The following is a 62,612-nucleotide window of genomic DNA, read 5'->3' as shown; positions in this document are numbered from 1 at the left end:
CAGATCCCCATCAGCGTCGCCAAAATCACAAGCCTTGTGTCCTCAGATCTTTCTAATCAGTATGTATATGAAAATGATGGCATTATGAGAAACCATTTGCTGGTCTGGGAACCCAACTTCCAGACCTTGGTGAGGAACTTGAGCAATATGAGGGAATTGTACCTCGATGGGGTCAACATATCTAGCAGCGCACAAGAGTGGAGCAGTGCACTAGCTGAACATATTCCTCGTCTCCGAGTTCTCAGCTTGGTATGATGTGGTCTCCAAGGTTCCATTGATCAATCGTTCTCGAGCCTTGGCTCCCTCGAGGTGATCAACCTTCGTCTCAACAGCATGTCTGGTGCGTTCCCTCAGTATTTTGCGGATTTTCTTAACCTAAGTATGCTCATGCTAGCTTGTTGGATCTGATCTTGATGGGTTGTTCCCTCAGAAGATATTTGAACTCAAGAAACTCACATATCTTGGCTCTCGGTGGCACTAACCTCTCCATTGCTAATCCGAGCTCCATTGGAAACCTTAGGTCCTTACAGTTTCTAGGGATTGATGCTGGAGTGATTTCAAAGGAATTTTCTTCCTCATTGAGCACTCTGGACTCTTTGGAAATGTTGGACCTCTCTCGATTTGTCTTGCAGAATGAGTCATTCTTCTCATGGATTGGTGACCTCAAGAACTTGATCTTCTTGACTCTTTCGCATGGCGACTTCTCTCGGACAACAAACTTTTGGATTGGCAATCTCACAAACTTGGAGGAATTGATCATTTTGAATTCGTTCTTCTCGGGACCAATACCAACTGAAATTGGAAATCTCAAGAATTTGATGGTACTAACACTAGACAACTGCAGCCTTTCTGGCAGCATACCGGTTTGGATTGCTGATTTGAAACAGCTATCATATGTGGACCTTAGCTATAATAACCTCAGCGGTAAGATTTTGCTAATGACTTTTCCTGAAATAAGATTTTACTAAGTAAATTACACTGTATCCTAATTTATGAATATTGAGTAGTAGTGATATACTCCCGTTTTTTTTTGTAAGGTGTGCATGCATTTAAAGATTCAAACCTCATAATTTTAATTTCAACAAGTAATTAGCTGTACAAGTTGTAAACTTTGTTATGCAAATGTAATATTATTGGATTTGTATTTGGAAACACTATCTTATGGTTATGATTTTGTTGCTAGAAACGCAATGTTATAAGATAAACTAAAGGTCAAAGAATAATATTAAAGACCGTGTCGCTATAGGTCAAAGAATAATATTAAAGACCGTGTCACGTCAAATAGTGTATCTTATCTCCTACAACTAAAAAGAACAAAAGTAAGACTATTTTTTCGTCTTACTCACGGCTTAGCGATTTACTGTTAATGTATTTTTACCTATTTATAGATTCCTATAAAAATACTTTTGCACCTTCCTATAAAAATGCAATTCTAGATTGTATTGTTAAAGGCCTTGATCCTAAGTTTGATATTACAGAGATTGCTAAGCCGTGAGTACTTCCTGCATTACTAGCATCTCAATACTTTTTTTCAAAAACATGCAAAGCTTGCACATCTTCGCTTTATTTTGTACTCTATATTTTCAGCTTGACCTTTTCTGGTGCTGACTTGACATGTCTGTTAAATTTGCGTGATATGCCATGGAATTGCTAAGATTTAATGACTGAACAATTTGGTGCTGTGAAAAGGGTGAGAAGTGCAGTGTATTTATTTCATCGCTATTGGCAGATAAATCAAAATGACGAAAGAAAGAGTGTATTTTCTTGCAAATCTATCTTTTCTATCACTAGCTGCATAAATTGGATCTATGTTTTTTTCCTTAAGCACTCTACTTCTGACACAGATTTTCTACGGTGGAATGAATGCGAAATTTGCATTGTCCAATTTATCATTTATTTTCAGTGATATTCTTTTGGGACTGAATATTGTGAGTTTTTTGAAACGCTGAAACTTCAAATTTGGTTTGACTCCTTATGCTTGCTACCATTTCCTTTCCATTTGTGGTTTGATTGGTTCTATATATAGTTGCAGTTTGTGTAGATTTGTGTACAGTAGCAATAGTAGCATCAATGCCCACACACTAGCTCTTGTTCTGTGTGCAGTGCTAGCCAATTGTTTCATAAAGGCTTCTATTACCTAATCTGTCACCATGAACTATACTCATATCTACTGGCGTTTCTCAAGTGTGTAGCAATGTGTTGCAAAACACTGAAATAGTAGTTGCACTTTAACAAAAGACTGTGTTCCTGTTGGAGTTGTTTCAAATTCACTCCAGGATATAGGCCGGGCTTCTGACGGAGCGAAGCGGAGGCCCGTCGCCGGAGCATAAGCAGTGCATCCAAAAACTTTCAACTGTGAATAATCAGCAGGCGTACTAGACCATACCTCAATGGGAGTTCTTTTATTTAGTGGAATAGAAGGTGACCTGTTTATCAAGTAACAGGCAGTATTAGCAGCTTCAGCCCAAAAATGCTTGCGCATCCTGGCATTAGACAATGGGAGTTCTTTGATGTATGTCATGGTTTGCTCTCGTCCAGATTTGTCATATGCTATGAGTCTTGTTAGTAGATATATGTCTAATCCTGGCAAAGAACATTGGAGGACAGTTCAGTGGATTTTCAGGTACCTCAGAGGCACAACAGATTCCTGTTTAAAGTTTGGAAGAACTGATAAAGGTCTTATTGGCTATGTGGATTCTGATTATGCTGCTGATCTGGACAGGCGAAGATCACTTACAGGTTATGTGTTTACTGTTGGCAGTTGTGCTGTGAGTTGGAGGGCTACTTTACAGTCAGTTGTTGCTTTGTCTACTACTGAAGCAGAATATATGGCTATTTGTGAAGCGTGCAAAGAATTAATTTGGCTGAAAGGTTTGTACGCTGAGCTTTGTGGAGTTAAATCTTGCATAAGTTTGCACTGTGACAGTCAAAGTGCAATTTACCTCACTAAAGATCAAATGTTCCATGAGAGAACTAAGCACATAGATATCAAGTATCATTTTGTGCGTGATGTGATTGAAGAAGGTAAGCTGAAGGTATGCAAGATTAGTACTCATGATAATCCTGCTGATATGATGACAAAGCATGTTTCTGTTGCTAAGTTTGAGCTGTGCTCAAGCTTAGTTGGTTTAATTAGATAGTCCAAGAGACTATTGTTGGCACCAGTGGTTTTCTATCTTTGTTATGTTCAGGATGAAGGGTTGATTTATGATACAAGATGAATTTGTCTCAAGGTGAAGTTTGTTGTTGTTCCAAATTCACTCCAGGATATAGGCCGGGCTTCTGACGGAGCGAAGCGGAGGCCCGTCGCCGGAGGCTTGGGCCGGTATATACACCCTTGCTAGGGTTTCGTGGAGACTTGATTCTCTTGTAAGCCGCCATAGGCGTGTAACCCAAAACTCTTGAGATAGTGAGATTGTTGCTGGCTGGTGCCCGTGGTTTTTCCCCTTCACATCGGAGGGGTTTTCCACGTTAAATCGTGTGTCTCCTCTGTGACTTGATTCTTTACTTCATATTCCTATACGTCGTTCATAACAGTTCCTATCTCTATTTTTTTTGTTGGTCATATCTCTGAAATAGGTAGGATGATAGTTAATTTGATTAATACAAAAGTTTATTAAATAATACGTTCAATTACCTTTGCCTTTAGAGAAAAGCTACCTGGTCACACATTCGTTATTTTACTGATAAACAATACAAAATAAATGATATTTCATTTCAGTGGCATAGACTACGCTCGAGCATTGCCGAGAAATAGACAGATGCAGTGATGCACTATCCTGAAACCAAACTTGCATTCTTATCAGGAGGTCAGATTCATAGCTGCCTTTTCTGAAATAGCAAGTACACTGCACAACAATGTTGAACATATACAGGTCGTCCACTCCAATCCGTTGGTTTTTTTGCCGTTGCTAGCCGAATCTTTGCTCGACGCTGGTTGCCATTTTGCATGTCTGTTCCTATTTTGAAGATGTATGTGTCAAAGCACTTACATATAATTTACAAAGCACTGAAATAGTAGTTGCATTCTAACATGTCTCTGTTTTCTTTGTGTAGCATATCTTTGAAACAGGTAGGAGGGCGTCTAATTTAATTCACACAGAAGTTTTAAATAATAAGCTCGGTAAGCTTTTCTCTGTAGAATAAGCAGCTAAACACATAAGCCAGGGAATTGTATGCAAACCGCCACATAAAATGCTTCGTTCTGTCTGGGTGAAGAATTTTCCAAAGTTTACCCCACAAGCCATTCCTCTCCACTGAGTTGCTACAGTTCGCACCACCCTGGATGCTTTGCCGCCGCTCCTTTGCAGAGAAAACACAATAAGCCGATTTGACTGAGAAAATACCTTTTTGGTCGAAATGCCAGGCAACCACATCCTCCATCTCTGTATGTACAGGTAGCGCTAATATAAGCCAAGCATCTTCTTCACAGAAAGTGTCCTAAGAATTTCTTACGGTTTTGACAATTTGTTTGGTTATTTTCCTTCCTCCTATTATGATCACGCCGTGATCAAATGATGCAATCTTAAATATGCATGCCAGAGCGATCATTAAGCAATGCAAATACAGGTGGGGAAACTCTCCCCCCCGGTGAACTTGTCAAAAAAAAAGTTTGGTTACTGTCTGTTGTCAGATAAGGACTGATGAGCATCCCTGCAGCCACCTTTTTAAAGTGCCTAATAAAACTCTATAAGGAATCCCCGACGGTAATAACAACCATGCCACTGCAAATCTTTTCATCAGTTTTTAGTGGTTCAGAGGAATTCTGTAATTTGCATTTCAGCCAACTTGTGCCTAAGGTATAATAGTTTTCTTAGTTTGGTTAGAAATAATCTAAAACATGCCACAGCAACTCTTTTTATCAGTTTTCAATGGTTTCAAGGGGCGAGCCATCTACTGATCTTTGCTGCCCCCTAATCCAAAGGTTCTAGCTTGGTCTTGCCAAGCTTGGCACTCTGTTCTTCCTCCATGTGCACACCACTTTTTTTCTTCAAAAGTCAAAGCACTTCCTGAATACATTTCTAAGTAGTAAAACATGAACCCAAATATTCAGATATAGCCACAATACTAAATTATGCTTCAGATGGGTTGCTTTTGTTTTCGCTACTAGCTTACTCACTATTTGACAGTTTACCGCTTTTTCTAACTTATATTGTTTGAAATATTTCAGTGTTGGTTTTGTAAGCTACAATATGTGGAATTTCAGTGTTGGATTTGTAAAGCAGTTCAATATTTCAAACATCTTCAATTATGATTTCTTTACAACCTGCAAGTAGTTAGCAGTTACTCTTCAGATAACCAACTGAATGAAGTTCAATTCTGCTCTGGATTTGTTGCCCTGCTGCCTGATAGCTCTGTAAGATAGATGGAATGAAGTATGGTATCTCAATTCCTTACATGATCTACTATGCTTCAACTGCTTGGACTTGAAGGCCAAATATGCCATAAATCGAATATGTGTTTTCCTTCTAATGTCCCATCATTTGAGTTCCAAAAAAAATACACTCCTTGTATGTATATATGGTCTATCTGGATGTATGGATTTTGATATACGGCAGTTCATTTTAAAGCACCGAGACATTCGAATGATGCATGCATATATCTCTTTACTAATAATATATATAATTTGATTTGTTTCATTAGTCACAGTAATTTTATGTTTCAAATTCCCAATAGCATGAAGCTAGAAACTAACCATTTATGGTCTTTTCTTTGATTCTTTATTTCCCCTACAGCCACCTAGCTTGCACTGCTATTCACTATTCTCAAAACCATGAGTTTTGTCGACTTTTCCCACTTTTCTTATGTGCCAATGTGGGATCAACCGAATTAGCACCTGCATAATTACAAACATAAATTACTTGAATAAAACCAACGAAATAAGTTAGCGATAATAATGAACAATAGTGCTAAACAACACCATACCGGTGGTCGTGGGATGGCACAATCGTAGTGGCGTTGGTTCCACGCATTCAGTAGGATAGCTCCTTTGTATTTCTCATTGTTGCACCAGGGTCATTAGTTTGTGAGCACGAAAAAAATAGATATCGGAGATTTCTTTCTGCCAATATAAAACATTATCTTAACTGCATCACGGAAAGGTCTATAAAGTAGAGTTTGTGAGCCTGCGACGCCGCGCACTCCGTGACTGTGTTAAATTCATAAACTTTGCTTTTGGATTAAATGTCACTTTAACGTTGGTATTTAATTTTTATAGTATTGTTATCTTATCGTGTGATCCATGTGTTTTTAGTATAAAATGTTAGATATCCCGTAGCAACGCACGGGCACGCTACCTAGTACTGTAATAAAATAGAGAGAGTGTTATTTTTCCATCTTGGTTCAACATGTCTTGTAAGGTCTAGTTTGTCTCTTTATCCTGTGAAATTAAAATACTAATGCTTTCAATTAGGACACGTCATTTCTGCTTTTCGTCTAGGTGGTTCCCAAAGGACCGAACAAATAACCAGATAGAGTGAACGAGAGCTTCAAAATTTTCTTTGCCGAGCATATAGATTTGTCTTCCAATTCTTGCCTAACTAAAATCATGGTAAGCCAAAATATAGGTTTGCCAAAGTTAGGGAAAAAAACATAGGTAGGCAATTTGTTGAATGTCATAACAATGGTAGAAATCACTTTTTTCTCTCATGCAATTTAAGAAGTTTCTAGAAACTTGCTAAAACTTTGGCCATAAACATTGGAATGCTGATTCTTTGGCAATAAACCAATTGATGACTAAATTTTTTGGCATGCCATGTAATTTTAGTTAGGCAAAAATTGAAAGCCAGCTAAGCAGGCCCATCATGCCCCAATGATTCTTGATGTTATTTATAATAGTATATTCCTACAACGGACCATAACATTACTGCTTTAGTACTTCATTACTAGTTTATTACATTATTGGTTGTTTCACAAAATAAAGTAACAATCCAATATTAGGGGGGTTCTCAATAATTTCCAAAAGATTAAGGTCTTATTTGGATCTCATGGTCTATAGTTTAGTTGGCTAAATAATGTTAAGGGCTAAACTTTAGACCACTTTAGCTCATTTGTGTGGTCTAATGAACTAATTAATGGTATTTTATAAGGTTGACTAAAGTTTAGACATCACTTTAGATCACTCATTTGGAGCCTCAAGAGCTAAAATGGTATAAAGTTTAGTGGCTAAACTTTAGACTATGGGATCCAAATAGAGCCGCATAACATGCACTTTTTTAATCGGTTCAGAAAACATAACTAACTACTGAAAGGTAACTGCTGCTTTACTTTCTGCAGGGGAAATACCAACACAACTATTTGCTCTTCCTGAGCTGAGAAGATTGGCTCTTAGAAACAACCAGCTATGTGGCTCCATACAGGAGTTCCGATGCATCATCTTCAGGCTTGACATTTCTTGATTTGAAAGAAAATCAATTAAGCGGGCAGCACATCCCAAGGTCATTTTCACAACTCCAAAGTTTGTATATTCTCGATCTTAGCATGAACGACTTTTCAGGCTTGCTAGAGCTTAATACACTTTGGAGATTAAGAAAACTCAATTTCCTTTCTCTCTCAAATAATAAGCTATCTGTTGTAGATGGAGAAGTTAACAACTCTTTACCTCCTATTCTCCCTAAAATAGACAGCCTATACCTCTCATCTTGCAAGCTAAGGAAAGTTCCAAGATCCTTGATGCATCTTAACCATATCCAAATTTTAGACCTTTCGAGCAACCAGATTCAAGGGACAGTACCTGAGTGGTTGTGGAAGAAATGGAGCCATAGCCTCACCTATATGAATCTTTCTCACAACAATTTTTCAAGTATGGAACTCTCTTCATATTTTCTCCCGAACATGCAGTTGCAAACTCTTGACCTTAGCTACAATAATCTTCATGGCAAAGTTCCTGTCCCAGGCCACCCAACATATCGACAACTTCTCGATTACTCAAATAACATTTTCTCATCAACCCCGGAAAACTTTTCTTGGTATCTTAGCCAAACTGCATATATTAGTTTTGCAAGAAACAACATAAGTGGACAGCTCCCGGACACCATTTGCAGAGCAAGGATGCTTGAAGTTCTTGACTTGTCATACAACAATTTTAGTGGACTGATACCGCCCTGTCTTATAGAAGATGGCCACTTGAGGATTAAACACTAATGAACACTACAAAACCACTGTTCCTAGATAATGGAGAACAGATTTAGGGAGCACTGTCTTTTGTTACAAAAAATCGTCGCACTCTTCAGACAATTGATTTGCATGGAAATAAAATTGAAGGACCACTTCCAAGGTTACTCTCAAACTGCAGCGAACTGGAGGTTATTGATTTTGGAAACAATCACATAGCTGACACATTCCCTTCTTGGCTGGGAAAGCTTTCCAATCTTCGTGTCATAATTTTGAGATCCAACCAATTCTATGGAGCCATATGTGACGTCTACAAGAAGATAGATCTGAAGAATTTTTCACAAGTTTACAGATCATTGATCTTGCCTCAAACAACTTCTCAGGGTTTCTGTGCCCAAAATGGTTTCCAACGGGGTAGCGGTCCGGAAGGAAGTTTTTGAATGTCCTCTTCTTTGTGAGGGAATGTTCGATAAATTTAGATAAGGTGCCGTTATCCCTGGGGGAGTGATTGCGGATAGGTTCCTATGGCTCTTCCTAAGCTGGGACGGATTGATGGCAATGATGACCAAACAAAATACAAAAAAAAAATTGTCAGGGGTGAACATCTGTCTAGGGGATCCTACCAAAATATTGTTATAATCACCTACAAAGTGATGTTCATATGACATTTGAAAAGATATGGACCACCTTAATGGTGATAGACTTTTCAAATAACTATTTCCATGATAGAATTCTTGACAAGATAGGAAAGCTTGTTTCACTCCATGAACTTAGCTTGTCACATAATGCTTTTAATGGAAAAATCCCTGCACAAATTGGAGGGATGACGGAACTGGAATCACTAGACTTATCTTCTAATCAGCTTTCTGGTGAGATTCCACACGAATTGACAAATCGCACCTTTCTTGGCACCTTAGACTTGAGCAACAACAAATTGCTTGGCAGAATACCAGAATCACACCAATTTGGAACGTTCCCGAGCAGTTCATTCGAAGGTAATGCAGGATTTTGTGGTGCACCTCTGCCTAAACAATGCAAAAGCTCAGACGCTCAAAGTGAACCAAATGGGAGTAACTCATCGAGGCAAATCGATTTTATTTTATATCTATTTTCTGGTGCAGGCTTTGGCATCGGATTTGCTACAGCTATCCTGATAAAATGGGTTCATATTGGCAAGTGGTGTAAAATTGAAGGCATTTTGTTGTGGCCCATATGGCCATGGGCTAGGACAGGCCACGGCGGGCGGCAAGAACTAGACCAGGCTAACCCATGAGCTAACTCTGGCTTCGGTTCACTCTCGCAGAGTAGCTCGTGACCTCTCGCACCCAAGGGCCAAGGGCAGTGCCTGCGCTCGAGCGGTTCAGATTCACCGGTGACTTATCCCATGCCTGATGCCCTCCATTCCACATCCAACGGCTGACAGTAGAAAGCAACTTTTCCACCACAATAACAAAGCCCAGCACCGGCGATTCTGGCCCAATATGGCCGCACGTGGTTGGCTGCCCTCGCCCATGCGTGGAATTTTTTTTGGCAGAATTTTTTTTTGACGGAAATGAAAGATTTTTTTAATCGTTTCATTGAAAATCCGAAACTAGATGCTTTGCTCCCCTACAAGTTTATGTCTTATAAATTTCTGAACTTACGTACGTGTCCAATACCTGACATAGAAAAAAAAACTTTGGGTGCGTACATGATATTTTACATGGCCATTTTACGTGTTCAATATATATGACAGCTTATATTTTATTAGAAGAACCTCTCAATTATGTAACATAGTTTTAATCGAGTCAGCATAACACACATACTCAATTATGTAACATGTTAATAACATGTATATTTTAGATCGTCGGCGTTCATGTTCGATTATGTAACATGTTAGCGTGTAATATGTTTTAGATCGTCGACGTTCATGATTCAGTTAACGTGTTAATTAGATGTTTATTTTTTTTATGTATATAGCATATTTTTTTAAACTGAGTATGTGAATTAAAAATAGATGTTTGAATTTGCATTCAAGATATACTTCCTCCTGTCTTGTAATATAGTGCATTCTAGGAATTTTAAGACATATTAAGAGAGAACATAAAAGACGCATGTACCCTCAATTTATTTCCTAATCAGACGCTATCATCAACATGATTAATGGTGATTGGTTGATAAATAAAAAGTATTTAATGCAAAATTGGTGTTTGTCCTCTAGAATGCATTATATTTGAGGATAAATTTTGAATGCTAGAATACACTATATTACCGGACGGATGGAGTATGCTTTATCAGTTATTTTAGTAGGATGATATATTTATGCACAGTCACAGAATGGAAAAGGAAAGGCAAGAACAAGAAAAGGTGCGGCAAACAAGGCGCTGATTAGGAGGATTTGACAATATCTCTTTTTCTTTTCATAGATTAATTAATATAATTAATTCAAAAAATCTATAAAAAATCAACAGATTAATTTATTTGAGGTACTACCTCCTAGTAAGTAAAGAGAGTACCATAGTATTGCTCATTAAAAATACTTAGTAAAATGTCCGTTTAATTCTGCTATGAAAATACTTAGTAAAACTATATGTTATTTCTCTGTTTCATATATAATAATCCCAAGTTGGGTTATATTTAGGCTAGAACCACAGCTGGGCTTTGCTATTTGGGGTGAAAAAGTTGCTTCTTCTATCAGCCATTGGATGTAAAATGGAGGGCATCGGGTATGGAGTAAGTCACCGGTGACTTGCCTTCAGTAAGTTAGAGAATCTGAACCGGCGCTCGAGACCGTCCGTGTGATAGATGGGCAGGCCATTCCTCTATGTGGCAGTGTGGGTGTGGCTAACTAATAAATAAGTCTGGTGGATTGTAATATGGCTACAAAAGTTAGCGCGATGTGTGTGGCTGGCTCTGTGGCTCAACATGGTTCACACGGTGGATCAAGTGGCCTGGCTGTTTTTGTTCGCATGGGCTAATACTGTTGGAATCGGTGACCACTGAGTTCTTGATTTTGGAGTTGGCTTACAGCCGGCTCGGCTCGTTATGAGCCTGCGCTCCCATAGGCCACAGGTTCACTGAAGCTGACAACATATAAAGTCCATGGACCGTACTCAACTCAAAAGACTCCTGATAGGTGGGGTTCTCCCGCCTTATATGTTGTGCTCCCCCACCATCGATATACGATGTGGGACTAAACCCCAACAATCTCCCCCTTAGTTACATATCGGGGTGCCCCCGCCATACGTGACGCTCGAGATTTTTTTTGTTGGGTTTAGCTTTTCTGACCATGGGCTCCGATACCAATTGTGCTGGCTTGCTCGTTACCACGAGCCTTCGCTCCCACAGGTCACAGGTCCACCTAGAGCTGACAACATATAAGGTATTTGGGTTTTACTCAACCCAAAAGACTAACTTGATAGGTGGAGGTTCTCACGCCTTATATGTTGTGCTCCTCCACCATCACTACACAATATGGGACAACCCCAACAAATACAAGTCAAATCAAGCATGCGATAAATGTTAAACGTGTTGATAACATCATTCTTCAAACCAAACACACCCTTAGTTAATCTTGCAAGAGAGAAAATAGCTCTTGTAAATAGTGCTGCTATAGTTGCAAGTGCAGGAGAAGGTGGAGCCACAAGAAGTTGTAAGCGCTCCATTTAAGAATGTAATATTTTCTCGTGGAGTATTTCTATTCTATTTTACACCGTTATATGTTTGTTACAATCACAACTACAAAACAAGACTCATATTGTATATATTTTGAAATAGTAGTTTTATGTAATACTGAAATGTTATTTTTATGTACATTAGCTACTTCATTGATAAGTTGTCTATACCTAGTATTAAAGAGCTCAAATTTTATCCTATTATTTTTCGTCCATCTTCTCCCTAACTAACTCTATGAATGTGAAAATTGTCTGTCGGTGTTTGATGACCGGCAACCCATCACGGGGGTACCCAGGATGGTGTTTGAAGGGCTTTGACGTACGCAAAACTCAATGGTAAACACAAAGAGACAAACGATTTATACTAGTTCGGGTCCTCTTGTCGAGTAATAGCCTTTACGTCCCGTCGACGTGTAGCCTTTTGCGTTGGATTAATTGTATGATTGTTAGGGTTATAAGCGGGTGCACTGTACCTCTCTTTATATAGGGGAGAGGGTAAAAGCACGTATATAGTACTAGTCGGTTACAATAGAAGAGTCCTAGTCCTTTTACAGAATCTAGCTTTCATAGTAAGCCAACTAAGTCGATCTAGAATAGCTTGAAGTCCACATCACCTTATCTTGCGTCCTTCAACAAATTGCGGGCCATCCCAGGGCCCATCCAAGTAGTACCCCCATGGGGAACCTCTAGGACCCTAGTCCATCAAGCCCCCGAGCGTGTCATGACTAAACTCGGAAGCCTTCTTGTTCCTCCTGATTTTGCCGGGTAGAAACAAGCGTAGTCCAAGTGCTTTCGTGAGTGAAATCATGAGGTACTCCGTAAAGCCTCCGGGTGACGTGCACTTTTCAGAAAAGTACACTCACTGAGTGTAGCCTCCGAGCCTCTTACTGTTTGCAAAACAAAGAGTTAAAGGGTTTAAAAGAAAAAACATCCATAGAGGATATGTACCTTGCAGCCCCCGAGCCTGTGTCCGAGTACTTGTACTCGAGATAAGGATCTAAAAAGAATATACTCGAGGATCAGAGTGTCAGCAAAAATTATTGTCCTATCTGCTTGTACAGAAGCAGGTAAGACATGTCAAAGTCACATGCAAAGCTTTAGTACAGTTGGTCCAAAGATGCTCAGGATATTTGTGGGAATATACCATCAAAGGTGCTACCGGGTGTATTGTGACTTCACATGTGCTAGGAAAAGGCCATCTATACACTGAGAAGGTGTAGTGGGATGTATTGTACCCTTGTAGTATAACACATGAACCTATGTAGGAGTCAGTAGCTTGTCCATGTATTCCGCGTGAACCTAGTCCATAGACAACACCAAGACACCTATAAAAACCCTCCTGGAGAGCACTTGAACCTCAGTTGTTGAAGAAGCAAAGTAGCTCAGAGTTTTAAAGCTTGCAAATATGGTGGTGAGCGAAGTAGACCAGCCCCCGGGAGTACTCGGTTGGTATAACCAATAGTCATAGTGACTAGAAGAATTCTTGTGAGAGGGTTTAGAGATAGGCTAAACCCATAGTTGTGCACAGTAGAGGAGTCTAGAACTGCAACTAGAAGAAGTCTTATGATGGCTGGTAGGGTGGCACGTCCAGCAGTCCCCTGTCAGTTCTTCTAGGGTGCCTGTCAACGTTTGTCCATGAAGGGTTGTACCCGGACCCGAATGTGTATAGATGGCGTTGGCTAGGTGGCAAGATGTGCAAATAGCTCATCCTATATACTAGCCTGTAGGCTTCCTCTTACAGTAGCATGCTCCCAAGGGTAGTCAGCCAACAAATGTTCGTAGCCAGACAGTCTACCCAAGGTTCTAGGTTCGGACACACTGCACTTCTGTTATCTACCCAGATGCATTACTCTTCTCCTCTTGGATCCAGATGCATCGGGTATGAAAGCACCTACTAAGAAGCACTTAGAGTATGAGTACTCTGTTTTATCTGAGTAGGTGTTATCTTTGTTATTGACTAAAAAAATCTTGTATCCAATATTTGTAGTTCTCTAAATAAATAGTTGCTCATTATTCTAAGTGGTCTTGAATCTTGTAAAGTATGCAAATTTTTATCCATTGAACTATTGTTGAATAAAAAATCTTCATCCAACTACTATGCTTTTTAATATGTACTGTCAAGCGATTATCTGAATACTGCATCAATCATCTGGGTACTTCACGATGTGGCCATGTAGATAACGGTCATAGCATGGCCAGTACCCGAAAAGAAAAAAATCCAAAGGATAAGTCTGAACACATTGTGACACGTTGGAAATCCTACAAAGGCGTGTAACCATCGTATCAACCGTGCAGCCGCATTAAAATGGAAGGGAAACCGAAACTCCATGCCCGTTGGCGTGATTATCAGGCCACATCACGGTAAAAACCCTATAAAAATGGAACCATTCCTGTGCATCATCTTCCTCTGCTCCATTTGCATTCTGCCTAAGCCCTTGAGCCACTATGAGCGTTGCCAATCTCGCATCTTGAAACCCTAGATCTATAAAAAAAGCTTTGCTTGCTGGGTAAGGGCAAGAACCCGAGCACTGCCGCCAAGAAGACTGCCGAGAAGAGGGCGCTGGAGCTGCCAGAGATGGCCACCATCGCCCAGATCTGACCGGTGCCAAGCATGAAGCCGAAGCACCTCCAGAAACTCCACGAGCAGGGCTATTTGCCAGATCAGAAGCTTGGTGAATGGAAAGCACCTGGTGAGCACTGTATTCCCAATCTTGAGCCAGGGGAGATTGTGCTTTTTGTGCCGTTCATCTAACATAGGTTAGGGTTGCCAGCTTGTCCCTTTTTGCATGGGTTTTTGCATTATTATGGCATAACCCTGAATCATCTGAACCCTAACTCCATTCTACATCTTTCCATTTTTGTTCATCTTTGCAAAACTTTCCTTGGCATCCCCCCATCTATCACTCTGTTTTGCTACTTTTTCAAACTGAAACCACACCCGGACGCCACAAGTCCAAGTGTTTTAGGGAGTGCTGGTATTCAATTTCACATGGGGAGGAAGAACGAGTATATCCACTATACCTTGGTGGATTTTGTGAAGAACTAGAGGGCCGAGTGATTTTATGCGGGGAACATGTGGCCTCCCCTAGAAATGCATAGCAACACCACGCCAGTGCCTAACAACCATTGGGGATAAGTAGACATTGAGTGCGATGGAACTTGAGGGTATTTGTCCTTTCCTCAAGCAAATCTGAGCCATGAAGGACCAAGGCCTTAGTGGAATCGGAGTAGTTGCCAGCTTCATTAGACACCGAGTACAACCTGTGCAAGAGAGGATCCACTATGGGTTCGAGTACATCGGCCCGGAGAACCCTACCTGGGTAACCACTGATGAGTGGATGGAGGGTGAAGTTCTAGAGAGAATTCAGAATGTGCTTGTGTCGATACAGGTGATACCATACTAGTATCCAGAACATGATCATCAGAATCTACCAGCCACTTTAAGTATATTGACATTGTGATTTGTAAATATCTTAATACTATGGAAAACTAACTCCTATGTGTTGATTGCAGGAGTTGGGGCAGAATTTCAATGATTTGTCTGCTCGTCCTCCACGTCTCGATTCTAGAGGAGTTGATAGAAGCGAGCGGCATCCGGTGGAGCAGCCGGAGGGAGCGCCGCCTCCACCGTCCCTATGGACTAGGAAGCTAGGGGCGAGTCTAAAGAGAACCCAGATGTCATCATAGTCTAGGCAATCCCGAGTGCCAGGTAGGGAGCCACTAGAGAAAAATGGTCATTGGAGGCCGATGTTGCCGCCGGGAGTGGGACAGTGCCTAGAAGGCCCCATCAAGCCTACACAATGAGACCAGATAAAAGAGGTATGAACTATCTCCATGTAGTCTGAATTTTACCCTATGCTAAATCCAACTCATGAACAGCTACTGCACATGAGGCTGTAGAAGAATAGCCAGAAGAGGAGGAAGACACCTCATTTTCTGTCAGGCAGTAAGTATTCTTTTCTGAGTAAAATTATGTTGCTAAATTCTTGACATAGATATACTTGATGAAGTTTATTTGCTTTTGACAGGATGCCGCCACCAGACCTGTTGAGCACCCGAGTGGCAACTCAGGGTGATAGGATCCTGCTTGGACAAGGTGCTAGCACTGTGAGGCATCAGGAGGACTTAGTGTTGTCATGTATCAAGCCTAGAGTTGGGTGGATCGCTTAGTGGTATATCACTAGGAAAGCCCACCCTGGAGAAGAAGTCCAGTGATAAGTAAGTGTCGAAGTTTCCTCTGTATGTTACTTCATTCCCGGGATATCACTTGACTGCTGCTCATATCAGGGTAAAAAGGGCACTGAGTACCCGAGCGCAGAATGAAGAGCCTCGGGTTGAAGAGAGCCTATGCACCGATGGTGACCAGGTGGAAGAAGGCTAGACAAGTGGGCCTGTGTCTCCACCTAGGTCCATTGAGATGCCCTGGGTGCAGGGGCCAACATCCGTAAAAGGTGAGGTGGAGCAAACTGTGCAGTCGGGTACTACATAGAGTGTGGAGATGCCATAGCCACATGTAGTGGTGCCTGTGGGTGACGAAGCACACCAGCCACCAGGGTCGGAGCCCACGAAGGCTACTGCTGAAGAAGTACAGAGCGCGAGGGCTGACCAAAGCACTACTGCACCGAGTGGTCCTACCCCAAAGGTGCCGACGATGAGCGCCCAGCAAGTGGAGGAGGATGACGTCATCTCGGTTACTGGACCGGGTACCTAGCCCCAGGCTTATAGCCCAGAGTTCATCGGGTTGATGAAGTCATGGTTCGGGCTGCTAAACCAGGCTTCCGTCTTCGACGGCCAGTTGAGGGTAAGTACACGCATTTTGTTATTTCCTGCTATAAATAACTTCCTAATGCTCATTCTAGAAATAGTCATATGCTCATGACGTGGAGCTGAAAGCCTCTGTCGAGGTCCAAAAGATCCAGGCAGAGCTCGCCAAACTAAGGGAGGAGCAGGCCATGAGGGAGGCCGAGTGGGAATCTGCATAGAAGCACCATGAAGAGACCCTCTGTACTCCGTTCTCAGATTGGTGAAGCCGAGCAACAAAAAGTGGCCGCTGAAACAAGAAAAATGATGCCTTTGACTCTTTGTTGAAGATGATAGAGAAGGCTGAGCTCTTTGATACAAAGCTGAAAGGTAAAAGAACTATATGACTTCTCTGTGGTTCATGACATGTAGTAGTCGGTGATCATGATGATGATCATTTATGGTCCTTTTTGCAGAAGAGCAGATCGGAACTCGACGGTTGGAAGGCAAGGTGAAGGAGCTGAATAAAGCCCTAAGAATCCAGCACAACTAAACTAAAGAGGTAACTGAATGAGCAAGTGAAGAACTTGCTCGAGCTAAGCTGATAAAGCGGGGAGCTGATCGTGATCTAATGTAGGCTCTTAAGTTAATGATTGATATGAAGGCCTAGCTGGAGAGAGCACAATCAGAGTAGAACATGCTCTGGGAAGCCGTGAAGCCACTCGCCCTCCTCTTCCATAGTCCAGAAGATGGTGAAAAGAGGCGGGTGGATATAGTGAAAGACATCCCCAACCGCTTCGAGTGTTATGTGCCTGGAGCCACCAAGGTCTGCATCCGGAATGTACTCGGTACGCTCCGGGTGCTATACTTGGCTGTGGATCTCCATCAGGTGACCACAGAATATGATGATGAAGGCCATCTTGCTACTGTGGAGAGAGCTAAGGAGGAACTCGATGGACTCACCACCACCATAACCGACGAATTAGACCTTAGGATGGAGAAGCCTGATGAATAGGCTATGTGAGTTTGAACAAAACTTGTTAAGCATGTGTGTCGGGTAGGCACGTTGTAAGAAATAATGTCTTTTACTTGTGTAGGCTACTAGTTGAATAAAAAACTTACCCTGTAACTAATACGTCTTGTTAGGGTACTTAAACACCAAAGATAGGTTTTTCAACTTGGTTAGACTTGGTAATCTTTTAAGTAAGACTGTAGTATGCTTAGGCTGTAAATTTATCTTATCGAGTCCTTTAGAAGGGCGTGTAAGACTGTATAGCCGAGTAAAGAGTGATCAACGTAGTCACTATGATTAGAATCATGTTAGACCCTTCCATCGATGTTAAGTGCTTGAAGTCACTTGTTTAAGGAACCCTTATAATGATTGATTACTATTAGGATCCCACCCATAGCCAACGAATCAGGTTACTTGCTTCTAGGAATCACCCTACCCAGGACAACATGCAATAGTTTAGACTAAATGTCGGTAATTGGCTCCCGGCAAAGGAGATGTAAGCCATCCGGGTAGGAGGCATATCTCGTATAATATAGCCCAGTACTCGGTATGTAGAATAAAAACTATGTCGAGTAAATTTATCATCTTTGAGAGAGGTGTAGCCGTGCAATTAGTCAGTTGTATATCTCGTATATGATGTAACAAAGGCTGCAACAAAAAGAGACAACTGGAATAGTTGTGTATCTTGCATAGAAGTAAAAAGATAGATTCATCTAGCGAAGAACATTGACTCTGTATTATTATCAAAGAATATTAAGTACAGATGCTAGAACACTAGATTTACTTAAACAAGAAAACTACTTAATAATATTAAGCATAAAATCTCTGTAGCTGATCGATGTTCTAGGAGTTAGGCATGGGATTGCCATCCTCAGTGATTAACTCGAAGGAGCCTGGTTGAGTAACTTTAGAGACGATAAAGGGGCCTTCCTAGGGGCTGAGTAGCTTGTGTTGTCCCGAGGTATTCTAGATATGCTTGAGGACAAAATCTCTGACTTGAAAGGTACGGGGGCGCACATTCTTATCATAGTGACGTCGTAGGCCTTGTAGGTACCTGACAGACTAGAAGAGTGCGTTAAGCTTGATTTCTTTGGCACTATCAATTTCTAACCGCTGGGTTTCGTCTGCTTCGCCTTCATTGTACTGTTCAACACTGAGAGAGTTCCATATCAAATCCACTAGCAAGATGGCTTATGAGCCATAAACCCAAAAAGGGGAGTGCCCTATCGCTCTACTTTGTTGAGTGCGTAATCCCCAAACTACCTTGGGTAACTCGTATATCCACTTGCCGCTGTAGTCTTTAAGCTCGTCGAATAGCCTAGGTTTTAGCCCGGCTAGAAGTAGCCCATTAGCTCTCTCTACTTGGCCATTTGCTTGAGGATGAGCTACGGAAGCATAGTCGATGCTGATGTCGCAATCTTGAGCCCAACTTCTAAACTCGATAGCTGTAAAGGGTGAGCTGAGATCTATAATGATTTGATTGGGCATACCGAACCGATACATAATGTCTTGCATGAATTTGACTGCCTTTGTAGCATTAAACTTGATGAGTAGCTTGTACTCTATCCACTTAGTGAACTTGTCAATAGCCACATAGATGTACTCAAAACCACCCGGTGCTTGTTTGAGAGGTCCAACCATGTCGAGCCGCCAACATGAAAAGGCCATGATGTAGGGATGCAGATAAGGTTGTGAGCTGAGATGTGGGCTTGCTTGGCAAAAAACTAACAACCCTTGTAGTGTCATACTAACTCTTCTGTGTCATTTAGTGCTGTAGGCCAATAGTACCAGGATCTGAAAGCCTTGCCGACTAAAGTCCTGGAGGCTGCGTGATTACCACAACACCCGGAGTGGATTTCCTCCAAGATCTTCTGCCCTTCTTTAGGTGTAATGCATTTGAGGAGAACACCAGATGATGCACCCCATTGGTAGAGCATGTCCCCAACTAAGACATAATTTTTGCTTCTGCGCGTGATCTGCTCTACTTCTACCTTGTCATCGGGCAACTTATGGTCTCGGATATAATCAATAAATACTTGCGTTCATGCCGGGTAGACCACTAGTACCTGGACACCAGGAGTCAAAGTACCGGTGGATGTGGAGGCTTCTTGTTTGATCTAAGGGACTTGGAGTTCCTGAACAAACACATCAGGGGGTATCTAGGCTTTATCTAATCCCAATTTGTCCAAAACATCAGCCGCAACATTGAGATCTCGCATAACATGGAGGATTTCTAGACCTTGGAAGTGTTTCTCAATTTTGCGGACTTCTATGCAGTAAACATCCATGGTTTCCTTGGTACAATCCCAATCCTTGTTGACCTAGTTGATGACCACCGAGGGGTCACCATAGACGAGCAAACGTTTGATGCCAAGTGAGACTGCTACTCGGAGGCCGTGAAGGAGGGCCTCGTACTCGGCTTCATTGTTAGTAGCAAGCCAAAGTATTTGTAGGACATATTTAAGCTGCTTTCCATCTGGAGATATAAGGAGAACGCCAGCGCCTACGCCTCCTAGTTTGAGGGAACCATCAAAATACATCTTCCAATGACCGAGGATAACTATCGGAGTAGGCTGCTAGGCTTCGGTCCACTCGGCTATGAAATCAGCCAAGACTTGAGATTTGATAGCCTTATGGGAGACAAACTCAATGTTCTGAGCTTCGAGTTTGACTAACCACTTGGATATGCGTCCTGTTGCATCCTGATTGCGTAGGACGTCACTAAGTGGGAAGTCGGATACCACTGTTACCTTGTGTTCTTCAAAGTAGCGGCGTAGCTTGCGTGAAGTGATTAAGAGGGCATAGAGGAGCTTTTGCACATGTGGGTACTTGGCCTTGGATTCAGATAGCACCTCGCTAATATAATAGACAGGTCATTGTACCTTATATATGTTCCCTTCTTCAGCCCACTCCACGACTATTGCCGTGCTGACTACCATAGTAGTAGCTGCAATGTAGAGTAGGAGTGGTTCATGTCTCTCAGGTGGAGTAAGTATTGGAGAGATAGATAGGTACTCTTTCAGTTTCTAGAAAACTTCATCAGCTTTAGCTGTCCACTCGAACTTGCCCGATTTTTTCAACAACTTGAAAAGTAGACCTTTTTCCCTGAGTCGCGAAATGAAACGATTAAGGGCAGCCATGCACCCTGTCAGTTTCTGAATGTCTTTAACACAGTGAGGTCGAGTCATCTGAGTGATTGCTTGAATTTGTTTCGTGCTAGCTTCGATACCCCGATGGCTCACGAGAAAACCCAATAGTTGTCCAGAAGGAACTCCAAACACACACTTTGTTGGGTTAAGCTTCCACTTGTACTTACGAAGACTGTCAAATGTTTGCTTCAAGTCTGCGATTAGAGTAGAGGGGTCCTTGGTCTTGACGACCACATCATCCACGTAGGCTTCTACATTATGTCTGATCTGTTTGCTTAGGCACGCCTGGATAGCCCGCTGATAGGTTGCACTGGCGTTTTTTTAACCCAAAGGACATGGTTGTGTAAAAGTAGGCACCAAACGGAGTGATGAAGGATGTCTTGCTCTAATCTTCTTTATGGAGGGTAATTTGATGGTATCCCGAGTAGCAATCAAGGAAGGATAGAAGAGCCAACCTGGCCATAGAGTCTACGATCTGATCGATACGAGGTAAGTCAAAGGGATCCTTCGAGTAGTGTTTGTTGAGATCTGTGTAGTCGACGCACATGCACCACTCTTTTGAGTTTTTTTTCTAGACGAGTATAGGATTGGCTAGCTAGTTAGGGTGAAGGATTTCCCTAATGAACTCGGCTGCCAATAACTTGGTGATTTCCTTTTTGATTGCTTCTTTCTTATCTGGTGAAAACTATCGTAGACGTTGCTTGACTGGCTTTGAGCCAGGATTTAAATCCAATTTATGCTCAACCAACTCTCTTGGAACACCTGACATATCAGCCGGCTTCCATGCGAAGATATCTTTATTTTCCTTAAGAAAGTTGGTGAGCGCGAGTTCCTATTCTTTGGAGAGGTGGGAGCTGATGATAGCTGTCTTAGAGGGATCACCAGTACCCAAATCCATCTCGATGGTATCCATCTTAGAGGGTGGTGCAATGATTCCTGCCTTCTTAGTCGGAATCTCCATGTCTTCCGGCTTAGTCTGCTGTGCAATGTTGCAATCTCGTATGCTTCATAGGCTTATTGTGTTCTGGCTATGATCTAGACAACTTCCATGTCGCAGTCATATGAGCGCTTGAGGTCACCTCGAAAGGAGAGTACGCCATTGGGACCTAGCATCTTGAGCAATAGGTACGGGTAATGTGGCATGGCCATGAACTTGGCCAAAGCAGGTCGACCAAAGATGGCATGGTATGATAATTCAAAGTCAGCCACCTCAAACTTAATGAACTCCGTTCAGAAATTGTTTGGGGTGCCAAACGTTATCGGGAGCGTGATCTATTCGAGTGGCATGGTAACCTTGCCGGATACTATCCCATAGAAAGGGACGTCAGTGGGGGTGAGTAGGCTGGTAAAGTCTAGGCCTATCTTCTTTAGTGTATCTACAAATATTATATTCAATCTTGCGCCACCATCGATCAAGACCTTGAAGACTGTCATGCCGGTGATTGTTGGGCCCAAGATGAGTGGATAGTGGCCAGTGTTAGTCATGCATGGAAATCATTCGCGAGTACGTTCTTTAGATGCAATCATCTTCTGTACTATACGCTTAAATTCCTCGGTGGTCTCTGGATTATCGTCGCAGAACTTTTCTAACTAACACTTGTATTTGATCCCGTTGGCAAAGTGATCTATCACCTCCCTGTCTATGATATCAAAGACTTGGGCTCGTATTTCAGCAAAGCGGTGATAATATTGCTAGAAGGTTTCATCTGATTTCTGTTTGCAAGTTCTAAGCTCATTCCGGGTACTTGGGTGAGTGAGGACACTGCAAAAAAATTCATAGAATTTGCGCTCAAGTTGTCCCCAAGTACCGATGTAGCGGGCTCATAGTTTATCAAACCAGGCGAGAGGTACAATGTCAAGTGGCATGGGAAAATATAACACTTTGATGTCATCGTCGCCACCTGCCAACTCGATGGACTGAGAGTAGATGCGCAACCATTGGTTAGGTTCTGTCTTCCCATCGTACTTGGTATGATTGGACGGCTTAAATTTATAGGGAAGCCAGACAGAGAGTAGCCTGTTAGAGAAACATGGGAACCTGTCTGGTGGGATGCCGGCCTCTCTGTACTCGGACTCACCTTTGCCTTCCCTGTTCCTATACTGGTGCCCATGATAGGCCGATTGTGCGGCACCCTGATTCCTATTCTGGTTACCCTACGGCCCTAGACGGGAGTGGGCCAGTACTCGTTGTTCTCCTCGTTGGTTACCTTGTGGTCCCAGATGAGAGTGGGTTGGTGCCCATGCCTCCGGTCCTCGAGAAGGGTTAGCTTGGGATGTTGCTTTTGCAGACTGCATCTGAAGGGTTGTGGATTCCAAAATGACTTTGAGTCGTTGCTGATCTGGAGTAGAGTTTTCTATCGCCACCATCTCTTCTACCAAGGCGTAGACGTTGGCATAGGGCATAGTGAAGACCCTGTGGCTAGCTACTTCCATGAACTCAGGCTCAAGGTTGCATGATGCAGAGGCTCTAACGGCATCACGGTCTTAGCGCTGTCGTTCTACTTCTTCATCTCGTAGACATTGTTCATATGCTGCCTCTACAGCCAAGCGCCATCGTTCGACATCTCGACAAGCCGATTGATACCACTACCCCTCCTCCCTACGGTGTTGGGCGCGGTTGCGCCGAGCCTATCGAGCTCTGTTCTTCTTTTCCCTAGCCGTCTTCTGCTCATTCGTCTCTCCATTGGGTGGTGTAGTGTCTGGGGAGATGTCGAACAAGGTTTCCTCTCCATCTTGGATATCTGGTGGGTTAGGCATAGGGATCTGAGGTGGTTGCCCAGCCATAAAGACTTCTCTGGAGTGCCTCATGGCCGAGTGAGTTCCAGATTCTACAGTCGTCGCAATATCTAAGATTTCTGTAGAACCGTGATCGTTGTTGTCTGCTAGAAGAGTTCTACCGTCTTGATAAGGCAAGAGGTCCACCATGCCAACTAGACAAGATGGATTTATTAAAGAAGTGTCGGGTTGAGCACCCGGCCAATGGATGATGCCTCCTTCGGGTGTGATGGATAAAACCAAACCTCTCTAGGCACCCGTAAGAGGGATCTCTTGCTCAGACTACATGAGGTAGCTGATCGTATCTTGATAAATTGAGGCTGAATTCTTGAGTCCAAGTGGAAAAACAAACTAGGTCTTTGTGTTGGACTTCAGATGGGATCTCTAGCCCGGACAAATGTGACATGTCTAAGCGGGAGTCATGGTTGATGGTGACCTATTGAGTTCGAGTTGATTCAGAAATTGAGAGGTGCAAAAACTTCTCGGTGAGTTGATCCAGCGTGGTCGTTGAGACGTTTGGTAAAGCTTGAGGTGCCAGGATCTCCATGAGACAACTTTAGAGCTTGCCGTTGTCGTCAGCCTTGTAATCTAGGAGTTGAAGATGAAAGTGACACCCGTCGAAAAAATCATGTCGTCAAGGTCCGCTGAGCTCTCGATCGCGAAGTCGCCGAAAGCCCCTACCTGGCGCGCCAGCTGTCGGTGTTTGATGACCGGCAACCCGTCACGGGGGTACCTGGGACGGTATTCGGAGGGCTTCGACGTACGCAGAACTCGATGGTAAACGCAAAGAGACGAACGATTTATACTGGTTTGGGCCCTCTTGTCGAGTAATAGCATTTACGTCCAGTTGGCGTGTAGCCTTTGGAGTTGGATTGATTATATGATTGTTACGGTTACAAGGGGTGCACCGTACCTCTCTTTATATAGGGGAGAGGGTAAATGCACGTATCTAATCCTAGTCAGTTACAAGAGAAGAGTCATAGTCCTATTACAGAATCTAGCTTTCATAGTAAGCCGACTAAGTCGATCTGAAATAGCTTGAAGTCCACTCCATCTTGTCTCGCGTCCTTCAATAGACCGCGGACCATCCTAGGGCTCATCCAAGTAGTACCCCCGTGGGGAACCTCTAGGACCCTGGTGCCTCGTTGTCTCTGTGTTTTATATATAACCTATGCTAGACTTCTAAGGTAACATAAATAGTCAGGGATCCTAATATAATACGTCCCTCCAATCCTGATAAACCTGAATTAGAATTCTAATCAATATGGAAAAATAGAAAAACAGAAGAGTATAAATTTATATTTCCTGTTTTTTCCTCACTTATATTTAGTCCCGGTATGAGTGAGGATCCTGTTGAGGACCACTCTTTTTCTTTAATATAATGAAACATTGCTCTCCTGTATTTTAAAAAATATTTCATGGTTTTGTCCACTTTCTGTACCTTTTCATGTGTGCTTCGTCCTTTTTTATTTCCGTTCCGGACTACTACATCCTATTTTTTCTCCATTTTGTCTGTCTTTTTTTTTTGCTCCAAACTCCTATACTGTGCATTCTTTTTTCTGTCCATTTTTTATTTCCACATGGTGCATCCTTTTTTTTCTGTCTCTCCCCATCCGCCGTTATTGGCTCTTTTGCGTTTTTTCTTTTTCCAAAGTATCTCATTTTTCATTATAAATGTATATATACATGTACTTATACCTAATATTAAAGAACCTAAATTTCTCTCTATCTGTTTTTTCGTTCACCTCCTCCGTCTCAAAACTAGGAGGAGGGTGGCTTTGTGGACGACGATGGTGGCGGCGGGGATGACAATGCCAGCGCGATGGAGTTGGGGAGCGAAGACGGAGGCATCTTCATCATGGGCATGGAGAAAGACGACGACCAGGCGGCCGACCCAGAGCTGCTGCTGCTGCCGCACATCATGGACCTCCCGGCAGTCAGGGCGCGAGCGGCGGGGGTGGTGCGGCAAAAAACCCCGCTGGCGTTCCCACGTCAAGGCGGGTGGATGCACGGAGGCGCCTTCATCATGGACGAAGAGATGATGACTGATGAGCTCACCGGAACAAGAAATCCACTCCAGCTTCGGCACACCTACTAATTGTTAGGCCGCTCAGTGATCATCTGAAAAACAAAGTAGTAACTCTGTTCCGTTAATGCGTCCATTGTCTGATACTAACATTGTACTTGCACAAGTGATAAAAAGATTAACCAGTGTAAATGAAATATCTTGTTGAGATGACCAATTTTGATGTAGTCGAATTCGCATAAATCCAATGTGTTGGGGTGGATTGAATTGAAACATGAACTAAATTCCACCCAATCCACCCCAACACACGTGGATTGAGATGAATCTAACTATATCTAAACAAGGTCGACGAATCTGACTACATCTAAACAAAGTCTCAATCAACTGTTGAGTGTGTGCGTGTTTCTAATATTAAAGAGCAGAAATTTCTCAAGATAGGCTTTGGGGCGTAAACCGAACCATATTTGATAATTTGGGCGTCAAGCTTAGACAGCTTTGAATCTGGGGTCTTTTAGACAAACGAAGAAGTCGAGGGACCAAAAACAGAGTTATTCATTTGCGAAAAGAATTATTTCAGAAGGAAAATCTATGAACGGCATGGGACACAAAATATGTGATGATATACAGAAAGGCACGGTCAAAAGTACAACGGAATCGACAATGTGGTGAAATCAACAAGCTGTATCTCTCCAAGAAACAAGGGAAGCTGAACAAATGAAACTGTGAAGGGGATATGGCTCATACAAGTAACCTTTGAGTTCCGCAAAGAAGAATATTGTTCCCAACTCAAAGAATTGTTCGATTCGTACAACAAAATATATATAAAAAAAACTATTCAATGGGGCTCAATTCAGCAACAATATAGCAAGCTGAGTAGATTGGCATCAACTCATATCATACTCATCAGCACAGTGAGCTCGCAGGCAGCAACATGAAAAATACAGAAGCCAAAACATGCGAAAACTTCTCCAAGAAAAATGTTACATCAGTTGGTTATTATTTTGTATCTAGCATCTGAGCAGAACTGAAAGGGCCCCCATGATATAATCATGTAGCTGAGCTACAAACTTATGTTTTATCTCCTCAAATTCTACTCAGCAAAAATGATGTTGAAGCCAAATTTTCTGCTAGGAATGTCATGAGACAGACTACAAGTATACAACAATGAGCTGTGGTGTCGAATGGCACGCTGAAACAGAAGTGGCAACCTTTCTAGACCACCATCAAACCTGAGTATAATCCAGGTATCAGAAACTGCATGATAGAGGCAGAAGATAATATCAGAAAATTACTAAAAGCTAATGATTTCAGTGGAGTGAAAAAATTATGCCAGCTGAAGCTTATATGACTAGTTGATTACAGATCATTATTGTCATTAAAAAAAATCTATATTACAGAACAATATTAAGAATAAATTTGGGGGAGCAAAATGCATTTTTTTTTTTCCTTCAGGGACGGTATACTACCTCAAACAAAGGCAGCAAGCCATCTCATCTCTGCACCATTTCCATTCGATAAGTAATATATCTTTTTCCATTTCTCTTCTGAAAAATTCTCACGCCGAATGATCTTTTGCCTGGTCAAGTGTATTGCCAATTTTCAGTTATTGAGTTAACAAGTAATATGCCAGAGTCAGCCATCACAAATTATCAAACACTATCAACAGATAGAAATATGCCAAATTTCTAAAAAAAAAAAATACCTCATGTAATAGTGACACACAGTCTCAGCTTCATCTAAGGTGTAACGTGGAAAGATCAAACGAGCATCAGAAGGAACATCTGGCAGCTCCTGCCGTAGTTTGCCAACTGCTGTTGAGTGTGAAAAGGCCCCCACCATCATATCATTGTGCAACATTGATCTATAAGCATTGACCTGTTTATAGTACAAGTGAAACATTAAGTGTGTATGTCCAGGGAACTGATTACTAGTGTTAAAAAAAAGTGCTATGATGCTACGCATTGTACACTTGCCATATGTATTCCAGATCTCCACTGAGCAGTAAAAAAAGCTAATACAGACTCATATGTTTATCTTTACAAAAATAAGTCACTCAGAAACTGTATATTTACTTATTATTAGGCAACAGAACAGAGTACATGAAAGATTACAAAAGAAAAGAGAATGAACACATAGAAAAGTGTAAGGAACTTAACAATTTTTACTACACCACAACCAAAAAATACATGCAAATAAGCAGAAAGGATATGCAAATATTTGCTACTTTCAAAGGAGGAAACTGAAGGACATAAAAGAATGTGATGATTGAACATGGTGAGGTATCTCAGTGCAACGAACCATTGTAAGCTCTTTTGCATGGATCGATCGACAGGATCGGACAGTTACAGGTTCCTGGAAGTCACTGAACGTAAACCAACTATTGTACTGCAAAAGAAAAAAAGAATCTTTTAATGTGTTTCACATTAATGGGAATTTTTACACATATAACATATCAAACATTGAAGTGGCAGCAGCCAATTCAGCTATGGTGTCAATGCTCTGACATACCTGATCAATGGCAAACAGTACAGGGACGTCTTTAACAAGGGACAGCTCCTTCCTTAAGCGAACTACAACACCAACTGAAGCATGCGTGTGAGTTATCCCAGTTTGAATGAGATCATATAATGTGGACCCTTCAGGCATTTCCATTGTGTCAGCCCCTTTCATCATTCCAACACCAGCACCTTCTCCCAGGGGAATAGGCTCAAAAATTTGACATGGTAATTTTTGTAAGCGTGTTTCGTTGTACTTCAAAAAATCCTGAAGCAGCAATAGAAACAGATTTAGAGGAAATGATGTTCCATCCAGCACAATGTAGTATCAAACAATATATATATATATATATATATATTGCCATAAATTATGGGTTTAAGATGTACTACCTCCAACTAAAAGTGATGTAGTGCAAGTGGAGAGCATGCAGCATTTTACATTTTGGCACAATATCTTTTAGAATATTTAGATAAGTGCATAATTGCCCTAAAATTACTTTCATGACTTTTAATAGGTTCTGTAGATATGTTATAGTACAAATTAGTGGTGAGATTTGTATTTTGCAAAATGTTACAGATTATCTGCTTTCTAGCAATGGATGCGTATGCTACTATGCTTAATAAAGTATCCATGGACCCAAGTGTAATAAAGGAAATATATACAAATAAACAAGCATAACTGCATAAGTTTACATTCCTACTATATTATCAATATCCAACTGAGATTAGAGAAACCCAGTTTGCATACAGCATGGAGTATGAACTGATAATATAAAATAGCACAAGTGAGATGTGTTTAAATCAATCTTTAGGCAAATATGTAACCATATCAGAAACTTAGATTTCACAGTGACAACTTGAAAACAGAAGAGGCTCCACCAGTACCAAATAAGATTGAATGTTAATCAATATATGCATGACCATCGTCCACCTATCAAGACATCGTATTCTTACAATCGTTGCCACTTGCCCACTTGATGGTTACTATATCATCACATACATCAAACTAGCATTATTTGGAGCGTGTAGGCAGATTACAAACAAATAAAACAAGGAAAACAGATGATAATGCATTCTATCTGCATCCATATATAGAAAAGAGGAATATGAAAGATAGTCTATTTGAAGCAACTGGAACATACAAAATCACAGAGCTTAGCACCTGCAAGATCTTCGCAGCCTGTATTGGTGTATCGAAAAAATCACTATATGTGTTTCTATAGAAGAATCCTCCATGAGTCCAATCCTTCCCTTGTGGAACATAAAATACCAGCCATCCTTCAGTACGTGCCCAATGGACAAGCATCGCAAGTGCAATGCTTTTACCACAACTCCGTGGGCCATCCAAGACAATTTGTTTTTTGGTATCTGGATACAGGCAAGCAGGAAAAATGATTGAGATCTTGAGATACAGTGTTGCGGCAAGCCGGCAAATATATGTGTACATATGCAATCACATTGTATTGAATATGTTTTGCAATGGCAATGTGTTTAGAGGAAAACAAAGTAAAAAATTGTAGTGCAAACTAAACAGCTTTACTCTAGCAATATATGGTATATAATGGCATATTAATATATTATACATTTTCAAATGTGCCATTATTTGCATGGTTATAGATTGATGGTACTGCAATTGCTTTTGCAACACCAGTATCAATTCAGAAGTTGTTTCAGAAAGTTAAGACAAGGAAAAGTAAGGAGAATGGACTTTTGTCACTATTAATCTTGCTAGGTGAAAAATCATGTTCCTTCTGTCCCATAATATAAGGTGGGCACACATTTGAAAATTCAAACTCCATAATCTTTCACCAACAAGCAACAATTAGTCTAACAATATGAAACTTTGGATTTGTACTTACAAATACTTTCTAATAATCAAACTTTTGTTGCCATGAATGATATATTATAAGAGAAATTAGCAGTCAAAGTGTGATATTGAAGACCCCACCAAATCAAACCGTCTTTATATTTTTGGATGGAGTGGGTACCACCACTTTTAGAATTAAGAAACCTACTTCCTCAGTCAACCTTTCTTTTCTTTTGTTCTGATAGTATGCCTTAATATTAAAGAGTCAAAAATGAACTAATGCTAAATCATGGGCATATTATCTTAATTTCCAATGTCGATTTTGAGAAAGTTGACATATCAGTACATCAGTTCAATCAAACTACAAATACGATGCATGTTAACAGGAGCAGCGTTTGCTTGACACCATAAAAGACTAGCATGATGCTGATGATGCAATCAACAGCAAATGTGTTCACTATAATCTGAAGGAACTCAAATCATACATGCTAACATAAGACTTAAGCAGCACAAACACAAGCACTGTACACACAGCATCAATTGACAGCACAGCATGTATCATCTGAGGCTAACACATCTCATAGTCTTAATAACATGGAGCAGCATCCAAGAATCCAATATGCACAAGTACCAACACATTACACACCCTTGAGCTTTGTTGTAACAGCAGGATCAACAATCCTACGGAAGTTATCCCGGAGGTCTAGGAACCTCTTCCTCAACATCACAGCACACCGTCTTGTCTCCTGAAACTCTTCCATCATGCCCGCTGGCAACCCTTCTGGTAAAACAGCATTCCATTCATCCAAACTGAAAAATATGCCACATGACAGAGGAAGAAAAGAAAATTCAACATTCCAAAAGAATCTGCCAATAGCATCCAAGAAATTCAATCTGAGCAATATTCAGTCTCCTGGTTGCAGATTAATGTACGAAATGAATTATCTTTTACATCTAATGAGACAAGATACTACAAAATACCATATAATACAGTATTTTGCGTCTACCTAACTTGGAAAAGGGTAATATTTCAACAATTAGACATATGCATTAAGAAAATGAACACAGTTTAGTCAAAGCATCAAATGGCCTTGAAGTTAGCAAAAACATACAAATTACAAAACTTGAACAAATCAATGGAGCATTTAGATAACATCAACCGCAGACTCCATCGTGGGATTGCAGATGAAGCAACAGAATGATTAATTATGCACAAAAATCTACAAAGGATCAACCCTACTTAAAATGGTACTATGACCAAAACCCATACAATCTACCAAATAAAGTTCAAATACCACAATGATTGCTACCTAATCGCTAATGTGGCCAGACAGACCGCCGCAAATGCAACCGCAAGATCCAAACCTTCAAAATACCACGCACATTGGCGATATAATTGAGAGGGGGAAGGTGCCTACGTGAAGTCGACGTAGACGTTCGCGTCACGGTGGGCGAAGGACCCGAACGTGTCAGTGAAGGCGAAGAGCGGGCGGCCGCCGGGTCCGACGTCGAGAGCTGGGTCGTATGTAGGGGGCAGCGGGTCGGTGGGCAGCTCGAACTCGGTGTCAATGTCGTCGCCCCCGCCTCCGGCAGAGAAATCGGCCCCGGCGGCATCACCGGCAGACGCCACCCCGCGCGGGTCCTTGGCGCGGACCTTGCCGCGGTTTGACGTGGACGACGCCGGCTTGCCCCCGCCCTTGGCCTTCGCGTAGGATCGGGAGGCGAGGAGAAGGGAGGCGAGCGCGGCGGGCGGGTCGGGGAGTGCGGTGGCGCGAGCCCCGCCGGAGGATACCGCGGCTGCTGCGGCGGCGGCGCCGCCGCGACGGAGGAGAGTGCGGAGGAGCATTTCGGCGGCGGGGTTTAGGCCGTCGGAGCGGAGAAGGGTTAGGAGCCTGATTGGACTCTTCCTGGGTCGCCTTGGGGTCGTGGAGGTGACTAGTGGGCTTTCAATTTTAACGGGCTGGACTTTTGGGCCCAATGTTGAATTTTCCGTGTCCATGGACCAGTTCCTGAATTTCGGGTTTTCTCAAGTATGAATTTTGGGTGACTAGAATTCAGTGACTGTGACTCCTTTGCGGTCGATGAAAATGAGAAATAACCTGTTTTCTCTTACTTTCACTGCATGTCTCTTGAAATGGTACTAGCCCTCGCTTGAACTTATTCAGAACTACTTTTCAATCATGGAATAATATTTTTCTCTCACAATATTGCAGCATAAACATTAACATAAGTCAAATTTCAGCATAAGCGAACACGCTGATTGTTGAGAGGAAAATGTTTTCTCTTACTTTGGACAATGCAGCTGCAAATGAGGTCGATGTTAAGGATGTAATTGTAGAACTGAAGAAGCATAGTCCTTTAGTTTGTAATGGGAAGTTTTTTTTCATGTGAGATGTGTTAATCACATTCTTAAACTTGTTGGTAGAGATGGTATGCGTGTGATCGGATCTACAGCTAAAATATTAGAGCTTTTGTAGTAGCTGTGAAGGGCTCTACGGTACAATGGGAGGAGTTCATGAAGTGTGCTACTGAGTGTGGATTGGACACTAAATCTAGACTCTCACTTGATGTTTCCACTAGATGGAATTCGACATATTTGATGCTAAGGGATGTTGTGTATTATAAGCTGGCTTTTGAGAGGCTCAAGTCATATGAACGCCACAGGTATGAGCATATTTGTCCTTCGCCCGAGGAGTGGGACAAAGCATGAACTTTACTCCCGTTCTTGAGAAAGTTCTTTGAGCTAACTGGGTTATTATCTGGTACTACCTCCATCCTGAAAAGAATGCAACTATGAGTTGCGTGCCACGAAAAGTGGTTTACATTTTATCAAGTTTTTAGTGAATAATATTCATATTTATGATTTTGAATTAATTTATTATAAAATATATTTCGTAATTAATCTGATGGTATTTATTTGGTATCATAAACATGGATACTTTTTTATCTATAATTGGTCAAACTTAAGGTATTAAAACATGACACATTGCATTCTTTTGGGGACAGAGGTAGTACTTCCTATCCAACAGCAAATCTGTTTTTAGAGGTTTTGTGAGATTAAACTTATGCTCAATGAATGGTGCAGTAATATTGATCCCACTATTAGTCAAATGGCCAATGCTATGATTGTCAAGTTTGACAATATTGGAAGAAGTCTAATGTGTGGCACTTGCTGTTGCAAATATTCTTGATCCTAGGTTCAAGACAAAAATTGTTGAGTTTTACTTGAAAAAGCTATATAGAAATTCTTATCAAGTTGAAGTTGACAAATTCCATATTGTGATTAAGAAGATGTATCGGTTCTATGCTACAACTGCTCCTTCATCTTCAATAAGTAGAGCATTTGCAGATGCAGTGGCTGTAGACCAGATTAGGGACAACATAGATGAGGAGCTTGATAGCTTCCTATATGAAACAAGTGGGTTAGCTGAGGAATCAAATGAATTAGATAAATGCCCAGCAGAACTATCAGTAAATCTACCAAAGGCATCTTAGCATACATTTGATGTTTTGGCTTGGTGGAAAAATCTAAGAGATGAATATCCCATTCTTTCCCAACTTGTCCGTGATGTGCTGGGCATGCAAGCATCTACGCTTGCTTCAGAATCTGCCTTTAGTGTTGGAGGCCGTGTAGTTGATCCATTTCGCAGTTGGCTTGATCCAGAGATGGTAGAAGCACTTGTTTGCACTAAAGATTGGATAACACGAGCTAGAAAAGGTGAAGCTTTAAAGCTAATGCTTTTGTTAAAGGGCCTTGCTTAGGTACAACCTTTACCTCATAGGAGGTAAGATCTCAAACAAATCTTAGCCCTTGATTTTTGAGTGGCATACAACGATTAAATATTATAAATTAATTAAAATGTTTAGAAAAAGGCAACAAACTAAACAAATGTATATAAGATATCTACTATCCAGAATAGCTGTTCGTTGTCATAGAAGCCGATGGAGCGACATGCAGGTGGAGCGGCCAAGGCAAAGGGTCCCTAGCACCATGCCGGACTGACAAAGAAGAGCTGTGTAGAGCAGTAGATGTACTCCATTCGTTCAAAATTATAAGTTGCTTTGATTTTTTTATTTATTCATTTTGCTATGTATCTAGACATATTATTATATCTAGATGCATAGCAAAATAGATATAACAAGAAAGTCAAATCGACTTATAATTTGAAACAGATGGGGTACATCATATATGTGAACATGTCACATAAATATATGGTTTGAGCCTAATCAACGTCAAAATCTGCATTTTTTATTATTGCATACTAATGTTGAAATTTAAATATTAAAATAGATTAATTTAAATAAATAACTAAAATGCACCTATACGTTTGTTACATTGTAGAAAAAATACAACTAACATTCATGTACAACTTTTTTTTTTTTGAAACGAATCAAGCAGGAGAGCCGCCGATTATATTAAAAAGCAGATGAAGCCTAGACTGGACAAAAATAAACAGATACAACTTTGGTCGGTTAGATTGGGACATCAACACACACTGAACCCCCCAAACTCAAAGAAGAAGAACAACTTTGACATGTCGGAATGGGGGGACATCGACACGAGCTGCGACTCAACATAAAACACACGCTTCACCACCACCAAACCACCACGAACTGGTCACTACACTGTGCCACCACCCCCCGAAAGACAAAGCCATCAAGACGTAAACACCCTTGTCACCGCTTGCGCCGTTGTTGTCGACGATGTCCCGCACCGAGTAGCCCGCTGCTAAAGCAGGGCTAGTTGCTGCAATCCATTGCAAGCCGTGTAGCCCTTCCGCAATCAGATCCGCTTGTGCCGTCACTGAAGATGTTGTCCCACACCGGAGTAACCACTACAAAGTAGGGCTACCCGTTGCAGGCCACTACAAGCTACCAAACCAACATGAGACGAGCTGCCTTAGGCGCACACCAAGCCGACCCGCCCACCGAGATCCACACGCGCACAACACAACTTCCAGTAGCCTAGTTTTCTCATTGAATGTAGAAATGCCACACACGTCCTCCTGCTGCGGTTAGAAGCCTCCTTGCGCTGAAACAGCCATAGCTAAGCGAGACCGCCCACCGCCACAACACGCAGGTCACCACGACAACGCAAGTCTACTTGGCCACTGTTGGTATTTATTAACGCACACAGATAAATCTGTAAGCGCACGGATACCGCTGTAGCTTTCACCCGGAAGTATTCCAAGTATCGTATCCATAGGGAAACGTGTGAGACTAATTATGATCTAACTTAACAAAGGGTAGCAACAAGGTTAGGATAAATATGAGCGTAGAGGTGATAATTGAGGTTCTCTAATTCTAACTTGGGTAAGCTATGTCTTCTACTGTTCAACTGGGGACATTGCTAGTGAAAGACACCAGCAGAGGATGCTTTCCTTCGTAACCGGGTCCTACTTGGCCTACAAACGGGAGGTGGACTACAAAGGATCAACGATGCTATATAGTACTCAACGAGGCTATATAGTACTGATGTCACACACCTGATCTACCACCGATATGAAATGCAGGGTACATCCACGATTAACCTAAGTCTAAGCACCACGCTTACACTTATGATTAATACTTTACCCCCCTCTACAACAAGAAAAAAGCACTCAAAGAGTCGTTATCCTGATGAATAATATAAACAAGATGCTTACTTGAATCAGAAGTTGATTACCAGAGATATCTTAGAGGCAAGCTTAGATAGAACTTGGATCTGCCAAGGTACAAGCCATAGAGAGAGCATCAACAGGCCGGCACCTCCTCCGAACACTTCCCTCACTCTCTGTCTCACTATTTCTATTCATAAGACTAGATCCTATGGAGGACTAATCTTCTCTTGATAGCTGACTCGATCCTAAAGATATGAATTAGGGTTTCAGGGATCTACTGAGGGAGGGAGGTAGAGGCTGATATATATATATAGGCCGGAGCATCAATTCTGAGCCCTCAGATCAAACCCACTTGAATAAACGGCGAAGATTGGATCTCAATGGCGGTGGGGAACTGACTTTTGAAGCAGAGGCTAACTAGTGGGACCCACAGGCCGACTTGCAGGTCGGGCCGGCTGACCCCACATGGCAGCCCCTTGGGGTCTGCTTCGGTGGAGAGCCTCCTGGAGTCTTCTAGAATCTTTCCACGCTGTTTACACGGCGAAATTTCATAATTTCCTTTGATGAATAGCTCCCCTTGATGATTTTCTAGATAAACCCTGCTGAAAACACAGATTCACTAAAACTCGTGGAATTTATTAGTTTCAACCCCTATACCTATGTTTGGTGATGAAATTAAGTATAAATACAGGTTATGTTGATGGTTTATAATTCATATTAGTGACCGTCAACAGCCTCCACCTCTCACGTTGCCCTCCTTGCCAACTCCGTGATCGCCTCCCACACCGGCCTCCTCACCAACTTCATGGTTGCAACTGGCATATGGTTGAAAGGTCTTAATATGGCTAGAGGGGGGTGAATAGCCTATTTAAAAATCTATAGGATCACTAGAGCAATTTGATTAGTATGACAAATAGCGAAATACAAACTTGCTCTAGCTCTACAAGGGTTGCAAACCACCTATCCTACAATTTTAGTTGCTATAATTACTAAGCACACAAGAGGCTATATTGCTACTCACTAAGAGCTCTTAAACTTGCTACACTAAAGAGCTCCACTAGATAAACTTAAGCTAGAAAGTAAGCTTTCAATTCTAGCTACACTAAAGAGCTTGCTACAACTAGTTTGCAGGAGTGTAAATGAGTGAGTAGGGTGGTTATACCGCCGCATAGAGGAGTGAACCAATCACAAGATGAATACCAATTCAATCACCGGGAGAATATCAAGGGGCAAGAGACAATGAATTTTTCTCCTGAGGTTCACGTGTTTGCCGGCATGCTAGTCCCCATTGTGTCGACCAACACTTGGTGGTTCGGTGGTTAATAGGTATCACACATCTAGCCCACTACAAGAGGCGCTACAAGAACCTACCCACAAGTGAGGTAACTCAATGATAAGAGCAATTTACTAGAGCTACCTTGTGGCTCTTCGCCGAGAAAGGTGCAAGACCCCTCACAATCACTAGAGCCGGCTACGAACAATCACCAACTTGTGCCAAAGCTCCTCCACTGCTCTAAGCCATCTAGGTGGTGGCAACCACCAAGAGAAACAAAAAATCCATAGACAACGATCCCTAAGTGCCACTAGATATAATCACTCAAGCAAATGCACTTGGAATCACTCCCAATCTCACTATGATAATGAATCAATGATGGAGATGAGTGAGAGGTGTTTGCATAGACTCACAAGGATGTCAAGTATGTCAAAGTGCCAAGAGAGTGGGCCTAGGGTCGGCCAAATACTATTTATAGAGCCCCTCAAATAAATAGAGCCGTTAGGGTCAAGAGAGGGTGCTCTACGCACTGACCGGCCGTCCGATCGCCGAATGGCCTCCATATTTCGCCCTTTCAAATCTCATCCACTAGATCTCAATGACTATTTTCCTAAACGCGCGAATAGTTAAGTCATGACCGGACTCAGCGCTCTAGTGACCAGACTCTCAACACCGTGGTGTCTAATCATTTATAGAAAGGTTCCTGAGCCAGAAATTACCAACCAGACATGTACGGTCAATGCCAACCTAATGCGCCCCAGCGTTCGATCCTTCCACTGATCAGCAGCGTGCTCCTAAGGTGCTGACGCCAGCGTATGTCACACTCAACCTAACGCGACCCCTATGCGTCTAGTCACAAATACTATGCAGGGTCTAGTCGCCACCGAGCATAGCTTCTCCTTTGCGCCAACTGACCGGACACACCCGGGGTGAGTCCGGTCACCCCGAGGCCAGAGTCTGGTTAAAGATTTTCTCCTCCTTTCCTTTTTCTAAGTCCTCAACCTCTTCACCCTTGCTTCTAAGTTGCTAACCACAAAGTATAGAACTTGTGTGCACGTGTGTTAGCATTTTCTCAAGCATTTTTCAAGGGTTACATGTTAGCACACTAGGTCCCTAATGCATATGCAAGAATCATGTCACCTAGTGGTACTTGATAATGTGTTTAGCCAAAGAATTCCCCTTTTTATAGTATGGCTATCGATCCATAACATGATCACACTCTCTATAGTGTCTTGATCACCAAAACCAAAACCCTAAGCAATACCTTTGCCTTGATCTTCATAGGGTTTTTGTTTTTCTCTTTCTTCTTTGGCAAGTTGAGCACTTGATCACCCTTTGGTCATCATCATCCACCATGATCATCCTCTTGCTCCACCACTTGGTATGTACTAACCTTGCTCACATGACACTCATGACAAAGGTTAGTACCTAGGTTTCATCAATTAGCCAAAACCAAACTAGGGCTTTCAATCTCTCCCTTTTTGGTAATTGATGACAACCTTTTCATAAAGATATTCAATAAAATCTTTTTGGATTCATGTTTCTTGCCCAAGTATTTTACCATGTGTAAAGGATATGGACAAGTTTCATAAACCCGAATTGGTAGCATTAGCTCGCCCTACATATGTGCTAAGAGTTTGGATTTGAAAGCTTGCACATATGTATAGTTAGGAAGTGTGGGGAAGTAATGACTACCAAATGGTGCTAAGGTGTAAAGAATGGACCTTTGAAGCGTGATACCAATAGGAGTTGCCATTTGAACATCATCCTTAGAACCAAAAATTGCTAGATATCACTTGAAAAACAAAGACAAACTAGATACCTCATGAGATCAACATTAGAAGCAAGGTTCTAGTACCACTTGTAAAACTTCAAGGAATATCTAGCTATCCTATGTATGCTAGTTTTTTGTTTCATCAATCATTATCTATGATCTAGCATACACCACACATGCATGGATAGGGAATTTAAAAAAACTTGTGCTATGCAAGAACATATTTAATGCACATTCAAATGCAACATACAAGTTTATGAGCTTGCTCCCCCTACTTATGTGCTTCAAAATTTTAATTGATCCCCTTCCTTTCACCTATCTTACTATCTTTGGTTTCTCTTCCCCTTTTGCTTATCTTTGGGAATTACTTCTCCCCCTTTGTCATCAATAACCACAAAAGGTGAGCTTAAATTTTAAATAGGTTGTGTGAAACCATGATAAGTGAGGACCATTTTCTCAATTTGGTTCAATCTAGATCACTTGCAAAAGATATTTAACTCGGTTTGATCCAAGGACAAGCTTCTTCACTCCTCTAAATAAGGGTTATCATGCACCATGTTGAGTTAAACACTTATAGCTCATTTTCTAGATTAAACATTAGGTTCACAAGCCCATAAACATGTCATATGCTACCACTAGATCATTTCAAGCATACAAGCAATAGTGGTACCATACAAGCATCAAATTCATTTGATTTTCATGAATGAGCCTATTTAACATGAGGAATGACTAAATGCACTAAACAAGTCCTTAGAAATTGATGAATGACATGTCAATCAACTTTACCTTGCTTTGATCGAAGGAGAGGCATGTCATATAATGGGGGTGCATCAACACATATTTGAGAAGTCAAGTATGTTCAATTCATTTCTTAGATTGCAAAACCTCTTCTCAACAAGTGGCTTGGTGAAGATATTGGCAAGTTGGTCATTGGTGCTCACACTCTTAATGCAAATATCCCCTTTTTGTTGGTAATCTCTTATAAAATGATGGCAGACATCAATATGCTTTATTCTTGCATGTTGAACCGGATTATTGGTGAGCTTGATTGCACTATCATTGTCACATAGCAATGGCACTTGCTTGAACTTGATTCTAAAATCACTCAAAGTAGCCTTCATCCGAAGTAATTGTGCACAACAACTATTGACTGAAATGTATTCTGCTTTGCCAGTTGAAAGCGCTACACTATTTTGCTTCTTTGATGACCAAGACACAAGTGATCTTCCCAATAATTGACATGTGCCCGATGTGCTCTTTCTCTCAACTTTGCATCCTGCATAATCGGAGTCCAAATATCCAATCAACTCAAATCTTGCTCTTTTGGGGTACCACAATCCAACATTTTGTGTATGCTTTAAGTACCTCAATATTATATTTGTTGTCTTCAAATGACTTTCTCTTGGTGAGGCTTAAAATCTTGCACACATGCATACACTAAACATCACATCTAGCCTTGATGCGGTCACATAGAGTAGGCTTCCAATCATAGACTGATACATCTTTTGATCCACCATGTTGTCACTAGCATCACTATCCAAGCTTCTATTTGTCCCCATTAGTGTACTAATAGCTTTGCTTTCATCCATGCCAAACTTCTTGAGCATGTCTTTGATGTACTTGCCTTGACTCACAAATGTGCTATTCTTCATTTGCTTGATTTGAAGACCACGGAAGTAACTAAGCTCTCCAATCATAGACATCTCAAATTCACTTGCCATCATCTTTCCAAACCCCTTACAAAAATCTTGATTGGTTGATCCAAATATGATATCATCAACATAGATTTGCAACACAAACAAGTCATTTCTTAGCTTCTTGGTGAAGAGAGTGGTGTCAACCTTTCCCATCTTAAATCCCTTAGAGAGTAGAAAATCCCTCAATCTTTCATACCATGCTCTTGATGCTTGCTTCAAGTCATACAAAGCCTTTTCTCAACTTGTCGGTGCAGAAAGTGACCAACTAGTAAATATTTGTAGTTTTACTGTACGTTGTGATCGGAGGTGGCCTAGCACTCAATGACACGAGATTTATACCGGTTCAGGCAACGTGCCCTACGTCTAGTGTGGGTCGGTCGGTGACTTTATTCCTGAGCCTAAGTGCTCGAAGTCTATAGTGGGGTTACAAACGAGAAGGAGAAAGGAGGGGGTGTACAAGAGGTTCGGTTGGCTCCGACCGGAAGGGTTATAGTCGGAACTGGGTGGTCCTGTAGTTGGGAGTATTGATGTCGATCTAGTGAGTCTAAGCTTGAAGAAGTCGCTCTCCCCTCGTTGGAGGGAGCACATCCCTTTTTATAGATGAAGGGGATGGCTTTACAGGTGAGAGGGAGAGAGTATGGATGTTTCTAAGCCTTGCTGCCTACAGTGATGGAAACTAGATAATGGTTGACGCCCCCCAATACTATTGATGTCGCTGTAGGATGTCAGATGTGCACGGGAGGTCGAGCTATCTTCTTCAGGAAGGATGACGCCGGTACCTGCAAAATACTTCTTGATGCCTAGTGGCATGTGAGGAGTCGTGCTATGTTCACCCGGTATGGCAAATATTGGAGCCCATACTACAATCGATGTCCAGAGACACACGGGGGGGGGGGGGCTTACCATATGGGAGTTTCTAGCGGCCCCTACAATACTTTGTGGCTGCAGAGCACTGTTTTGTAGGGTATGGTCCCTAGTGTCGTGGTTTGACTTGCGAGCCCCATCTTGCCTTCCTTCGTATGCCTTCTGGTTCTTTCTGAGTGGGCGTCCCCGGTCTGATGGTTCCCAGTTGGTTCTGGCGCGCCAGTCGGAGAATAGCGATGAGCAGGGTTTTCTATGAACCCCGGTCGAAGACATGGGGTCGAAGTCGAAGGCGGTCCTCGGGTCAGGCTTTCTGAGTGGAGGCCATGTGAAGGCGGCCGAGGCCTAACGCTAGCGCTCCGATCGGAGAGGCCATTCGGAGTTGGCATGAGCCTGAGGTGCTTCGGTCGGAAAGATGGGCTGAAGGCAGCCAGGGCCTGAAGCGAGTGCTCTGGTCTGTTGAGTTCAGACTCTTGGGCCGGTCCAGAAGAAGAAAAGGCCATCCTTCTGGGCCGAGCCTTAGCGTGGAAGCTGGTCCCTGAGGGACCCTAGGTTTATGTACCTGACATGAGCCCCCGAGCGCCCGGGCGATTCAGACAAAATCGTCTGGGAGATTTTTGTCTTGCCGGTGGGTGCGCGCGAGTGCACCCATGGGTGTAGCCCCCGAGCCCCAGACGGTTCGGGCCGAACCGGCTGGGGGTGTTGTCTTAGTAGGCGTGTATGCGTGTTTTTAGTTTGAGACGTAATTTTGTTTAACCATGGCGTCGTTATGCGGCCGAGGTGTTTTTAAGCGCGGGGATTGGATTAAGACAGAACTTATTGATCCCAACGTCGGTGCGCGCCGGGGATCAGGTGAGGAAGTTTTTAGTTTTAAAACAAGCCCTAGCGTCGGTGCGCGCCATGAACGGAAATAGCTTAGTTTTGGATGCAACAGAGTTCGATCTTTGGCGTCGGTGCGCGCCGTGGGATTGGGTAAGGTGGAGTCACGAGTAGTCCTAGGCGTTGGTGCTTGCCATGGACTAAGAGAGTTAGTTTTAGTTAGTGAAGCCGTTACGCGAGTTAGGAGTCGCGGTCCCAAGAGCCGTAGCCGGATGTCGCCGATCCAGTCGACGCGAGTTCAGAGTCGCGGTCCCAAGAGCCGTAGCCGGATGTCACCTATCCCATCGACATGAGTTTGGAGTTGCGGTCCTAAGAGCCATAGCTGGATGTCACATATCCTGTCGACGCGAGTTTGGAGTCACGGTCCCATGGCATTTAAGCCCCCAAGCCTTGTTGGGCCTTCATGGGGGCTGATGTGAGTTGTTTTGCGCTACCCCATCCGGTTCCTCACAACCGAAGGGGCTGAGTTTCGTCGCCTGTCTCGATCACTCGGGCTCGAAGACTAGCTTGGTGAGCTCGCTAACAGGTGTGATCGAGTGGAATCTAGGCCCATCGTTCATGATGGGGTCAGCATAGCCCTCTTGTGGCATTCCACTACTCCTTTACCTGTAGCTCGACATATGCCTAGGTCGTTCCATAGACTGACCTAGGTGGCCTGACGTCCTCTCCTCGATGGAGATTCTATGGGCTTGGCGAGAGGTTCATGATCGAACAAGAAGGTTGAGATGACCTAGTTTGCCAGACCAGGCGAAGGCCGCACGGTGCTCATCTACGATTTTCTCCCCTGGCTCTGTTTGGTTGCTCATATCGAATGAGGCAAGCCACCGCTTCGTGGCGCAACACGGAGCATTCTAATGCATTTCGCTGCACGTGCGATGCTTAGTTCCCGAGCCCCCGGGTGGTTCATGCCCTAACCGTCCGGGGGGTTCAGGCATATGGTATGAAATGCGCGTATGGATGTATGAATGTTTTAAATTGAAATAGAGGGGCTTTGATAGTGTTTTACCTTGATGACTAGAGTGACAGGGTTCGAAGAGCTCTAGTCGAAAACGTCTGATCGGTACCTACGCTTGTCAATCATGGGTTAGCCCTCGTGTGAATAGTTTTGTATTAATGAACACATGCTCACCTTGATGACCTGAGAGATGGGGTTCGGAGAGCTTCAGTCGGAAATGTCCGACCGGAACCCATGCTCGTCATTCGAGATGGAGTCAGTGTGGCCCACATGGGGCGCCCCTTCGCTTCCTACCTGTATCTCAGGTGTGGATACTGAGTGATTCGATCGACTTAGGGGGCCGGTTGGTCTCTCGGTGGAGATTTCAAGTGGTGGTGTCTGCACGACTGGAGTGACGGGGTTCGAAGAGCTTCAGTCGGAAACGTCCGACCGGTACCTGCGCTTGTCAATCGTGGGTTAGCCCTTGTGTGAACAGTTTTGTATTAATGAACACATTCGTGCTGTCCTTGTGACAGAACCACGATACTCGTTCCCTGTGTTTATCTTAGCATAATTTTTGTTTTTTATCCTTTCTTTCTTGTACCTGCCTGTTTGTTCCATAGGCTACGACCTTGTGAGCCTAGGGCATGGCCCACGAGGCTTAGCTTGTTCATAACCATAGGAAAAGGTGGGGTGCATTTGGTTGGGAGTAAGAACAGAGTTACGTAAGGTAAACATAGGAAATGGAATGTGTTTCTGTTTGGGGACACAATTGCTTTATCGTGCGATAGTAAAAAGAGAGGTAATATTTTAATATTGTACCATTATGGAGCCCCCGAGTGACCCGGGCTGAAAGTGTTTCGGGCAGGGGTGCTCTTACGGGAGCATGTTCTAACTAAAAAGTGGTTTAGACCAAATTTAGGGGAAAAACGACGTAGCTGTTCAATGTTCCAAGTGTTCTTGAGAAGGTTGTCGTTGTTGTCCTCCAGTCAGTAGGTGCCCGGTCGGACTACTTCGGTTACCGTATAGGGTCCTTCCCATGGTGGAGAGAGCTTGTGTTTTTCCTTCGTTGATTGGGTCCTCCAGAGTACGAGGTCGCCGACTTCGAGAATCCTTCCTCTGATCTTCCTTTCGTGGTACCTACGGAGGGTTTGTTGGTAGCGAGCGGAGCGAATGACGGTTGCTTCACGGGCCTCTTCGAGTAGGTCGACTGTGTCTTGTTGGGCCTCCGCGGCTCGGTCGCGGTCGAAAGCCTTCACTCTTTGTGCGCCGTGGTCGAGGTCGGAGGGCAACACTGCCTCAGCTCCGTAGGCCAGGAAGAAGGGTGTGAATCCCATAGATCGGTTTGGGGTCGTTCTCAGGCTCCAGAGGATCGCTAGGACCTCCGCAACCCATCGCCCGGCGTATTTGTTGAGTCGGTCGAAGATGCATGACTTAAGTCCTTGGAGGACCATGCCATTGGTGCATTCGACCTGACCGTTAGTCCATGGATGTCCGACCGAGGCCCAGTCGATCCTGATACCGTATCCGTCACTAAAATTTAGGAACTTTTTTCTAGAGAAGTTAGTCCTGTGGTCAGTGATGATACAGTTGGGAACGCCGAATCGATAGATGATGTCAAGGAAGAATTTGACTACCTCCTCTGACCAGATGTTGGTGATGGGTTTGGCCTCTATCCACTTGGTGAATTTGTCGACCGCTACGAGTAGGTGAGTGAAACCGCCCGGGGCCTTTTTGAGGGGTCCTACCATGTCGAGGCCCCAGACCGCGAATGGCCAGGTGATAGGGATGGTTTGGAGCTCTTGTGCCGGCAAATGGGTTTGTCGGGCATAGAACTGGCATCCCTCACACCTGCAAACGACTTCCTCTGCATCTCATAGTGCGGTGGGCCAGTAAAAACCTTGGTGGAAGGCTTTTCTGACCAGCGACCTTGGGGCCGTGTGATGCCCGTAAATGCCAGCATGAACCTCGAGGAGGAGATCCCTCCCTTGGCTAGTGAGGATACACTTCATGAGTACCCCTGATGGGCTCCGTTTGTAGAGCTCGTCACCGAGTGCGACGAAGGTCTTGGCGCGTCGAGCGATTCATCGGGTCTCCATCCTTTTAGGCAGGAGAACCTCTTCGACGATGTAGGCGAGTAGCGGTACTCACCAATCGGTTTGCTCGGGCGTCAATATGGCGACGCTCGCGGGTGGCATAAAGGCACTAGGATCGGAGCCCCTAAGCGCTGGTTGGGCATTGGGGTCGGAGCTCCTGAGCACCGGCTGGGCGTTGAAGGGCATCTGGGTTGGACCTTCCAAGATGCGAGTAGACGGCTCGTGGATGTCGTTGATGAAGACCCCGCTTGGGGATGGATCCTGCCTAGCGGCCAGTTTTGCGAGGAAATCGGCGGCATCGTTGTCCCTTCGAGGGACGTGATGTAGTTCGATCCCTTGGAATTTGTCCTCAAGCTTGCGCACCTCTTGGCAGTATGCCATCATGAGGGGGCTTTAGTGGGAGGACTCCTTCATGACCTAATCAATGACTAGTTCCGAGTCACCATGGACGTAGAGTCACGTAGCACTGAGCTTGATGGTGATGCATAGTCCATTGATAAGGGCCTCATATTCCGCGACGTTGTTTGAAGCTGAGAAGTGGAGGCAGATGGTGTAACAGAGCCTACTCCCATCTAGGGAGATCAGAACCACTCCAGCTCCTGAGCCGGGCGCCATTATGGACCCATCGAAGTACATTGTCTAGTATTCGTGGGTGACGTCCGGGATTGGTAGCTAGACCTCCATCCATTCGGTGACAAAATCCGCAAGAGCCTGAAACTTAATAGCGGTGCGGGGGGTATATCTGATGTCGTGGCCCATGAGTTCAAGAGCCCACTTGGAGATTCGTCCTGCGGCATCGCGGTTGCGGACGATGTCTCCGAGTGGGTATGAAGTGACGACCGTGACTCCGTGGTCGGTGAAGTAGTGTAGGAGCTTCTTGGTCGCCATTAGTACGGCATATAGGAGTTTCTGCACCTGGGGGTACCGGACCTTGGGGTCGGTAAGCACTTCTCCGATGAAGTATACGGGTCGCTGCACTTTGAGCTGGTGTCCCATTTCCTCCCTCTCTACGACCAGGGCGGCGCTCACCACATGGTTACTTGCCGCGACGTAGAGGAGGGGTTCTCTCCGCTTGGGAGCGACGAGAATTGGGGCCAACGTTAGGGACGTTTTGAGGCTCTCAAGAGCCTGCTGGGCTTCCTTAGTCCAGACGAAAGCGTCCGTCCTTTTGAGGAGCTTGTAGAGCGGCATCCCTTGTTCGCCGAGTTGGGAGATGAAGCGGATTAAGGCAGCCGATGAGTCTCTGCACGCCCTTGATGCTGTGTATGGGGCCCATGTTGGAGATGGCCGTGATCTTTTCAGGGTTGACTTCGATGCCGCGCTTAGATATGATGTATCCAAGCAGTTTCCCCTTTGGAACCCCGAAAACACACTTTTTGGGATTCAACTTGATGTTGAACCTTCATAGGTTTGCGAATGTCACGGCCAAGTTTGCCATTAGGTCGCAAGCTTGAGCCATTTTGACCACTATGTCATCAACATAGACGGCGATCGTTGGTTTTGGCCGCTCGGCCTGATCGGGCTGGTCGAGCGGGTCAATTTGGTCGATGAAGCATTGCTGCATGCACCTTTGGTAGGTGGCACCAGCGTTCTTCAGGCCGAAAGGCATGGTCACGTAGCAGTACAAACCATACGGGGTGATGAATGAGGTTGTGAGCTGATCAGACTCTTTCATCGCGATCTGGTGATAGCCTGAGTAGGCATCCAGAAAGGAGAGGATTTCGCAACTCGAGGTGGAGTCAATTATCTGGTCTATGCGTGGTAATGGGAAATGATCCTTCGGCACGCTTTGTTAAGTCTAGTATAATTGATGCACATTCTCCACTTCCCGGTCTTTTTTCTGACTAGGACGGGATTGGCAAGCTAGTCGGAATGGAAGACCTCTCTGATGAACCCGGCTACCAGGAGTTTGGCGATTTCCTCGCCTATGGCCCTGCGCCTTTCATCGTCGAAGCAACGAAGGCGTTGTTTGGCAGGTTTAGAGCCCGGGGTGAGGCATAGTGCGTGCTCAGCGACCTCCTGGGGTATCCCCGGCATGTTAGATGGCTGCCATGCGAAGACATCGTGATTGTCGCGTAGGAAGTCGACGAGCTCGTTTTCTTATTTGGCTAGAAGCTGGATCCCAATCCGAACTATCTTGGTTGGGTTGGTGGAATCGATTTCCACCACCTTGGTTTCTTCGAGCGTGTGGAAGGCCGACGAGGAAGTTGGTTGGTTATAGTCCGAGGCTACCGGGACCGATGACTCCCCGAGCCATGGGAGTTCGAACGAGTTGACGACCGCAGTGGCAAGCTCGTAGTGTTTGTGGTCACACGTGAAGGCGTGCGAGAACACGTTGCTCACAGTGATGACGCCGTTTGGTCCCGGCATCTTCAGCTTGAGGTAGGTGTAGTTGGGGATTGCCATGAATCTCGTTTAGCATGGCCACCCCAAGATGGCGTGGTAGGACCATGGAAAGTCCACCACCTCGAAGGTGAGAACCTCTGAGCAGAAGTTGGCTCGACTGCCAAACATGACGGGCAGATCGATCTGCTCGAGCGGGTACACCAGCGCTCCCAGGATTACCCCATGGAAGGGGGAGCCCACCGGGCGGAGTTCCGATCGGGGGATGTGCATGGCATCGAGGGTGTCGATGTACAGGATGTTGAGGCCGCTGCCACTGTCCATCAGCACCCTCGTAAGCTACTTCTTGCGGACGATGGGGTCAACGACGAGCAGATAGCGTCCTGGTCTTGCGACATGGGAGGGATGGTCCCTCTGATCATAGGTGATCGGAGACTCCGACCAGCTAAGGAAGGAGGGGATGGCCGACTTGGCGGTGCATGCCTCTCAATAGCGAACCTTATGCTGTCGCTTGGTCCAGACGGTGTCGGATCCACCAAAGATCATGATACATTCGTCAGCATCGGGGAAGTTGTCCACGTCTTTGCCTACCATACCTCCCTTCTTGGGTGCTGCCTCTTTGCTGTCTCCCTCCTTTGGCCCGCTGGCCTGTCGAAGGAAATGTTTGAGGAGCTCACACTCCTTGTAGAGGTGTCTAACAGGATAGGCGTGGTTAGGGCATGGACCGTCCATGAGTTTGTTCAAGTGGTTAGGCAGTCCCTAATGGGGCTGCTTGACTGTGCGATCGGTCGTGGCGACCAGCGAGGCGCTGTTTGACCGATGTCGATCCTTTTTGTTTTTCTTGCCCCTCTACATGGAGGGGCCCTTGTCCAGGTCCATGCATTTGGCTTTGACCTTGTCCCGGCCTCCGCTCAAGATCGCTTCGACCGCCTCCTCGCCGAAGACGTGGTTGGTGGCTACGTCAAGTAGGTCACGGGTGGTACGTGGTTTCAAGCAGTCAAGCTTGTGGATAAGGGGCTCGCAGTTCGTCCCAGAGAGGAACGCGCTGATGACGTCTGCGTCGACGATGTCAGAGAGGGAGTTGCATCATTGGGAGAACCTATGGATGTAATCCCACAGGGACTCGCTGGGCTCTTGCTGATAGCTCTTAAGGTCCTAGGAGTTCCCCGGTCAGACATACGTCCCCTGGAAATTCCTGACGAAGACCCTCTTGAGGTCCGCCAAGTCATGGATGCTATCGTGTGGAAGGAATTCAAGCCACGCCCGAACATGTTCCCCCACGCAAATGGGAAGATATTGAATGATGAAGAAGTCATCATCCACTCCTCTGGCCCGACAGGCGAGCCGGAAGTCTTCAAGCCAAATGCCTAGGTTTGTCTCCCCAGTGTATTAGGTGATGTTAGTGGGCGGCCAAAAACGCTGCGGGAACGGTGCCTTCCGGATGCACCGGCTGAAGGCCCGAGGCCCTGGGCCCTCGAGGCTGGGGCTCCGGTCGTCCGGCCGGTGACTGCGCCTGGGGCACGTTTCACCGGTTCCCTCGATGGTTTCATCGGGATTCATGGCACCTACCGCCATATTGTGGATAGCGTTATTACGTTGGGACCAATGCCGGTCGCCAATGGCGCTACGGGCGTCCTGGTGCGGATCGGGCCGCTCGTGTACCGATGGTAGGTACGGAGTAGGCGCCTGGTCGAACTGTGGCGCGACTACCACACTCCGAGCTGGTCCTAGCGGCTGTAGCAGTGTGTGAACGGAGCAATCCGTTTAATGCATCCCCGTTCCCCTGGTGGGGAGAGAGGGCACGCGTCGGAGTCGTGATGCGGAGCTTTCCGCCTATTGGATGGCGGTGGCTTCTACTAAAACCTGGAGGTTCCGGTGGACTACCCGCTCCTGAGGGTCGACAGGCTCGGGAACACCGCGTAGAAGCATTGCTACAGCAGCGATATTCTGGCCAGCCCAGGCGAATTATGGGACATCATTTCCCTCATTCACGATGTCGCGTTGGACCTGACGGGCACGACCCCGGGCGCCACCCGCCAGGGCGTGTGCGTGGGGCATGACGTGCTGGGCCGACCGAGCCGACGCAGGTGGTGGCTGGTTCTGCCACCGTTGTCGCAATTCCTTGGCGTGCGCTTGCGTAGATGCGAGGTCCTCCGCACGCAGGTCTAGAGGGGTGTGAGTCTGTGTAGATTCCACAACCACCGGTGGCTGTCCTAGAGCGTCCACCATGGCACACTCCCAGGACGGATGGTGGCATGGTGCCATGTTGCCGATGCTAGAATCATCGCTCATGCCCTCACCACCCAAGGGTTCGTGGGAAGCGGCAGGAGAGCAGCCTGCCATTCCCATGAATTCGGATGCGAGGGGGAAAGGCGCCAGCACCCTTCGGAGTCCCTGGGCATACGTGTCTATAGAGGACGCGAGGCCGTAGGGGAACCGATCGTGCGGCGTGGACGACACAGTCTCTCCGGGTGCTCGATTAGGGATAGTGAATGAAGAGTAAGTAACAGTACAGGTATTACTTACAGTGGGGTTTGAGCAGAGAGTTTGCTCAGAATGAAGCGCAGATGCCGCGTCGTCGATGTCGCGTGTCCCAGAGTCGATGGAGGGCGCCCCTTCAATGGGTGCTGGAACGTGCGCCTCCTCGTGGAGGTGGAGTACACTGAGTCGGTCGGCGACGAAGTCCAGGCTTCTGAAGCGAAAGGCCTAGGAAAGCTCGAAGATAGGTGGAACCCGCATCCCGACGGGTGAGAGTGTGGGAAATTCCATTGAGCCGAAGCGAATCATATCGCCTGAGCCCGCCATGGCAGGGGTGGCGGAGAAATGGGTCATCCGATTACCAAAAAAGTGTTGAACGTACAGCGTCTTTCCCACGGACGGCGCCAACTGTCGGTGCAGAAAGTGACCAACTAGTAAATATTTTGCTGTATGTTGTGATCAGAGGTGGCCTAGCACTCAATGTCATGGGATTTATACTGGTTTAGGCAACGTGCCCTACATCTAGTGTGGGTCGGTCGATGATTTTATTCCCAAGCCCAGGTGCTCCAAGTCTATAGTGGGGTTACAAATGAGAAGGAGAAAGGAGGGGTGTACAAGAGGTTCGGTTGGCTCCGACCAGAAGGGTTGTGGTCAAAACTGGGTGGTCCTATAGTTGGGAGTGTTGATGTCGATCTAGTGAGTCTGAGCTTGAAGAAGTCGGTCTCCCCTCATTGGAGGGAGCGCATCTCGTTTTATAGATGAAGGGGATGGTTTTACAGGTGAGAGGGAGAGAGTATGGATGTTTCTAAGCCTTGCTACCTACGGTGATGGAAACTAGATAATGGTTGATGCCCCCCCAATACTGTTGATGTCGCTGTAGGATGTCAGATGTGCACGGGAGGTCGAGCTATCTTCTTCAGGAAGGATGACGCCGGTACCTGCAAAATACTTCTTGATGCCTAGTGGCATGTGAGGAGCCGCGCTATGTTCACCCGGTATGGCAAATCCTAGAGCCCATACTGCGATCGATGTCCAGAGACACGCGGGGAGGCTTACCATATGGGAGTTTCTAGCGGCCCCTACAATACTTTGTGGCTACAGAGCACTGTTTCGTAGGGTATGGTCCCTGGTGCCGTGGTTTGACTTGTGAGCCCTGTCTTGCCTTCCTTCGTACGCCTTCTGGTTCTTTTTGAGCGAGCGTTCCCGGTCGGATGGTCCCTAGTCGGTTCTGGCGCGTCAATCAGAGAATAGTGATGAGCAGGGTTTTCTATGAACCCTGGTCGGAGACACGGGGTTGAAGTCAGAGGCGGTCCTCGGGTCAGGCTTTCTGAGTGGAGGCTGTGTGAAGGTGGCCGGGGCCTAACGCTAGCGCTCCGATTGGAGAGGCCATTCGGAGTTGGCATGAGCCTAAGGTGCTCCGGTCAGAAAGATGGGCCGAAGGCGACCAGGGCCTGAAGCGAGTGCTCCGGTCTGTTGAGTTTAGACTCTTGGGCCGTTCCAGAAGAAGAAAAGATCATCCTTCTAGGGCGAGCCTTGGCGTGGAAGCCGGTCCCTGAGGGACCCTAGGTTTATGAACCCGACACAACTTGTAAACATGGTTGAGCTCTTATCATCTTCAAAACCAAGAGGTTGCTCAACATACACAAGCTCATTGATGTACCCATTGAGAAATACACTCTTCACATCCATTTGGTACAATTTGATGTTGTGGGCACAAGCATAGGCTAACAAGATCATAATTGCTTCCAATCTTGCAACCGGGGCATATGTTTCTCCAAAGTCAAGACATTCAACTTGAGTGTAACCTTGAGCCACTAATCTTGCTTTGTTACTTACAACTATCCCATCTTGATCTTGCTTGTTGTGAAAGACCATTTGGTTCCTATCACATTATGATCCTTAGGCCTCTCAACTAACTCCCATACTTATTTCTTGTGAAGTTGTTTAGCTCTTCATGCATAGCATTCACCCAATCAATATCCAACAAAGCTCCATCTATCTTCTTAGGTTCAATGGAAGACACAAATGAGAAGTGTTCATAAAATTATGCCAATCTTAATCTTGTTTGTATACCTCTTGAGATATCACCAATGATAGAATCTAATGGATGATCTCTTGCAACATTGGTTGGTTGGAGCACTTGCACTTGATTGCTTGCATTTGATTGATCATATGGTTGATCTTGCACTTTATCATCACTAGCACTTGCTTGATTTTGATCATGAGAACCACTAGCTTGCCCATTTGAGTTAGAGAGCACTTGATTCTTGTCATCTTCAATATCAATCACCTCTGTAGGCCTTATATCATCAATGTCCATGTTCTTCATTGCATTGACCAATTGAGTGCCTCTTACATCATCTAGATTCTCATCTTCCTCTCAAGAACCAAAGGTTTCATCAAATTCCACATCATGAACCTTCTCAAGAGTACCACTAGCCAAATTCTAAAGTCTATAAGCCTTGCTAGTAGTGGAGTAACCAAGAAAGATACCTAGTGGTACTTGATAAACTGTTTAGCCAAAGAATTTCCCTCTTTATAGTACGACTATTGATCCTAAATGTGATCACACTCTCTATAGTGTCTTGATCACCAAAACCAAAACCCTAAGCAATACCTTTGCCTTGATCTCCATAGGGTTTTTGTTTTTCTCTTTCTTCTTTTGTAAGTTGAGCACATGATCACCCTTTGGTCATCATCATCCACCATGATCATCCTCTTGCTCCACCACTTGGTATGTACTAACCTTGCTCACATGACACTCATGACAAAGGTTAGTACTTAGGTATCATCAATTAGCCAAAACCAAACTAGGGCTTTCAATGGTCCCACTAGACCATCGCCCTCCACTACCAAGTAGATGTGAGGCCCTCCAATCACCGCGCCAATGCCCTTCTCCTGATAGCCTTCTTCCGCTATGGACACCGCAAACTTGAATCCTTAACTAGGCCTCCACCTTCCTCGCCACGACGCTGGCCGCCGCCGCAAACTGACTGAGCATGAGTGAAATCTCTAGTTTAGTTTTGGTGAATTGATAAAACCCTAAGTGCTAACCTATTGCTCTAAGTGATCATGAGATAGGGTAGCACATTCCAAGTGGTGGAGCAAATGGAGAAGATCATGATGGTGGTGATGGCCATGGTGATGATCAAGTGCTCAGGTTTGGAAAAGAAGAAAGAGAAAAACAAAAAGCTCAAGGCAAAGGTATAATAGATAGGAGCTTTTATTTTTGGTGATCAAGACACCTAGTGGGTGTGGTCACATTTAGGATAGATAGCCATACTATTAAGAGGGGTGAAACTCATCGTAAAATGCGGTTATCAAAGTGCCACTAGATGTTCTAACTCATTACATGTGCATTTAGGTTCTAGTGAGTGCTAACACCCTTGAAAATATTTGTGAAAATATGCTGACACACGTGCACATGGTGATACACTTGGTGGTTGGCACATTGGATCAAGGGTGGCGAAGTTTGGTGAAGTGTGGAGGCAAGGAAGCTCTATTTCCTGTGACCGAACGTAGGACCAGACGTTGGACCTAAGCATCCAATCATTAGGGCAAAGGCTACGGTGCTAGGGTCTCTAACCGGACCCTGAGTGGCGCGTAGGGTCGAACGTGCAGGGGGTGCATTTGGTCCTTGCTGACATAGCCAAAGCAAGCGAGTTTGGCACGCTGGAGATGAGCCAAAGAGGAACGGACGCTAGGGCGCGTCCGATCATATGTGATCGGACGCATCCGGTCAGCAAAATTCCTCTCTAGATGTTTACTGGACTCGATCGGACACTGGGTAACTATGGGGAGCAGTGCGTCTAGTCGTGGGCTGCTAGCCCATGGGCATACGAGGACCTGGTGCGAGGTCGGTGTGTCTGGTCATTCTTTGTGTGCATCTGATCGCACTTTAACCGCGCAGGCATGGTTGACTAGCCGTTGAGATCGCACGGTGGTGGTTTGAATGCGGGACACGTGGATGGTGCTCTACGATCAGATGTTGGGGGGCCGCGTGTCCGATCATGCCAACCGGCGCGTCTAGTTGCCCTAAAACCAGTGAGAAGGGGGCCAATGACTCTTTTCGAAGGGGCTCCCTATTTAAGTTGTGTGGCCTACTCTCTTGGCCATTTTCATTGACATAGCAACCTAGTGAGCTAAGCCAAAGCCCTCCCACTCATCTCCATCATTGATTCATCATCTTTGTGAGATTGGGAGTGAATCCAAGTGCATTGCTTGAGTGATTGCATCTAGAGGCACTTGGTGATTGTGTTTCGCTGTGGATTTTGCTTGTTTCTCTTGGTGGTTGCTGCCACCTAGATGGCTTGGTATAGCGAGGATCGTTGAATGGAGGAAGGTGATTATCTCCGACTCTAATCGTGGTGATTGTGAGGGGTTCTTGTCTCCGAGGATTTCATTGGTATTTATTATGATTGACTGATTGTCTCTTGCCATGGCGGTATAACTTCACTACCTCACTCTTGTATGTACATTTCTAGTGTAGCTAAGCTCTTTAGTGTAATTAGTTTTGAGAGCTAACTTGTGTCTTGTCTAGTGGTTAGTGAGGCTCTTTAGTTAGTCTTTAAGAGCCCACTAACTTAGTGGTAGTAACTTAGCCTCTTGTGTGTGAAATAGAGATCATAGCAATTAGAATTGTGGATAGGAGGCTTATATTTTTAGTAGGCTAGCGCAATACTCGCTTCGCCGTTTAATTATCTAATCACTTGGCTTAAGTGTTGTTGTAGATTTTTTTAATATGCTATTCACCCCCTCTAGCCATTAGGACCTATCAACGAGTCCAAAACGACGCCTCCAAAGAGGAACACGATGCCACCGCGCAGCCGTTGCCTGACCAGAAGGTCAAGGTTTTCACCCAGGATGCCTTGCAAAGGGGAGAGGACCGTTTGATGAGTGCTTCCAATGAAGAAAACAGCGCCCGAAGGCATCGTCGTCATCGGCCCAATAGGGGCAAAGCTTTCGCCATGGTGCCGCAACCTCGTGCATGACAATGGCCATGGTCCACCCGCTGCGGTAGCCGCCACGCCGTCACTGCCGCACGCCGGGTTGCCACGCGTGCAGATGGCAGCACACACCACCATGGCCTATTACAGCCGCCGCAATCTCGCTCGGCCACTGCCGTGGCCCTTCCTCACCTGCGCAGATTCGGCCTCGCTCGCCCGACCTGGCCCATCGCCGTTGTTGCCTTCTTGCGCCAGCACTAGCACTGATCGACGCTGCCACAACCATCGCAAGCCATCCGTTGTGCCCCCAGCGCCTGCCATCCACCCCTAGGTGCAGCACGTCGACACCACATGGATCCAGCCCTAGGATTGCTAGATCCCGTTGCCAAGGACGGAGACCCACCTTGTCTGGCTGCCGCTGTCCCGGCGATGCCTGGACCGCCGCCATAGCCGGAGAAGGGCCAACGTCGGAGCACCGCGCAGATCCGACCGCCAGGACAGGGAAGTCACCGCCGACCGCCATGGTCGCCACCTCGATGATGCCCGAAACCATCGGTGTGCCCTAAGCTTGGGAAGAAGGCCCCACCGTCGCCTTCCTTGCTCCCGCGCGGGCTTTCGGCGGTACGCTTTGGCGGCGGCGAGGGAGCGGGAGATAGTGAGAGGGGTCGGCGGCGTGGTGGAAGCTCCATCCATGTCGCCCGTGATGGACGACGTGGACGGGCATGGGTCAGTTTTTTAGATGTTCATTTTCTATGTACAACTAATGTTTGTGTACATCTAACGTTGAGATAAGTTACAACTCCACGTTGATTAATTAATGAAGATATGTTACATATCATGTTGGGAATCATCCAATACAAATGCACAGTCACATGTTTGCATGAGATCAAGACAATACAACAGGGTTGGTTATCTAATTGGCTAGTTAAACATGACGCGGATCATAGGTCTTTGGGCTTCGATCATCGAGAAGTCGCTATGCTTTCAGTGGTAGGCGATATCCCCGTCGACAGCGAGGTGCCTGTGGTGACTTCGTGAATTTCAAGATCTGTCGGCATAGTCCTTCAGAGGTGTTTATAGGGGTATGGTTTGTGTAGGTGTGTTCATAGGGGTTAGTGTGCATGCGTGTTGTGGACGTCTGTATTGTGCTGTGTAATTCTAAAAAAAGATCTCTAATTGATAGATATGTTACCTCAAATTTAATTACTTTCCTATTTCTCAAAAGTAATAAAAACTATTTCTCCTATTACCTATCTGATTATAGCGACCTAGTTAAATGTTGGATAAGTTAACTATATAGTGTTTGTCTTAATGCAATCCACCTTTCCTTTTTGAGGTCCTAAAAATGTTTCTTTATCAATAGTTATTGACTAGGTAGCATACCTGTGCGTGGAACAACTAAACTTTTATACTAAAAACACACGGATCGTACGATAAGATAACAATATTGTAAGACATTAAACTGATATTTAATTCAAAAAGCAAAGTTTGTGAAGTTAACAGTCACTAAGAGCACGGCACCGTAAGCTCACAAACTCTACTATATAGACCCTCCTATGATACGGCTAAAATAATATTTTATAGGTTCATGCCCGTGCGTTGCTATGGAACAGCTAAACTTTTATACTAAAAATACACGCATCGCACGATAGGATAATAATACTGTAAAATTAAATACCAACATAAAGTGAAATTTAATCCATAAAGCAAAGTTCATGAAATTAACACAGTCACGGAGAGCGCAGCGTCGCAGGCTCACAAACTCTACTGTATAGACATTTCTGTGATGCGGCTAAGATAATGTTTTGTATCAGTAGAAAGAAATCTCTGATAGTTATTTCTTCGCGCGCCAATAAATCCACGAATAAATTCCGCCTCATCTCCATATGATCCTGTACACAGATTTGAGTATATATATAAATATTAGTGCTTCACATGGATAATACTGCGTGTCTTAAAAAATCTCTCACAAAACCTTAAAACAAAGTATGTTATACTTACCGTATAAACTTTTTTCAACAATTACATTGTAACTCCACTAATAACAATACAACACATATGACGAGAAATATACATTGTACAGCCTCTAAAATTCTTTTTGATAAAATCGACCAGAAGTTTCTTGAAAGACTAAAATGATGGCGGACACCCTATGCCGCTATAGCCCGTGCCGCGCCACCACGGCCGAGCCCCCATCGATCTATGGCGCCGCAACTTCCCCGCCCCTCGCCCGAACCACCTCCGACGCCGACAGCTCCAGGTGGCCGCCCATGCGCCGCCCCACCCGGGCCGCGCCACGTCAACACCCACAAACAAACACAAGCCCACACCACTCATCGTGTATGAGTCCACAAATCATGCTGAACAAAAAATATCAATTCAACTTTGCAGTGGTTCATTTGTTACAACATCATATATGTACATGGTATATATTTGTTTAAACAAAGGTATATAGATAACACATAACGTCACGCCTTTCTTTCTTCTATAGATGGATACTCAATAAACTACTAAACCTGAAAGAATGAACACCATACCAACAGTGCTTCCACGTAGTTCCATCCCCCCAAACAAAAGTCACTGCACATAAATCCACAAATGTTCAGTAATCATGTAACTGAACATCCCCGCAAATGTTCAGTAAGATTCAAACGAATTTTCTAATTCTATGTTTCTTCTACAAGAAAAGGTAAGCTAAAATATACCAAATTGAATTGTTACCCTAAAAGTATTCAGAGCCACCAGCTAAGAATTTATTTAAAATCATTGAAAAGAGCATTGTCCAACTAATAGCTAAGAGGAAATTATAATGGCTCAAAATAAGCTTATTACCAAATAAATGTCTGCCCATGCTAACGCTACGGTAACATTTTGAACATACACATCACTATGATTGCACACAATCTTACAAGATAAATTTAACAGGGCGTGACCAACTTCATCCGCTGAGCAGCTTCCTTGGCAAGCAGCTTTTCCCCTGCCCTTGGTTTTCGCCTGTGATTTGGAACCCATGACACCGCCATCCCAGTTCTTCCTGACCTCATGAAACTTGTCGTTGAAGTTGGCCTAGGAGAGAATGAGTTCCAGTCAGTACATAAGTCAATTGAACACAAATTGGATGCGGAGAAAAAGATATTCATAAAATCCAACCTTAATAGCCTGCAGGATCTTGCTGAACTGAAGATTGTCCTCATTCTTGACGGTGGTCATGCAAAGAACAGATGCAGTATTCTTGTGAACGACCTACATGAAGTTATTCATTAGCTAAGAAACATATAACTCAGCTAACAAAAAACATAACAATTGTACGTTTTATGCATAGCTAGCGTGTTAATAATGATATGAAGTTCTCTCCAAATATGTGTTCGCTATTCAATTGGGCAACACCAAAGTATTTTCAATCAGCACTAAACTGGAAAATGAGGTTACCATCATACATGGAAATTTGCTACAAAGAATGTACCAATTATACGCAAATAGCAGAGAAGCAACAAGAAAAAGAAGACAGAAGCTTGTACTACTTCAGATGCAGTCACTAACACTTAATTTTACTAACAGTAAGAGTTATGAGTATCATTATTGATTTTCCTAAACCAACAGGCATACTTATATGGGAATTTGGAAGCAAAATAGTCCATTTGTTACCACTTATAAACCCCATACCTTTTACTACTGGCTTTTCAACAAAAAAATTAAAGAGCCTTGGAAATACATAGTTGGCTTGATGCCATGACCCTCTAAAAATCTTTACAAGCATAGTGTTTCCCAACACAGGAGAAAATACCAGTACAGGATCATCTGCATATATCGAATCTGTATGATGATTGATGAACGCAGTTAGATTCATAAACTCTACCTTTAAAGTAGAGGTGAATTATCAACTATATATTGGAAAAAATAAGCCTTCGAAGTTGAAATGGAATGGTGATGGGCATGGGCACATAGCAAAGCAACATTTACATGTTGAATGGTTAACCACAGAAGTTTCTGGCCATACTTCCATGGTCTAATCAAAATGTTACCTTGAGCTCCTTTTTGCATCAAATCAAATAACTAAAAAAGCTAAATGGAACATGGATAACTTAATGCAAAAAACTAATCACCTGCTCTATGTTTGTTCTGCATCATGCATGTATAAGCAAAAAGTGAGGTGGGGTCCCTCAAATTACAAGCATTGACAATTGAACTCAAACGACAGACCTTCAACCTTATGGGTAAATGAATCTTCCTCCAAATTTCAGTCCATAAGAAGTTAAGAACTTCAAAAATGATCATCGGCATCAGGCAAGCAATCGTAGTTACGAGAACAGGCCGACAGAGTAAATAAATACAAAAATTTGCTGGCTGAACATGCAGCAAAGTCCTGCTTGTATCAAGTAAAAGCTTTGCCTGACACAACAAGAAAGCACCTACCCACTTAGAAACTGTGTCACTTGGGTATTGTATCACAACTCGACAGTAGTCGTCTCCGGTCACAGCTTTCAGTCCTAACCCATTTGCATCCTGCAGTTTATTTAAGTAAGGTTTGTCTGAACCAAGACAGCAAAGAAGATCCTAAAGCTGCTCTATCAGTATCACTCCTGGCTGTGAGGTGGACCAATGTGCTATATTAGTATCACTCGATTCAAAACATATTGACATTTTTTCTTTAGATTAGTTGCTTAAAGTGCATAAAAGATAAAGCACATTATAGATAAAGCATCTCTGCATTCGAGATAAAGCATCATATTGACAGGTTTCCAGTCTAATTTATTCAGTTTTGCAAGGGAACTTGTTCATTCTTATAAGCTCATTATAGATAAAGCATCTGTGCATTCAAAACATTCATCCAAAAGTTCAGAATTCATGATTTGAGATTATATCTACCAAAAAAGGAATAAGATAAGCATCGTCTGACAATAAACCACCTCATTTTCTCTGTAAACTTGTAAAGCTCTTCAACATATTCTTGTTGCTGCAAGCGGGTTCCCCGAGTCTGCACTATCAATATCCATGAGCAATTCATCTTGGTTCATAATGTCTTCGTTCTCTGTCTCACCCTGCATTGCCAAACATTACAGTAAGCTAGAGCAATGACAAAGATGCCCAAAACCCATCCCTTTCTGAGCAACAGCACAAATCAGAAGTGCAAATACCATGTCGATGTCACTATCACTATCGTCGACCGGCTCGTAGAGTTCCACGTCGACATCAACGGTGCCATCGCCGATCGATTCCTTCTGATCAACTCCGGGTTCTAGATCAGTTATGATCGGCAGACATTCAGGTTGGCCTTTGCTCCCCAAGGAGGCGACATATTTCCTGAACAACCAAAGCAATACCCAGATCAAATCAAAGCCTCCAAGAAATGCCAGAGAGCAAGAACAGGCTAGCACGCGTCCTAACCTTGTCATGGGCCGGCTGCTTGGCAACGCTGTCTTCTTTTCGTCCTAACCAAGGAGAAGATAGGAACGCCACGGTTAAACAGATTTGGACCCCAAGAACAATGAAAAAGACACAATCGTGGGGCAGGAGATTACTGCAGCGTGGGCTTCTTGGCGACGGCGCACGGGTACGGGGCAGCCCCGAAGACGTTCTTGATGTCCGTGAGCGTGCGCCGGCTCCCCATCTCTGCACAAATCAGGATATCAGAACCATGGGCTCGCGACGCAGCAAACAATCCAAGAGGAGATCAACCCCGGCCGCCCGCACCCACCTCGGACGCCTGGCGCGGGCTTCCCCGCCGCTGTCCTCCTGTTCTCATCAGCCGCCCTCGCAGCCATCGTCCCCGAAGCCGACCTGCACACAGCACACGGCGGCGGCTCAGGATTCGATTCAAGAAACGCCCCCCGATCCCCATGGAGAGAGCACATCGATCCGTCAAGCGCACCTGCACGAGGAGGAGGAGACGGATCGAGCGGCCTGTCGATCCAGCCGAAATGCGGCGGCGGTGCCTTACGGACGTAGGAGCCCCGGAGCGACGCGGACCATGCGAATGCATGGGGGCGGCGCGGTGAGGGTGACGATGGGGGCGCGGTGGATGCGGAGCCGGGCAGACGAATCACGGCTGCGAGGTTTGTTTCCTTCAAATCACGGCGCGAGGTTTGTTTCCTTTTTTTCGTAAGGGACGGGACGGGCCTAGGAGCGACGGGTGTGGGAACGGAGGAGGCAGGAGGATGGAACCACGCACGTTAGAATGTCGCACAAAAAAAATGTCAACACTTTATTTTTTTAGTCGTAAGAGATCTTTAGGTTTGGTGAGAACATCCAGAATAATCTACCAGAGGTATGTTTTATTAATTATCATCTCCTTATGTCACGGCCACGCGCAGTCTCGATCAGGCATATGCACGCATCTAGCCAGGCCCAGGCATTTAGCACCTAGTTTTTTTCCTTCTCCTTCTTGTTTTGATTGCTACCACTAGTTTTTTTTTCATTTTTAGGGCTTCTCCTTATTTTACTTTTCCTAGCTCATCATGACTTCTTTTTTGTTTATTTTTTAGTGTATAAACAAGGACAAGGACACAACTAAATCAGTTTGTATTTGTTTCTCTAATTTTCTTTCGTTTTAAAATTGTTCCATTCAACTCATATGTACCAGTGAAACAAACAATGATTCATATGCCTGTTTATAAAACCTCGTGTATTCGGCTTGTTCGGCTTCTTTTTTCAGCCGAAACAGTATTTTTCTCTCACAACAATTTAGCTAGAACAGTATTTTTCAGCCAGTTTCAGCCAAGTTTCAGACCAGCTAACAGGGCCATAAACTGCATTATATTGAAACAATGTACTAGTTAATAATGACCTGACATGTATACATGGACCAATGACAACAGATCAAGTGACGCTGAATTTATAGAAGCGGGGAGTACTAATCTGGAAGGCGATGGGGATTTTCAAAGGAATAAGATTTGGATGACGAGAGCACCAAACAAAGTAAAGACGTTTGTTCTGCAACACAATATACAACATACCACAAGTACAAAACTATATTTCTCTACATGAATAAGAAATGGAGCATCCATATCTTAGTTCTATATGTATGTAGGCCAGAAACCGAATTCCAAAGCGAGTTAAAGATAGCAACGACAGACAAATATTGTGCACAGATGCACATATACCAAATGTTACAAAGTAATAACCGAAGTAGCATGCATCCTGCACTCAGCGTGGGCATCATCTTCCTCCAGAGAGACCAGACATTGTGCCAATGTCTGATTGATGAAATATGATGTGTGCGTCGAACCCCTCTTTGCTTTCTACATCCATTGGTATAAACTCAGGAACAGGAAGGTCGCCTTCGAGGTACAACATGACTTGTTGCATGTTGGGTCTTGCATTGGGCAATGGATGTTGGGTCCCAAGAATTCACCTGGAAAGGCATCTGAAAAATTCATGCTGGGGGCGATGAAGAAGGCCATACCGTCGTTGCTGGGGCTGGATCCGTCCGTGATTATGCCAAACACAAAGGTGGCCGAGAAGGATTGTACCGTGTTGTTGGCCGACTTGTTTTGGAAGTCTAAAGGAGCTGGGTAGAACACATGTCCTTGGCCCTGCCCCGTCCCATTGGTAAGCTGCAGAAGTCCGTCCGGCTTGATGGAGGCAGTGCCGTCGAGGGTGAGGCTAACATTACTGAAGCCGGCATAGGTAAATTGGTCGGTGCCGGCGCCATAGGAGACTATGAGTGCAAGGCCAAGGGTAAGGAGGAGGCACTTCATGTCAAGTTTGGGTGTGGGTTGCAGCAAGGATGCAGGAAAGGAGCTTACTAATTCCTAAGCCTTCCCGGTTGGCAAGTGCAGTAGACTAATCTATGGTTAGGCAGTTACTATCATTGAAGCAGGAGTGAACTGGATTGAATTAACTAGGCCGGCCGGCACAACTTGCAGTCTCGAGTCGAATTCCAATTTGACTGTCGTCAGCCTCTATGAATGATTGACTATTTGACTGGATCTTTTCATGGCAGCCATATATAGGACGACAAAC

General features: G+C 44.3%; 3 protein-coding genes across 8 annotated transcripts in view; 1 reads left to right on the top strand and 2 right to left on the bottom strand.

Annotated features, from left to right (window-relative positions):
* The window catches only part of LOC136548214 (receptor-like protein 7), a 1,942-nt gene extending 447 nt beyond the window's left edge, over nt 1–1,495 (top strand). Inside the window, exons 1-3 of the mRNA XM_066539820.1 lie at nt 1–249; nt 633–924; nt 1,389–1,495. The exon at nt 1–249 is cut by the window's left edge and continues 447 nt beyond it. Coding sequence (XP_066395917.1) covers nt 1–249; nt 633–924; nt 1,389–1,495 — 648 coding nt within the window. The remainder of the gene's footprint in view (nt 250–632; nt 925–1,388) is intronic.
* A 24,712-nt stretch (nt 1,496–26,207) lies between these two features.
* On the bottom strand, nt 26,208–31,670 carry LOC136551126 (uncharacterized). 2 transcript variants are annotated; one of them, XM_066542713.1, is made up of 8 exons: nt 31,188–31,670; nt 30,416–30,579; nt 29,125–29,330; nt 27,976–28,230; nt 27,766–27,852; nt 27,170–27,342; nt 26,934–27,043; nt 26,208–26,721 (listed from the first exon to the last, which is right to left on the bottom strand). In XM_066542713.1, the coding sequence occupies exons 1-7, from the start codon at nt 31,613–31,615 to the stop codon at nt 26,935–26,937; spliced, it is 1,422 nt and encodes a 473-aa protein (XP_066398810.1). In that variant the 5' UTR covers nt 31,616–31,670; the 3' UTR covers nt 26,208–26,721; nt 26,934. The 2 variants fall into 2 exon arrangements, with proteins under 2 accessions (XP_066398810.1, XP_066398811.1); XM_066542714.1 differs by having other exon boundaries at nt 26,208–26,696.
* Nucleotides 31,671–56,387: 24,717 nt separating this feature from the next.
* On the bottom strand, nt 56,388–60,785 carry LOC136551125 (cyclin-B2-1-like). 5 transcript variants are annotated; one of them, XR_010782450.1, is made up of 9 exons: nt 60,520–60,785; nt 60,346–60,428; nt 60,170–60,260; nt 60,036–60,079; nt 59,786–59,951; nt 59,558–59,689; nt 57,801–59,153; nt 57,560–57,716; nt 56,388–57,230 (listed from the first exon to the last, which is right to left on the bottom strand). XR_010782450.1 is itself a non-coding variant. In XM_066542712.1 (8 exons), exons 4-6 carry the CDS (start codon nt 60,041–60,043, stop codon nt 59,588–59,590), a joined length of 276 nt encoding a protein of 91 aa, XP_066398809.1. In that variant the 5' UTR covers nt 60,044–60,079; nt 60,170–60,260; nt 60,346–60,428; nt 60,520–60,785; the 3' UTR covers nt 56,388–57,716; nt 57,801–59,153; nt 59,558–59,587. The 5 variants fall into 5 exon arrangements, 1 of the variants encoding a protein (XP_066398809.1); XR_010782454.1 differs by having other exon boundaries at nt 56,388–57,716; nt 57,801–57,893; nt 58,314–59,153; XR_010782453.1 differs by having other exon boundaries at nt 56,388–57,716; nt 57,801–58,463; nt 59,064–59,153.
* Between the last annotated feature and the right edge of the window lie 1,827 nt (nt 60,786–62,612).

The sequence above is a fragment of the Miscanthus floridulus genome, chromosome 4, assembly GCF_019320115.1.
Source record: "Miscanthus floridulus cultivar M001 chromosome 4, ASM1932011v1, whole genome shotgun sequence".
NCBI lineage: Eukaryota > Viridiplantae > Streptophyta > Magnoliopsida > Poales > Poaceae > Miscanthus > Miscanthus floridulus.
Note: the sequence above shows the minus strand (reverse complement) of the source record. Positions and strands in the feature narration are given on the sequence as shown.

What these genes read in the sequence shown, in the direction of transcription:
- LOC136551126 (XM_066542713.1), bottom strand. Translation starts at nt 31,615, where the DNA reads ATGCTCCTCCGCACTCTCCTCCGTCGCGGCGGCGCCGCCGCCGCAGCA. An exon ending in AACGTCTACGTCGACTTCAC is followed by an intron (nt 30,580 to 31,187) that starts GTAGGCACCTTC and finishes CATATTTTTCAG; the next exon opens with TTTGGATGAATGGAATGCTG. An exon ending in GTGTGTCACTATTACATGAG is followed by an intron (nt 27,044 to 27,169) that starts GTATTTTTTTTT and finishes ACACTTGACCAG; the next exon opens with GCAAAAGATCATTCGGCGTG.
- LOC136551125 (XM_066542712.1), bottom strand. An exon ending in GTGATAGTGACATCGACATG is followed by an intron (nt 59,690 to 59,785) that starts GTATTTGCACTT and finishes TTGGCAATGCAG; the next exon opens with GGTGAGACAGAGAACGAAGA.